A 69,247-nucleotide genomic window follows, 5' to 3' on the forward strand; every position below is an offset into this window, starting at 1 on the left:
CAACCAGCTCTGTTTCTCATGCATATAAGGTAAAGCAGTCCCCATAGAGCCCTGGGGAAGGTGGCCTTGCACCCTCCCTGGGACCCCTCCACGTGTCTCCACAATGTAATCGAGCTCACTTGCATTTAAGTAAGCACCCCATAAAGCAGTGTGGCCATCTCCTCATTAATGGTTGCCAGACCACAGATCTTCTGTAGGGTGCGTTATCCCAGGACCCATCTCTGGAACTGTCTGTCTGCAATATCTCTGAGAATGGGCTGCAGGCAAGTGTTGATCCAGCCAAACTCTGAAGCTCATCCGGCCTCCCTTATCGGCTTACGGTGTGTGGAACTTTAAAGCATAATTGACATCAGAGAATGGACCATACCTGCTAAAAAGGAACGGAAAATATTCTAAAATGGAATGGAATGGAATGTGGTCTCTGTATGGAGATGCACAAGCCCAGCACAAGAGCGCAGTGTACTTTGGGGAGCCATCCCCCACCCACCTAATTACAGGACACCAGGATTTGCTGCTCGGCAGTCATTGAAAGCTCACTGCAAGTGCCTATTTTTTTCTCTTTTCTTGATCATATTGAGTCAGGGAGCCCAAGAGGCCAGGTGATTGAGAGTAAAGCAGATTTGCTGGGGCGAGGGGGTGATGCTGTGCAGAGCTGTGTGTCCCAGATTTCAGCTGCCAGATTTTCAGCTGGCTCTGTAGTCTTTGCACATCTGCAGGCTTAGCTGTGCTGCTATTTACTTAGCATTGTTTTGCTCTTGCATTAGTTAAATCAATGATTTGAAAAGGAACTTTTACACTACCATAGTGAATGGAAGAATCTGCATCCCTTGCCACAAACAGGAAATATCCAAAAATACAGGTGCATGCTTATCAGCATAATAACCATCCACGTCGGGGCTGAGGGGCCACAAGCTCTGGAATAAGTGTCACCACGACTAGAGAGTGTTAAGGGCCACATTGTAATTTGGAAGACACCAAATTATTCCAGAATATTAGCCAAGCAGAGAATCCTTAGAAAACAACCGCCAAAGAAAAATTTCGAGATCTAGAGAGGGACCCAGGTCTCCCCAAGGCAACACGCTTGGGTTTGTCTCCTAGGAATTCATCATCCTTCCCCCTTGATGCGTTTTTCATAACAAATTAGCACTGTGTGTGGCTTTTTTCTTAAAAGAAATTTAATTTTACATGTTTATTTCTGAGCACTTATTTCTGGTTCAAAAATCAAAACATACAAAAGGGTGTGCCGGGAGGTGTCCTGTGGCCTCCCGTCCCCTCGTGGGAGGGACCCCTGGGTTTATACAAGCCAGTGCACGTGCTTTTTCCTTTTGCTATAAACACAGATGGCAGCGCGGAATAAACACGCTCCCACCCCACCGCGCTCCAACAATGCGGCGCCGGTGACGCACCTCTCGCTGTGCAGCGAGCTCCTGGCTGCTTCCGGCGCGGCCGGCCATTCCATTGCGCGGGCGGGCTGGGGCTTATTTAACCAGCTCTCCACGGCGGGTAGCTACGTTGTTCCCAGTGCAATGCAGAAACCTGTGTATCCATCATCGTGGGCCAGTGAGGAGATAGCACAGGGCAAATTCCTGGCCATGCAATTAGCATGTGTCTGAGTGTTGTTTCCAACATGTTTGTCATGTCCCCTTCCCTGTGGGATGGGGATCTGGGCCGGGGAGGTCAGGATCAGAGGCCATGAGCTCCAAGGAATTGCCTTTTATTTTCTGCATTTCAAGGAAATGCCTCTTGCAACCTGAGATTTTGGAAAGAAGGATAATTTGTTTTGAGCTGCACACCCCCCGACTGGGTTATCTATGAATTATGGATTTTTAAAAAGACGGGAAAGGATGTGAGATATTGAATTTCCAGACTGGCTTTATTTTATCTTCTTCAATTTCAAGCTCATCTTCTGCTCCTGACTTAGGCGCTGGTGTGCAAAGTGGCCGCAGCAGCACCTCGCCGCCCGCGGACGGTCCCTGGGGCTACGCGCTCCCAGGCAGCGGGGCCTCCTTTGGCCCCCAGTCGCTTTCTGTAGGAAAACCTCCTGCGACTCGTTTAAAGGACACGGGGTCTAAAGGACCCCTCGAGGGGCTGCCTGGAATGGAGTAGCCACAAGGAAAGACTTGTGAAGACAAAACACATGGGCAGTGACTCAGCAGTAGAGCAAACGCGCCTCCCGCTGCAGGAGCCTGCGCCGTCTCCACGGGGTCCTCCCGTTCAAACGCTGAGCACGTCCCGCCAGGGGTCCTGCGCCAGCCGGGACCCTGACCCGTTTGGCCCTGACTGGAGACATTTTGGGTTGTCACGACGTGAGAGAGGATGAGTGGAGGCCAGGGATGCTGCTAAACATCCTGCGATGCCAGGATGCCCCCCCACCAAAGTAGCAGAAAATCATCCCACCCCAGATGTCAATAATGCCCCGGCTGAGAATACCAGCTGTAGCCTGGCCTTGAGATGACAAAAAAATGATCTAGGGACGAAATGCTGCCTTTGAAAGAGGGGAGCACCAGACCTCCCACCCCCAGGGAGGCGCACGACCCGCCTGTGTCCCTCGTTGGCACACAGAAGGCCCTCCTGAGCCCGCCTCCTAAATTTCTGAGCAGCGGCCATGTGCACATTGTTGCGGGGGCCTGGGAGGGCCAGCAGCGCCGCGGCACTCGCCACCGCCTTCCCCTCGAAGCCCAGAGCCTTCCCAGGGCCACAGCACCGCACAGTCCTCCCGTGTGACTCGGGGGCTGCTCTCCCACGGGCCAGGTGGCGCGGCCACGGCGGGCCGTTCCCCACAGCCAGTCGGGGGCGGGATCAGAGTCACCGAGTCCTGAAGCCCTTTTTTACTTTCACAAAATCAAAACAGCCCCTTTTTTCTGATTATAAAAACAATACGTGCCCGTTGTTCCTTAAAAAATTCAAACAAAAAAACATAGGGAAGAAAAATAAAAAATTACCCAAATCCTTTCACCAAGAGATAAACAAATGTAGACATTCAGGTGCTTGTCTTTCGGCCCTTTCTCTGCCTTTGAGCACCCACCTATTTTCCCCAGCCATTTACCTAGACCAGGGATTTTCCACCCTGGCACTTCGTGGTCCAGGTGACTCTCTTGTCGGGCATCCTGGGCATTGCAGGACGTTTAGCAGCATCCTTGGTTTCTACCCACTAGTCACTAATAGTATCTCCTCACCCTTAATCTGTGACAACCAAAAATGTCCCCAGATAGTGCCAAAAGTCCCTTGAGGGGTAAAACTGCCTCTAGTTGAGGACCACTGAAATAAATGGTATCCTGCACCTACTGTCCTGTATATACCCAATGTTTGCAGAGTTGGAGAGAGAGGGGAAAGAGTAAGGCTTCTGACTTCTGTGCCCTTTGGTTTTTAGTGTCAGAGCTGGGGATCAAGGCCCAACTCTGATATTTACAAGGTAAGAGCTTTAGGTAAATTGCTTGATTTTTCTGAGCCTCAGTTTCCCTACTGGCAGGCTGGGACAGTGACGGGACATCTGCTCCAGGGATGATCCCGTGGCCTATACGCAGGCTACACCTGATTGGTCGAGCCGTGTGCCTGGCCCGTGCTTCCTGCGGCAGGGACGCCAGACTGGAAGGAGGCTGGCCCTGTGCAAGGGGGGGGGGCATTCATTGAAGGCACCCAGGTGAGAGGAGCAGCTGGGGGGCTGGCACAGACTCTGACGTGAGGCTCTGTTTGCGGGCTTTGTTTTTTAATTCAGTTCTTCTGGGAAACAGATAAGCACACGTCTGTTTCAATCTAGTGTCTAGGTTTTATTCTTTTTGTGTAAATTTGACTTCTTTTGAGCTTGAGATATTAAAAAAAAAGACAAATGTGTGAGATCAGTTGGAGGTTTAAGCAAATTGGTTTACTCCATTGCCGGACGAACTGGGGTGGATGTCAATGGAGGCTTGTCAGGATGTCACCAGGCAGTGTATGGTTTTGGCGCTGGTGACAAAGAGGGCTGCAGCCTCTTGCTCCTTGCTGTCCCCACCCCTACCCAAGCCCTGCCTCCATTTCTCTGTGGATTTCCTCTCCCCCACCAGGCCTCTTGGCCCATTTGGACCCAGGTCTGCATGTGGAAGGGACCCTCCCTTCATGGATCCCCAGTGGTCTTGGCTGAACCTCAGCTCTGTAAAAATGATCCCCTGACATGCAGACCAGAGTATGTCCCATCCCCTCCTTAAGAAGTCAGCACACCCTGAGCTCTCAGGACAAGTCCAGTTCCTCCTGTCCTGTCCCCTCCCTGTCCTGGTTGCCGTGGGTGCCCCTGCTCCCCAGGCCTTCTCCCACAGGGCTTGTGCCCACGACGCTTCACCCCTCCTCCTTGGAATCTCAGCCGGCCCTCCAGGGGAAGGGCCCAGCGCACCCCCTTTCCAGCCATTGACTGGGCTTCTGTGATTAACCAATTAATGTCCGTCCCCGTTTGGCTGTAAGTAGCCCAGGGCCGGGGCCGCATCAAATGCTGTTCCCTGTTGTGTCACCAGCATTTCACCAACACCGGCACAGTCGTAGGTGCTTGAAGGAAGGGCGGACGGAGGGAGACCCTTCCATCTTTAAGTGTCATTTCTGTTTACCGTCAATATCCCAACCTTCCACGGCCGAGCGGCACCTGATCTAAGCTCTGCCGCGAGCAGCCCCAGCAGTGGACGGGGACACATCCATTAAGCTACCTGTGAAGCCTCCGGGCCAGCAGCCCCTGGGGAGGAGCGATGACTCAGCGCCCCCCCAGCCGGAGTGGCCGAGCGCGCTCCAGCCTTCCAAGGAGCCATCCTCCGCCTGGAATGGAGAAACTGTGTGAGGCGTAATTTAGAGTAAAAACCAAGTGAACATTATCTATGAGTCACCCATGCAGAAAGGGCACCGGCAGCTGCGGGCGTGGGCTGTGGTTGGGGGCGCCTAAATGTTTAATCAAAGGGGGGGGCAGACTGCCTGAAGTGTGGGGTGGTGGGCTGGGCGTTTGGTGTCCGAGTCCCTCTTAGCAGCCACAGTCACATATCCATACCATCTAGGGGCTACCAAGCTCAAAGGGGACTTGACCAATAGCCTGTCAAGCTCCCGTATGTTACAGATGGGGCCACAAAGACCGGGGAGCCTCGTTGCATGTCTCACCCCAAACAGCCCCTTCTCCGGCCTTGCCCACCCTGCCTATGTCCTAGGTGCCCCCTCTATACAGGCCCTGGCACTGGGCCCAGCCTCCCTGGCTCCCTGGCCCAGGGTTGTCACCTTTCCAGGGGTGACTCCACCAGCCTCCTGCCCTCTTTGTCTCTCCACATCCACTCTGGCTTCAACTGACATTCTGGGAGGAACTTTCAAAGATGCAAACTGGATTGTCACTCGTCTATGACTTGCTTCCATGGCTCATCCCTGCCCTCTTGGTAAGATCTTTGCCCTCTTGGGGTTGGGGGAGTTGTGCAGGGTCAAGGCCTTTCTAAGAACTGCCCCCCCCATGGGCATACTTCCTTTCTGTTTAGTCACCCAGCTATCTCCTCCTCATTCCACTTAGATGCCACCTCCTCCAAGAAGCCCTCCCTGCTTCTCCTGACCAAGCCCGGTCTACATGGCAAGGGTCTCTCTCAAGCATGGGCTCTGGGCTCCACAAGGACAGGCCCCTGTCTTACCTTGTGCTCCTCCGTGTCCCTGGGGCCCAGAATACAGCCTGCCTCACAGTAGGTGCACAGATGTCTCTTCAGATTGTCCACGGGGAGGAATGGTAGTGACTGGCCCCCCAAGCTGGCAGAGCGCCGGGGCACCCCTCCTGTTCTTCCTCTTCCCTAGCCTTTCTGGACTCTTCCCAGGGAAGCTGAGGTGGTGCCCTTGCTCCCACCCAGCTGCCCTCCGTGGACCCGCCTGCCCCTTCCCAGCCCCTCCAGCCCTTGGCAGCAGGCCGTGTCCTTCAGGCCCAGACATCACAGATGAGAAGGAACAGGCCACAGGTGGCTTCCATTTGCAGTTGGGCACGAGTGCCCAGTACTTGGGCATGTCCTCTTTTTGAGCAAGTGGCATCAATCCCACTCACCTTGGACGACAAAAACATCCTGCCTTGTGAGAAAGTGAAGGGGGTCTGGGAGTTGGGGAGGGGTGTGAGGGCGGATGGGCCTCCCTGGATCTCCTGCCAAGAGTGTGCTCTGCTTTTTTCCCCTGTGGAAACCACGCCAGCAGCAGGAGGCTGGGCCACACAGAACCTCTGGGCATGGGGGCAGCTCTAGAACCAGCGCTTCCTGCCTGAACAGGACTGTGCCTTTCCCCTGGGATGTCCCAGGTGCACGTGGTGGCTTCCAGGGCAAAGAGAACCCGCCACCCCTTCCCACGCCCCACCGCAGACCCAGTGCTCCCCTTCTGCCCATCTCTGGTCCCAGGCACACCTCATGGACACTACCTCCCTCCTGCCCGTGGTCACCCCCTTGTAATGGGCAGTGCCCTCTCACCTCTTCTACCTGGATGTTGGCTGGGTGCCAAAGCACCTAGAGTTGGGAGACCCCAAAAGGCAGAGCAGAGCAGAGCCCCACTGTGCAGCCTACTCTGCACTGAAGAGGAACCCCAAGCCCTGGAAACACACAAACGTTACGGCAGCGGACAGTGGATGAGCAGTAGGGGGTTGGCATCAGGAGCCGGGGGGGGCTGTTCACCACCTGCCTCAGTTCCCCCTGCAGTGCTCATCCCATCCAGCAAGGCCTGGGGCAGCAACTGTTTACATATGAACACCTATCCTTCAAACACACTTTTTACTTCTGACCAGTTTTAGATTTGCAGAAAAGTTGTCAGGTGGCGGTGTTGTGTGTGCAGCTCCTGGTCTCTGTCGTCACACTGCTTGGTGATTCGTCACAGCTCAGGAACCAGATCGATCCATTGTTGTTACCTGGCCTCTGCCCCTTATTTAGATTTCCCGTTTCTCTCCAATGCCCTTTTTCTGTCCCAGGGTCCCACCCAGGCATCCGGTTGTCCCGTCTCCTCGGCCTCCCTGGCTAAGAGTTCCTCAGACGCTCCTTGGTGTTGGCGGCCATTTGACGGTGCTGGCAGGTATTCTGTAGGATGTCCTGGTGAGTTTCATCACATCTGATCAGGCCCACACTGCCAGCCTGACTCCTTGCCACTGCTGTGAACTTTGTGGCTCACGCACAGTTCTGCTTCCCGAGGCAACATTCCTGCATGACGTTGCCCGGCTGACTGCTGGGCAGTTGTGTCCCCTCCCTGAGGGTCTTTTCCATGAATTCTTTGGAATCTCCTATGTCAGATACTTGTCTCTTCTACCCGTTTGTCTCCTCACTCAGTTGGTGACAGCGGGCTGGTCTCGTGCATATTGATTTTACACACTGGGTTCTAACACTGTACCACCTTATTAGTCCCCTTGTTGGTTGGGGCCATCAGGAGCTCAGTGGCTCCTGTGTCCCCTGCTGTGCCCCACTGGGTTTTTTGAGCACTGCCTCCCTTTTGGCCACTGCACCATGCTCCAGCCTCCTCTTGCAGGCCTGACTGTGGCCCAGGAACAAGCTCTTTCCACAAGGAGCCTGGTGCCTTGGTTGGAGAATGGTATGAGAAGCCCAAGTCCAAGTGCAGGGAGTGCTTGTTGCTGTGGGGGCATCACTGCTGCAGGCCTCGCAGAGCCCTGGAAGAGCTGGGGGCGGGGGGTGCACACTAGGCCTCGGGAACACCCTGATCTAGGACGCTTTCTTTAGCAATCCACCCCTCTGTCAGTCACCAGGGCCCTTGGAGGGCAGACTTTCTTTACATCGCAGCTTCCCTGGGGGGGTACAGGTCAGGTCAGGTTGTTTAAAGAGGGCAACAGGTGATATGCGAAATCTTTTTCTGCTAAGCATGTCAAGGTAAAATTTGTTAGCAGATTGTGTACCAGTAGTTCTCAGCAGGGGTTGAATTTCCCCCCTGAGGACATTGGGCAATGTCTGGTGACATTTCTGGTCAAAACTTGGGAGGCAGAGGCCAGGGATGCTGCTAAACATCCTACAGTGCCCAGCCCCCCCCCCCCCCCCCCCCGAGAATGATCCAGCCCCAAATGTCAGTATCACCCAAGGTGGAGAAACCTTTTTCATGTCATGTCTGCATCTTGCTCTGTCCATCCACCTAGCAATTATCTAAATGCCTGCTCTGGACTAAGTGTGTGGGAAAAACAGGCTCTGCCCTTTGGGGTTTAGACTGGTGGGGAAGGCAGACATTGAGAAAATAGCCATGCAATTCTGTGCTGTGATAAGGAAAAGAGGAAACCGTATGAGAGAAATGACAGTGGGGACCTGACTGGATCCGGGACGAAGGAGGGAGTGTCAGGCTTTCACAGGACCCCAGAGCAGCAGCCGTGCACTGAAGCCAATGACAGGCAAGGAAGCAAATGCACACGTGTGGAGCTGGGCTCTGAGCAGAATGGACAGACATCCACAACTTGTCCCACACAGATTGATTAGGCACCTACTGTGTGCCATGCATGGAGACGGAAGCCAGACCGCCTGCAGGAGGCAAGGCAGCTCTGGCCCGTGGCCTTGGAGCTCAGTCTAGGAGAGGAGGGCAGCGAACAAGTTGTCCAGCCCCACAGGCCTCCCACTCGTCCTCAGATCCTGGCTGATGGGCAGTGTCAGCCCAGGGTCACTCGTTGGGCATGAAGAAGATGGTTAGAGAAGGGTGCGTGCAGCCAGCGCTGGGAGAGGGAGCCCGAGTTGGCCGGGACAGGAGCAGTGCGGGGCTCGGCGGCCCTCACCCTCCAGGACAGTCCCAGACCTGCCTCAGCCCAGGTCGCTGCCTTCAGTGGGCTCACTTATTAGGCAGCAGTACAAAGGGTCCACCTGCACTGTGGACATGCTGTTGACTGATTTTTTTTACAACAGATGGCCTGGTATAGCCTGGTGGTTAAATGGTACAGTAAACCCTCATTTCAGGTGGCTCTGGAGGTGTGGCTAGTGCCATGAAATAGGCCCTCTTAAAGAAGCCCAGTGGTGAACCCCAAGTTAGCTCCGACAGGTATTCCCAAGAGGCCACCAGGCTGGGCCTCATTCGGAGCCAGACACGACTCAGCTCTAACTGGCGTTTGCTGATGACGTGCTAGGGAAGCCCGACCGAACTGGTTCTAGGGGAGGGTGGAGATCAGCCCTTACCTCCCAAGACCTTGTTCATAAACTCTATTTTCTTCGCAAACCTTTCTTTCAGAGAGCAGAGGTTAAGCTTCCATCGAAAAAAGGCTGAAGCATTCAGATTTGAGGTCACAGAGGCTGTGTCGATGATCTGAGAGGTGCCACAGAGCAGTGCCACAGCTTCTAGGGGACCTGCTATGCAGGTGCCAAAGACACTGGAAAGCAGAAAGGCTTGGAGTAGAGAGAAAGGGGGGAGGGCAGGGTTAACAGGATAAACAAACACAGCGCGCACCCCCCCAGTGTACCAAGGTCGTGCTCGGGGCTCTTCCACCCGCTGTCTTTCTTCCAATGGTCAGACAGCCATCAGCGCAACTTATATTCCGGGCTGTCTTTAGGCTGTTGTCTGTTGTTGATTTAGAGAGAAGCAGTCATGGTTTTGAAAATGTGGCGTCTTTACTGATGCAGGAGAGGGGTCTGTTAATGAAAAGGGCTGAGTCGAGATCTTCAAGGCCTTCTATGTGATCTTAGAGTCAACTTCTTCAGGCCCCACCTGGGCAAGGGCAGAGTGCAGACGTCAAGCTCAGAGGCGCCTTTGCTAAGTCCTTCCAGTTGGCCAGAGGAAGGTGGCGGAGCTGTGGCATCCTGTTGATCCTGTAGAGCTGGGACAGGGAGTGAGGGACAGAAGAAATTAGGCAGCTGAATTGACAGAGCTGATGGGAACCCATTATGTCTGTACCCAACTGTATTCCAGGCCAGGTCCAAGAGCAGCTCCAACAGGTGTCTGGGGCCAAAGGGGCGTAGGAAACCCCACCCCAGGGATTCTCCTGAGCAAGGGGCGCTTGAAAGCCCCATTGGCATCGTTACTGCAGCTGCGCCACCTGGTGGTGAGGGGCTGGGGCACTTTGTGCCACGGCTCAGGGGAGACGTCATTCCCCCAGAGAGCAGGACGCAGGGCTGGCTGCAGTGAGGGCTTGGCAAGCCCGGGAGAGCACCCGCCTACCTGGTTGACCCCACTGGCTTCCATTTTCATTAGGGGACTGGAGAAGTGGCTGCAGGCACTGACTTCTCTCATGGTTCACTTTCCTCACGTCAGGAAAAAAATACCTAAAACCCCATAAGGCTTTGTTGAGAGGTGAAGATGGCTGACCCCTTCAGAGCGCTGAGTGGGAGCTGGGCCACCACATACACAGGGGCGCCTGCCCCAGCGCCACCCGCCCAGTCCTCCCTCCACGGCTGCCCAGGCAACGTGTGCTCCAGGCTGACGACAGGCCAAGCCCCAAAGGGTTAGGAACACTCCGAAAGTACCGGGGACCCTCCTCTACAGTGTCGAGAAAGAGGCCTTGGAAGGAAAGATCCCAGATTGGACCACCTCAGAGGCAGACGCCCAGGTACCCCAGCTCTGACCCATCCAATCAGCGACTTGTACCCTCTAACGCATCACTGGGAGTGCTGGAATCCTCCAGAATATCTCAGACAGGCTCCTCCTCACCGGGCTCACCTATGCCAGCTGGTCTCCTGCGGTTCCTCCAGCCTCTGACAGTCCCTCCTCCACTCAGGAGCAGAGAAAATTCTAGAAAACAGGGATTCAGACCACAGCTTAGAGCTCCCAGTGCTTCCACTGTCCTCCTGGTCCACCCCTCTACTCTCTTTCCTCCACAGCCAGCTCTGCCCACCCCAGGGCCCTTCCACAGCTTGCTATAAGGTGGGCTCCCGACTCAGCCCCAGCATCATAGCATCACCTTGGCCCTCCCAGGAGCCCCTTCACCTCCCAAGGAGCACTCAAGGGCGTAGTCTGGAAAGTGGGTTCTGGAGCCTGACCGACCACCTTAGTTCAAATCCAGACTCTAACACTTTTTAGCTTTGTGGCCTTGGACAAGTTGTTTGAGCTCTCTGTGCCTCTGTGTCCCTGTAAGGCAGGGGTGGTGAACCGTTTCTCTGCCAAGGGCCATTTGGATATTTATAACTTCATTTGCAGGCCATACATAATTATCAACTTAAAAATTAGCTATGAAAAAAGCTCCTAGATTTATTGACTTTCGAGTCCCACCTGTGGTTGCCTTGGCAGGGCCAGGCCAAATGATTTCTCCAGCCGTATATGGCCTGTGAGCAGGACACTCCCCACCCCTTCTGTAAGGCAAGATTAAACGAATTCACGTACTCCCCTAATGCCTAGGACATGGCAGGCACCACGAGACACATGCATAAAGAAGGAACGAACAAATGAGGAGGAAGCGTCCTCTGGGCCAAGGCCTAGTTGGGGCAAGCTTGCGTGTGAACCCAGCCCTAGCGTCTCTCCCACGGGCTCTTCAACAGAGGGACCCCCGCAGCCTTCCTGCGGGTGCCCGAGGCCCAGCTGAAGTCACTGCTGCCAGGGCTTTTTCCCTGAGGCCTGGACAAGCAAGACTGAAGTCTGAACTTTGGACAACGAGGAGGAAGTTTGCACTGAAAGCTAACTCAAGGCTGCCTGCCACCAGCCAAGAGCCCTAGAGAACCCGCAGCGCCTCCTTCCTTCCCCTGTTCAGAGAAGCCACGCCCAGGTTTCAGACCTCCTGGCCTCCTCGGAGCCTTCCCAAGCCCCCACCCGGCAACGGCTGGTAGGCCCAGAGACGCAGAGATGTTGGCATTGCCAAAGTAACTGCCCAAACCCTGTTATGCTTCTGTTCAGGCTACTAAGGGGCCAAAGGGAGGGAAAGGGGCCACTGCGCTAGCTCCTCAGCCTGGCCAAGGCCCCTTGAAAGCGCGTTGCGCCCCTTCCTCGACCTCCTCTCCCCCAGGCCAGGCCCCCAGTGCTCTGAGCCCATGTCTCCCAGACCAATGTCATAGCAAAGTCAAGGCAGCCCAGCCAGCACCTCAGTGCTAATTCTGATGGCCCTTGTTCCTTCTGAGATAATAATAGCTCCACTTGACTGCAGGGGAGCAAGTGAAAATGCCTACAGAGGCCAGGCCCTGCTCAGGGATGAGTGACAGGCCAGGTGGCCACTGGGCCTTGTGGCAGTGGGTTGCGGCTCGCCGATAGGGGGCAGCCACCCCTCAGCTACGGCTGCCTGTGGGTGGGCAGATGGCAGGCCCCAGGCAACTAGAGGCTCCCAAGGGTCAGGAGAAGTCCCATCTCCAAAACTTTTGGTAAAATCTAATATCTAAATGTTGGCTGCACGACCATTCAGACTTTTAAGGAAGTCCTGTGCTGTCGAAACACAAGCGTCCCTGGGTGGGGTTAGCTTGGCGGGCAGTTCCAACTCCATCCATTACGGCAGCGTTTCACAAATGAACATTTGTTATTAACGACAGCAGCCACCATTTAGGGACGCCTTTCCGAGGGCCAGGTGCTGCTCGTCTGGCTTAATCACCGGGAGCCCTGGTCCCTTCCTCGTAACCGGCAGATCCCTGAGCGGCCCGAGCGAGGAGCAGGGCGGAGAGTGGGGGCTGAGGTCGGGGGGCTTTAGTCCCCAACACATCCTCTGGGCTTGGAGGCTGGGCCCACTGACCTCTCAACCTGTCCTTGGCATTTCCACATGTGGCCACAGCTCCTGCCCTGCTGCCTACTCAGGTGACACCCCTCTACCTCCTCACAGGACCTCACGCGCTGGGCCTCTCCCAGGTGCTAACCCTACCCAGCTTCCTGACCAGATTAGGCCACGAAAAGCAGTGTCCTCCAGCCCCCTCCCCTCTCCCTCTGCCAACTGAAGCTTCCATTCGGCCTGTGACATTTAAAACTATCCGTCCAGCCATGGCATGTAGAACCCAACACCCCAGCTGTTGACAGAGCACTACCTCATTCGGCCACACATGCCCAAGCTTCCAGTAAAAGCGTAAGCTGACCCTGAGCTCAGGGCCATCCGAACCCTCTATCCCTACCACGCCCACCTCAATCTGGCTCCATCGTCAAGTGTATTGTCAGCTGGAGCCCATTCCTGACCCTACAAGGAGAAGACAGGCGCAGCTCGAGGCTGGGGCGGCAGGGCACAGCGGGGCCATCTGTGTGCCCAAGCAGGAGCACATGCCTGGAGCACATGCCTGGAGCGCGGCGCGAGGTCCGCCTCAGCTGTTCCTCTCCTCCTGGCTCCCCAGCCCCTTGGGCCCCATGTCCCTGCTATTAATATAGCACAGAGGGGCCCAGCAGCTGGCCAGGGCACAACCTTTCCACACGGACGGTGACAACTGACATCATGATCCAGGCTCTGTATGATCCAAACATGTGTTCTTTTAGAAAGCACAGCTGAAAGTTGCCTGGTCGCCGAAAAATGTGTCCACTTTGCTTTGGGTATTGGGGAAACCTCCAACGATCAATTTTGGAGCCTCTAAAAGGGGGCGTTAAAAGATGGGTGGTGCCCTGGATTTGTGCGGCGATCTCGTGGGAGGAGAGCGGAAGCAGGGTGAGGATCCTGACACGCTCTCCTTGGAAGGAAGAGGGCATTCAACTGATGACAAAGGCACTCAGAGGGGGGTGAAATTATATAATTTCTGGGATTGCTTGAAAGCCACTCAAAGGTGAGGGCAGCAGAGGGAACAAGAGTGGCTGGGCTGACGGCTCCGCAGTCATGCTGGGGCCCCGGCCTCCTCGCCACTGCGGTGTGCTCAGATATTTCCATGACAAGTTTAAAAGTATACATGTGAAATAATACTCAACACGTTTGCAGAGGGCCTAGGGTGTGCTAGGAACACTTCTGGGCACTTCTGGACCTGTGCAGAGGGCAGGAGTGAAGCAGAGGCTGGCGCGGGTCAGCCACAACTCGGCTAGAGACAGGTCCCTTTGGCCTCGGCTCCACAGGTCCACTCCCCAATGCCTGGGCTTGATTCAACTGTCCCAGGTCCTTGACCCACGGAGACAGTCTGAACATATACTTTTAAAATTTAGTATTTAAAAACACAACCAGCCCCTGTAACCCTCCAGCCAATCCAAGAAAGAACACAGCCAGTTAACCAGCTCGTAGTTGCCCTCCCCCTCCCCTCACCCACCTCCACCAGAGGTGACAAAGATATAATCTGGGGTTTATCATGTGCTTGCTGTGGACCTTTTAGTTTTATCACATATATGTGGGCTTTGTTTTGCTTGCTTTTAGACTTTATGAAAGGCCTATCCTACCATTTCTAGATATATATATATTTTAGGCACAGGCTCTTTTCTGGCATTTTTTGACATGCAAACAAGAACAGAGAACAGGATGGAAAAAAAGACCTCCCCCCACCCCCCAAAAAAGAGGGTGGGGGGCATTGAGTTGCACCAGCAGGAGGTAAAAGGTGCCTGAGCTCCTGCCCCTGTGGTTGGGGACACAGCTCTACAGAGGCGAAGGGCATAGGTTAAAGCCCAAACGATAAGCCCATTTCTTGGCTGCGTCTGCAAACACAAACATGTGAAGTGACGGCAAATGTCATGGTAAAGGCAGATCAAGACAACTACATCTGTCGATTTATTATTAGAAGGCAAATGTCATGGAAAGAAAATATGCCCTGAGTAATTTAGTCCTGTTGAAATTCAACAGGCTCCAGCTGGTTGGAACCAGAACCGTCCCTGCTGCTCCTCAGCTAAGGTTGCCTTGCTAGAGACAGTCAGAGGAGCCTGCCCCTCGGACGACAGAGGAGCCTGCCCCTCGGACGACAGGTGTCTGTGGGCAAACACGGCAGACACTCGTCTGGTCACCCCCGAGGGTCCAGACAGCATCTCCTGCGGTGGACAGACTACCTGCCCATAAGTTGGGGAGAAGAGCAGGCTGGACTAGATCAAGGTGGTGGCCAAGATGACTCCCAGGGGACAAGGGCCAACACCGTTCATGTAAAGTGCTACCCATGGATCTTCAAGTGTATTTAAAAATACTTGAGCTAGAAGCCAAGTGATATTGGTATAATTAGCCTTTAAAACTAAATTCATTTACATAAAGAGTACAAGCTGATTTAAACATTTTTATTGAATGTATTGGGGTGGCACTGGTTAATAAAATTATGTGGGTGTCAGGCGTACAATTCTGATAAGCATCTGTGTATTGTATTGTGTTCACCACCCCGAGTCAAGTCTCCTTCCGTCACCGTTTACCCCCGTCCCCTTCTACCTGCCCCACCCCCTTTCCCTCTGGTCGTCACCACACTGTTGTCTAAGAGGGTTTTTTTTTTCCCTAAATTCCTTCACCTTTTCCACCAGCCCCACAACCCACCTCCCCTCAGTCAGTCTGTTCTCTGCATCTATGAGTCTGTTTCTATTTTGCTTTATTTTGTTCTTTGGATTCCACATGAGTGAAATCATATGGTCCTTGTCTTTCTCTGACTGGTTTATTTTGCTCAGCAAAATGCTCTCGGGGTCCCTCCACGCTGCCCCAAAGGGTGAGGCTTCCTTCTTCTTTCATGGCCGAGCAGCGTTCCCTGGGGTGAATGCCCACAGCTCTCTTATCCATCAGCTACTGATGGGCACCTGGGCGCTTCCAGATCTTGGTCATTGTGAATAACACTGCTATGGACACAGGGGTGCACAAGTTCTTTCCCATTAGTGTTTCAGGTTTGTTTGGATAATTTGCATTAGTGGAACTGCTGGGTCATAAGGCAGCAAGTTGATTTAAAGAAACTGTTAAGTGCAGTTACAGCATGGGGATATGGCAAAAACTGTGGAGGCGGTGTGGGGCAACTGATGTCTGAGCAAAGATGAGCTCAGTGTTTCTAAGGGACTGTTAAATTTTTCCTAATTTCTAAGGTGCTTTTGAGCTCAGAGTTTTGACTGCATTATCTGCCTACGAATGGCCACTCCATGCCCAAGCAAGCAGCCCAGCCCGGACGGAGCCCTCTGCTCCGGGCTGAGCTGTGGGCTTGACAACGGCTCTGCCACAAGGGGCTGCCCTGAGCAACCCGGAGTCTCGCCCACAGCCGTGGTCACTGGCCTCCACGGGCTGCTCAGGACCCCCAACGAGGGCGTCTCTGAGAATGTCCCCGTTTGCCTCCTCCTGAGTTTATTGTTCCTTCTGAGTCTCCATATTGACTTCAGAAACTGCTTCGTCCAGCCTGACAAGGGCTCCATGGGAGACCCTTCTCTCACCCCACAGGGCTCTATTTGAAAACTAGTTGGAGTTAAGAAGTCATTCTTTTAACTGTGCTAAGAATACTAGTAATATTAATTATATTTTTCATTTATTTATATGTTAGTGTTATAACTATATTATTAAAAATAGTAATATCCCACCCTGGCCGGGTGGCGCAGTTAGTTGGAGTGTCGTCCTGTACACCGAAAGTCTGCAGGTCTGATTCCTGGTCAGGGCGCATATCTAGGGTGCAGATCCATGTTTCTCTCTCACATTGACCTCTCCCTCCCTCTCTCTCTCTCCCTCCCTCCCCTCCTCCCTCCCTCCTTCAAATCAATAAAAACATATCCTCAGGTGAGGATTGAAAAATAATATAATAGTAGTAATATCCTCATTAAGGAAAAGCCAGGGTGCTCACATGACCCGGTTTGCAAGGAAAACTCTGGCTGACCATCTGCTGTCACTGCAGCATCCCCTCCAGCTAGCACTGCCTTTCACTCAACTGTCCTGCTCCAATGACAAATCACACTGTAACCCTAGTTTTACACCATGACTAACTTGTCTGTGCCTGCAGTGAGCAGGGCAGGGAGCAGGTGGGGGGGGAGTGGAGACAGGGGCCTCAATTTCAAAGGCTGAAGAACATTCTTTAAATTGTGGACAATCCCAATTTAAACCGTCCAGACCAGGGATCAGAAGAGGTCTGCATGCAGGTTCCAGATGATCCAGCGCGGGGTCCTCACATCAGAGCACTGCCCAGAGTTCTTGAACAGGCACCGTTTCTCAGAGGAACTCGACTGGCCCCAGGGCACTCAGCCTCTCTCCTGTTGTCTTTCAGGGAGGCTTCCTGTACCTCTCTTTTTGGCAGATCTCTGAAATGTATTCAGTGAAGTCCCACTCTTTTTCTTCACTGGTTAGAGACAAGCATGATGAAACCAAGGCCATAGGCCCACAGCCCCAGCCCCACAGGAAAACAGCTACCAGTCCCGCTCCTAATTTGGGTCTAGGCACTCTAGAAGTGCTACTGCTCCCTTGGCCAGAGGCATCAGGTAGTGTTAAAGAGGGTGGGGACAGACACTCACACCCTGCTAGTGGGGACAGACTGGGTCTTGTGTTGAAGGGAAGCTGAGGCAAAGCTCTGTGTCTGCCTGCGACCCACCAGCTGTGCTGCCTTGAATCCACCTCTAGAGAACCCTCAGGGGCGTGTGCACAGAGGACAGAGCCAGGGCAGGGGCGAGGTACTGTTTCTAAGGGAACAATGCCCACAGGGAAGCTGCCATGGACAGCCTTCCATGCAGACCATCGATGACGGGTGGCCATTCAGAAGAATAGGGGAGGTCCGTGTGAACCAGTACAGCAGGTTTCTAAGGTGCCTGCCTGGTGACAAGACTGCAGTGTGACACAAAAACTACCTGTGTTTTTAAAAAAGGTATTTCTGCCCTAGCTGGTTTTGCTCAGTGGTTAGAGCATCAGTCCATGGACCAAAGGGTCCCAGGTTCAGTTCTGGCCAAGGGCACACACCTCGGTTGCAGGCTCCATTCCCAGCCCCTGCGGGCAGGGGGCGGGCCAGAGGCAACCAATGGATGTGTTCCTCTCACATCGATGTTTCTCTCTCTCTCTCCCGGTCTCTCTGAAAAGCAATGGAAAAAATATCCCTGGGAGAGGATTAAAAAAAACAACCATTTCTGTAGAAACTGGTCACTATGTGTGAGGCCGGTGATCCTGGGAGGATCTGAGAGGTTAGGAATAGAAACTGTAGCTGTTCATTAAAGCAGACTTTAGTCTTATCTCGTTAGTATTTTTAACTTCTGACTTATCTAATTAATATATCTCATGTGTAATTGAACATTAAATTCTCAGCAATAGCAGCTGCTATGTCACAGTCTCACAGAGCAGACATCTTGACAAGAGGCCTGGACAAACACCAGCGGCTCCCCTTTCTGATGCCTAACCCCCATATCTGGGGTCCAGCTTTAAGTAATAACTGGCACTTTGGAGTTGACTGGACTTTTGAATAATCAGTAGAGAGTGTCAGCAAATGACCCTAGCCTTCACCTTGCCCAGTCCCTGCCACTGCTGTGTGGCCCTGGCCAACCTTGGTCTTTAAGAGCATGGTATAGGTCTATTTCCAGCTTCCAAACCACTTCTCGCCAGCTCCTGATCGCTCACTTCAATAAGGAGCTGGCAGAATGGGAGTTCTACAGTGATCAAGAAAAGAAGGTGAAGCTGTGAGTGGTCTGTTTGGATGCTGACAAAAAATAGATCTGCTACCAAGGGGGTTGACATCTGAGCTCTTGGCTCATGTCCCCTTTCTACATGAAGAGTCTCACTCAGCACGTAGTGGAGAGGGACTGAGCTAGGACTATAAGCAATTATGCCCAAGAGATGGGTTTGCCGCTGACTAGCAGGTCCCAACCCCTCTCTGAGCCTCAGTTTCCTCACTTGTACAATGAAGGGGCTAAGACTTTATTTCCCAAGTCCTTCCAGCTCTGGGACAATCTTTACCCACAATGACTCTGAATGGAACTCAGTGTGGGTTGTCCCTCTCTGTGCCCTCACCACTAGCTTTCCCTGCTTCCCCTGTAGCCCACTGCTGACCTCCAGATGCACAGCATCTTTCCACCTTGTTGAATTTTCCTCATGTGAGGTCCAAAGGCACTTCTAACCCAAGCCAAAGACAGGACTCAGTTGCCTCTTGCCCCACCCCAGGCCTCTGTCCACGCTTCTCTAGCTCAGTGAGAGGTACTGCCGTCCATCTAGTCCCATCTGGGCGGCACCCTCCGCACAGTCAGTTCCCCACATCCTTTGTTCACCAAGCCTTGTTAGGCGACCTCCTAAATAACTCTCAAGGCCACTCCTGCCACCTGTTTTTATCTATTTCTAGAACCAACCACATCCCTAGACCAGCTACCATCATCTCTAGCTTCCCCTCAAATTCCATCCCCCTACCCTATGGCCAGAGAGGTTCTGGAAGCGGCACCTCCCAGCCATCAGGGCCAGGGCTTCCCATTGTTGCAAGGATGGTCAAGACACAAGACTGCATTTTGTCCTGCCTCCATGGTGGCCCCTGCAGACTCCTATCACTCTGTGCTCCAGTGCCACTGACCTCAGCCAGCTGTCCCAACACGGTCACTCCTTCCAGCAGAGGGCCTGCGAACACCTGATTCCCTCACTGGGAACTCAGCACCCCTGCCAGTGCTCCTCCTTCAGTTCACAGCGCAAGTGTGCCTGGGTCATCTTCTCAGAAAGCATTCCCTGACATGCCCAAGTCTAGGGCAGCTTCCTCCACTGTACAGTCTGAAGAAAACACATTTCTTTCCCAGTGCCCTTAGCTCAGGTTGTAATGAGACCCTACTTAATGTGATGGTTCATTACTTCCAGATCCCCTACTAACTGGGCTGAGTAGAAATGGAGTCTGATTAGCTCACCATCCTATTCCTGGTGCCTGTCAGTGAACAGCCCAGAATGGAGATTTAGCAAAGGTCTGTAGATCAAACTATGGCTTCTAAGACCTTCCATCAAGGGGCCAGTGAGAGAACTGAAAATTCATAGAGACAAAACCCAACTTTACTGGTCTTTCCAATTTTCCATTAGGTCCTTTCTGCCTAGCTGGGCTCCTCCCAGTCCTCACCATCACCTCCTGCCTCTTGCCCTTTACCACCACTACCACCACCGTCACTACCACCAGTACCACCACTACAACCGCCATCACACCATCACCACCTCCACCTCCACCACCACCATCAGTGACAGCTGCAATGACCCCTGAGCCTGTTTGCTTGTTATTGACCATTACTGGGCACTTTTTTTATTTATTTATTTTTATTTGATCATCTCTACAACGCTGGAAGGCAGTTTTGGGATCCTAAAAGGACCTTATTTTGCACTGAGGAGACAGAAGCCCAGACAGGTGATGCCAGTTGTCAGCGGTGCAACAGGAGGCAGGATGTATGCCCAGGCCTATCTGGTCCCAAACCTGGCTTTTTTTTTTTTTTTTTAATATATCTTTATTGATTTCAGAGAGAGGAAAGAAGAGGGAGAGAGATAGAAACATTAATGATGAGAAAGTCATTGATTGAGCCCGCAACCGGGCATGTGCCCTGACCGGGAATAGAACCCCGATCGCCTGGATCCCAGGTCGATGCTCAACCGCTGAGCCACGCCTGGCCGGGCCCAAATCTGGCTTTTCACCTCTCACCCTCCAGCCTTTCTGTAGAGTCCCTCTCACAGGTTACCCCCTTCTTTTGGTTTTGTTTTTAAACCCACCTAAATACTGTCAGAGAGAAGACATTAAAAGATATCTGTTTAAAACGAAACCCAGCCCTGGCCGGGTGGCTCTGTTGGTTGGAGCATTATCCCGTGCACCAAAAGGTTGTGGGTTTGGGGTGCATACAGGAGGCAACCTCAATGTTTCTCTCTCGCTCTCTAAAAATCAATTTAATCCTTGGGTGAGGGTTAATAAAAAAAAAAAAAAAAAAACACATTGAGGGCACCCCATTCCATCCCTCTCATAAAGTAAAGGAGGGAAGAGTCTCCTCCCTCACGCACTTCCAATGAACCTGGCGAGGCACAGAGGAGAGGTGGGGAAACCAGGAAAAGGTACAGGAAGAAATAACCTGAGTGACGTGATGAACAAGAACGCAAAAGAACACATCAAAAATCATCTCAAAATAAAAGAAGTCCTGAGTTACCAAGTATCAGGAAACCACAGTCCAAGAGGGCACCAGTGGAAGAGCCTGCTTTTGAGATTTCAGAAGGTGCTATTTCAAAAGAAACATGGGTGCCAACCTGGCTTTGCACATTGGTTCATTTTTTTTTAATATGCTAAGTAAAGTCATTTAAAAAAAACAAATAAAAACAATATTTTTAAAAACTCTCTAAAATCTTAAAACAAAACAAAAAACCCAAATTACTATCTATTATCATTTGAAAATAAATGCCACTGAAATAATGAAAGGCAGGAAGCTTCCCTCCCTGGAGGGAGTGCAGCCTGAAGGAAAACCCAGGGCCTCACCTGTATCTTTTCCGTTCTGCTGCACACTGGCCTTTGGCAACTGCAAGGGAGCCCAGCTCTCTCGCTCACTCAGGAATCCCTGCTGCGAAAGCCTCTAGCAAGCGTCTGCTCCAACAGGCCTCTGGGTGCCTCATCCACCAGCCAATTCTCAAAGTAGTCGACTATGAGAAAAATGCACAAAAATCGATAAACACAATAAATAGTCCAAAAGCATGATGAAAACAAGGAGCCTGTTCACAACAGCAACAGAAGCATCAAATACTTGGGAACCAGGACATGAAACTCACATGATGTATTAGAATTACATAATGAAACACACAAGTACGTAATGGAAGAAACAGAAACTCACATAAATGAAGAGAGAGATCATACTTCTGGCTTAAGGCTAAATGCAGAAAAGACGACAATATTTCCCAACTTAATTTACAGACAATGCAATTCCAGTAAAAACATCAGCCAGGTCATTACAGAACTTGATAAAAATGGTTCCTAAGGCCTATAGAAAAATAAATGGGCAGAATTCTCAGATTCTGAGATAACATGCAGTGGAAGGCACTTGCCCCAGCAGATCTTAAAATACAGTGTAAATGATGACGGCGAAGGCTGTAGGCCAATCACAGCAGAACTCGGCAAAGATGTCACAGCTTAACAAGTGGAGACGGAATAAACTACTATCGATAAAAACACATGTAACCCACGTTATGCCTCGACAGTCTGAGGACAAATGCTTTTTGAAACACTCATCTCAATTGTAGACAAGAAGTTTTGGTTTCCTTTTTAAAAAACGAATTAAGCAACATCAGAAAATTTCAAAGTGACAAAAGTGAAGATTTCCTGAGTCATTAAAACAACACGCCAGCTCTGTGCGTCCTGTCTTCCTAGGGTCATCTCAGCCCCCTTCCCAGGGTGCTGTAGTCAGACTGCATTTGGAGTTGGTCGATTCCTCTTGTTCCATAATTGAGTGTGAGTGTGAGTGAGGGGGGGGCCTCCCGTCTGGGCTCCCTGGCCAGGGCCCCACGCTGACACTCCCCCCCCCCCATCCTGACGCCCGCATCACCCTAAGGGTGGTTATGACCTGGGGCACCAGCGGCTTCTCTTCCTCCTCTCCCGAGTGAAGAGCTGGGGGAAGCAATGGCGGTTTTATGAGGGAATTTCTAAACCAGCAAAGGGGAAAGTCCCAATTCACACGGACTTTTAGCCAAAACAATGAATGGGGAGGGAAGGTCCAGAAGTCCTCACCAGCCCATGAGTTTTCATTTCTGATTTTGAAAAGACCTGCTCTTTATTCTCCTGGCCTCGTTATGTTGTTAATGTGTGCGTATGGTGCCTGTCTAGCCTGGGGCCCCTGGGTTCTGTCTTGCTTTGGCACTGAAGATGACCTTGTCGATCATCCAGGCCATCGTCTCAGGAGACTTATGGGCAGGGGAAGAAAGGTGGGAAGAAGAGATGGATGTGAAACCAAGTGCCGGCACCGTGGAAACAGGGGGGTTGGCGGGCACGCGCCCTGCTGCACAGCTGCTGATCACAAGCCAGTGCAGGTCAGTTCCCACGCACCAGTCTGGTTGTCAGCATCTTGCACCTGAGGGAGCCACACGCCCTAACACCAACAGCCTTTTGGAAAAACAAAGCAAGTGCAAAAACAAACAAATACCTTAGAATTCTCTTTTTAACTCAAAGCCACGCTTCGGTGATGAAGCTGACTTCCCGTGGTTATCGGGATGGACTGATTACAGAGCCCAGAGTCATCTGCCTGAAGATAATTGCCTCAATTCTCCACTTCACTTTGCACATATAGCAACAGTCCCAATCTACCGGAGCCTCAGTGACTAGACATGTAAAATTGGTCTAATCATATTTTGAAGAGCTGGAGCTGAAAGGATTTCTATGAGCGTGTGCCTGAACCATGACACCACTAAGCCTCCCCCCCCATCGCTGCTCACTCCCCCACCACGTCTGAAGGGGTGAGTCAGAGCCTTAGCAGAGAGAAAAACAACTTTGAGGCCCTCTGTCAGTGCTGGTGACTGGAGGAAAAGGTGGGATGACCAGGAGAGCTGGACAAAAGCTACAACCGTGAGCCGGGGGATTCAACGGTGAGTCATCCTTTGCAGTCAGCGGTGTTTTCACCCGCAGACCTCAGTTACATGAGGAAGCTGGTGTGCAGGACACAGGAGGACATCTAAGACCAGAATCCCCTGGGCTGCAGGCATCTCTGGTCACTAATGTCTTGCTAACCATGGGAATAAACTGGACAAGGTGGAATGTAAGTTGGGGCTAGGCACATGGACAGAACCCAGTGCCCACTTCTGGACAGGACAAAGCCAGGCAAATGGCCAGACTCTAAGAGGGTAAACCAGGGGCCACATGGAAGCAGAGAATGGGAGGCACCATGCCCAAGGAGCACCTGTATGCCCAAGTTTATGCTTTGCCTGAGTGAGGGAGTTTCCAGAAGCTTCCTAGAAATTGCTCCTCCCCTGGCAGAGGGAGGGAGGGAGGTGTTGGATTGGAGGAAGAAACTCGATGGAGCACATGGTGAACGGGAAGGCAAAGCCACTCCTGAGAAGACAACTGCTAACAGCTGTGGACACCGGCATCTGCTCCATTTGTGATCCTGGCTCCCTTTCAAAACAAAGGGCACAGATAGAGAATTGTCATCCCGACAATGTGCCAGACAGAACCCAGTCATGTCAAAAAGACAATTATTTCCCCCATTGTTCGCTTTTGGATCTAGATGGCATTCCCCCAAAATCACAAAATCAGCTCAGGGTTGTCACCGTTTGTACTGGTGAGAGCCTGTCAGTATCAGTGCAGTCTGATTAATGGTAAAGTAGCATCCAAGAAATGAGCCAAATGTGTCTGCATTGTCCCGACCTCCTGGGGCAGCGGGAGGGGCACAGGCAAGTCTCAGTGATGGGGGCCGTTCTGGCTGATTACCAGTCAGGGGTGAGAGCCCCTTAAGCTCCCAAACTCATTCCTACCCAAAGGAAAGTTTGAAAAGCTCTCCATCTCCACAACGGTCCTTTCCAATGATTGTCCAAAAAATATGCTCAAGAGTGATTAGACCCACTTGGCTGGCAGAGCAGAACCAATCTTTTATCTTGTGTCTCATCTTAGAAAATTCGTTGGTGTCTAGGGGAACCATGACAATGGCTTGGCAAGCCTCTTGAGAACTCATGTGATTCATCCATCTTCCCCAGATTGGCCAGCACAGGGCTTCGCACACGGAAGGCACACGGGACGGGTGGATGGAAAGCAATCCTCCCACGGACTTTTAAAAGAAAAGAAAACCTCCAAATCAGACCAGGTAGAACCCACGCCTTTCAGAACCCACAAGGCGAACTCTCCCCCTGAATGTAGCCACCCTTATTGCCACCATTACCCAACTCCCCTCCTAGGTTTATGTATCTGGCATAGGATATACTATTTGGCACCTGTTGGCAATCCACTTTTGGATATTTGGGGTACTTCACACTGACATGCATGTTATGTTGTTGGATGGCAGTTGTTCCTCTCCATTACCTCAACTCCCCACAATGTCTGGAAGAGTATCTTGGTCACAGAAGTGACTCAAGACGTAACTGCTAAATAGCCAATGTCATTTTAAATTTCTAAGATGACTCTGGGACAGGAAGCAAAGAGGACCAATACAGTGAACAGACAGACTTGACTCATTTCTTTGCTTCAACAAGTGAGTTCTGGTGCAAAGAGCCTCAGAGCCCTGCCCTGGTTACGAAAGTTCCACAACATACACCTGTTTGCTCATGTCCTGAAACGCCACCCAAACATTCCTTCCTGTCACTGAGCCACTGCACTTTCCAGAGCTTCTAAAATAGAAGCAGAGTCGAAGAGCCCCCAGCCCCTCTCCCAGGGCCTCCACATGCCTTTCATGGAATGAGAACCTGTGCTGCATCGGGTTCCAACTCTCCCAGCTCATGAGTCCCACGGAAAACATCTCCAATATGTGGTCATCTGTCCTTTGATTTAAGACCAATCCTGACAAAGAGCCAACCACCTCCTGACAGCCATTCCACTGCAGAGCCCTAATTTTAAGAGTATCCTTCCTTGGGCTGGGCTGAAATCTGCCTGTTGTAACTACCACCCACCAGCTGAAATTCTGCCTCTGGACTCACAGAAATACATCTTACTGCCCTTTCCACAGGACAGTCCTTGAAGAGGCTGAACAACATTCTTCAGATTCATCCAAATAAGCACCTTACTGTACGATACTGTAAGGACAGGAAACTGCGCTGTCCTGTCCAACAGGTTTAGGGGCCCCTCCCACACAGGCCTGCAGGTGATATATGTCCACACTTTATTTACCAGCAGACAGACACAGCCCCTTGTTCCTCAGCCTGCTAACAACCTGAGGTCGTTCATCACCCGCTTGCTCCTTTTTGAAATTCACTCTGCAGCAAGCACTTTTAAAGTCATGCACGTAATGCATTTTAAAGAGAATTTCTGCACAGATCCATTTGCTCGGCCTCAGTGCTGAGAGATGGAACAGTATTTCAGTGCAGTCCCCCTGCTCCTCCTGGAGCCTGTAGGCTGGACACCAGACGCATCTGTAAATGTGCGAGATGGGGGCTCAAGAATGCAGTATCTGTTCAATGTCCGTTTGCCGATTAAAATCTATCTTGAAAAGAACGTGCATTACTAATGCAAAATCAAGTAAAAAATATATGTATCATGTAATGCACACTTTAAAAAATGCAGGCAGTCTCAGCGTGTCTGTGAGTGGACCAGCTCTGGGCTGCCATCTCCGTTACAGGCATAAAGCACTCCTGAAAAACGAAGTACTTCCTACATGCACTGAAGAACCGTAACCCACCTCGTCGCTGACAGCTGGTGTTTGTCTCCATTCAAAGGGCATCCATCAGCACCCACATGTTCCTGATTTTCCCCCCCAGTGTGCCCTGAAACCCACTTGAACAATGTGTATATGTTCCATACATTGTTAGTGCGGCTGTGCTAAATGAAAGAAATAAAGCAGGTGGGCCATTGTGAGCAGAACCTTTAAAAGGTCCCCCTAACGGCCGAGCGATCAGGATTTAAGATGTATGGCTCCAAATGCCCTGTCCAGTGTCCTATAATAATATCAACACGGTGAGTGGAGCCATCCAGGCACTTGTGGTAATAAAAGCCTTTCCGTTTCTCTGGAAAGTGTTAGAGTACAGCACAACTAGCATACAGACATTAGCCTTTTATGGGGTTTAAGACAAATCAATCCCACTTCATTAGACCAATCAGTATTTTAATGCTACAAACTAACTCAAACACAAGATGTAAGATAGACACAGCCACAGTTCAAAAACATTCAAGAATGCCCAAATCCAAGATGCAGAAACAAAACCTCAATACATCCAAAGCAGTGGCTAACGTCTTAACTCTGGGTTTGCTAGTCTTAACGCAGGCATGGTGTTGAAGGTATGAGTGTGAATCCCACCATGCTGAGTAACTCTCCAGCACCACGAAGGAGTACCAGGAGGGCTACCAGGTGGGCCAAAAAGAAAAGCAGAATTCTAGGTTGTGCTTCTTCAAGTGTCCCCCATGTTGACTCAAACACAAAGAAACCATGTGTCCCTAGTGAAGCAGCATTGTCGACACTTCCATGGACTCTAAGAGAAGGTTTGCCTTGAGTTCACCACCTTCGGTCTTGTCACTATGGCAGAAGGGGCACTCCATATTCTAGAGGGAGGGCAGGCACAGTCCAGCAGCAGCCAGGTTACAGAGGGATTCCAGAGCTTCCACAGGACATGATCTCCTGAGCAAGGACCACTCCAGGGCTCCCCTCAAGGACCTGGCACTCACTTGATTTTTCAGAGCCAAATAAGGGCCTTACTAACTTCCTCTAACGTTTCAGCCTTTGGGGTTCAACAACATGCTCCAAGCGTGTTTAGCTGCCCACTAAATCTAATGCTCTGGTTGATCCAGTTGTTTCTCATGTGGAATTCAAGCTGGAGTAAACAGTGGTGGTGGGTAAGGAGACACTCTGAGTGGTTTAATGCTCTCCTTCACAGCAGATGAACCCTAAACATCCTTTCTTAATCTAAGATTTGTTGCTCATCTTTTTATTTTATTTTATTTAACTTTCACTATCTAGAACAGAGCTTGGCAATCAATAAATATTTGTTGAATGAGTTAATTTTGTTGAAAAACTATGAGAGCTTTAAAGGGTATACCCAACCAGGTTTCCTTGCTAGCTGACCACCCTGAATCCCCCCACCCCCACCCTGCCACAGGGGGTAGAATTGGTTGTACCTACTGCTTATCAGAGCAGGAAAGACTGCCGGAAATGGTGGTTCCAGCTGATTCAAGCCTGTCTTCCAGCCCTGTTCTCCGCTAGAGCTCCTGCCGGTCCACCCATGGGCTTGCAGACCTGCAAGCCAGCACAGCTCTGTGAGGACCCTTCCTAGGGAAGAGGCTTATTTGTCCATTAGGTAATTTAGCAGATTGAGACTGTATGGGGGGGGGGGGGGGGGATTGGAAAATTCTCAAATTACAGTCACTATAACAGATCTGCTGAAGGTGGTTTCATGACTGACTGCCTGAGGTTACCATCCTCAAGCTATTAAGCCCCTGGAAAATGCCCGGGCTGGATCATGAATACTCACGTACAGACTCTCATTCCCCCCGAATGTTTGCAGTTCTGCGGTTTGGTTTGAGATGCTTCCAGTTTTGTTCATTTTAAGTATAACACCGGAGAAGTTGGGGAGGGGGTACGAACCCCATGGAGAACCCATGCCCAGCTGCCAACCTGTGGCTCAATGGCTTGCTCCCTGGCACCCGCCTGCACCCCCCACCCCCCTCGCTTGCCCAAATCCTTTCAAACAAGGTTCCCTCCTGCCACCTGCCGGCCCACTAGGGTCTGCGCCTAGGAGTTGACGCCGCCGCGCAGCTCGCCGGGAGGAGCCCCCGCCTCCTTACTGCACATGCCCGGCAGAAGTCCGGGCGCGCAACTTTGCAGAACCTCTCCACCCGTCTCTCCGCTCCTCAGTCTCCTCTCTCCTCTCGCAGACGAGAGGACCTGCGGAGGCACCTCTCCCGAGTCTTAGACTGCAGAGTCTGAGACTTCGAGAGAGGAGCCCGGGAGGAGATAGACTTTTCCTCCCCTTTCTCCATCCCTTCCTTTTGCTCAGAGAGGCGAGCAGAGGCGCGGAGCTTTAGAAAGTTGAGTTGTCAGAACGGTAGGTGCTTCCCTTTTTGCCCTTACACCGAGGCAGGGCTGGGACCTCCGGACCCAGCTTCTCACCTCGTAAGGTGCACCTTTTTCGGCTCTAGCCGCCAATGCGCACCGGAGCCACTCTCTGCAGAGCCAGAGGGTGGGTCGGCTTCTCGGCGTGTGCCTAAGAGAATGGATCGCAGGTCCCGGGCTCACTGGCGCCGAGCTCGCCACAGTTACAACGATCTGTGCCCACCCATTGGCCGCCGGGCAGCTGCCGCGCTCCTCTGGCTCTCCTGCTCCATCGCGCTCCTCCGCGCCCTTGCCACCTCCAACGCCCGCGCCCAGCGCGCAGCTGCCCAGCAGCGCCGGAGCTTTCTTAACGCCCACCACCGCTCCGCAGCCCAGGTGATCCCCGAGCCCTCCGATTCTGACACCGATCAGGAGGAGGCAGACCAAGACCTGTCCCTCCCCGACTGCCCAGAGTACGAGGAGGAGTTCGACTACGAATCCGAGACCGACACCGAGTCTGATATTGAGTCCGACACCGACTTCGACACCGAGACGGAGACCGCCCCCACCACTGAGCCCGAGACCGAGCCCGAGGACGAGCGCGGCCCCGTGGTGCCCAAGCAGAGCACCTTCAGCCAATCTCTCACCGAGCGTCTCCAAGCTCTGAGGCTGCGGAGCCCCGACGCCTCCCCGAGTCGCGCGCAGTCCAGCACTCAGGAGCCCGGGAGCCCCAGAGAGGGGGAGGAGCCTGAGCCCGAGGACAAGGATCCGAGGGACCCCGAAGAGTCTGAGGAGCCAAAGAAGGAGAAGCTGCAGCAGAGTCGCTGCAAGCCCAGAAAGCCCACCCGCCGCGACCCATCCCCGGAGTCCCCTTCCAAAAGGGGTCCCATCCCCATCCGGCGTCACTAATGGAGGACACGGTCCAGATTCTCCTTGTTTTCTTTGATTCAGGTTGGTTGCCCACCGTGGAACTGGGAAGCCTGGGGTCGGTGTGGGAGCAGCGGGAGGAAGGGAAGGAGAAGGAAGGACAGGTTGGAAAGTCAGGTTAGGAAGAAGGCGGGAAGAGAGTGGGCTCAGCTGGCTAGCCCGGGAAGTGGGAGTCCAGGAGAGCCTTCCAGGGCGCCAGAGGACGCCTGCATGACCAAAGGCTTGTTAGACGGCACGGGTGCTCCTTGCACCCCGCTGGAGACAGCCTTAAGTCTCCGAGCTGGTGTCCAGGACGCACGACTGAACCCCGGACGCACCCCCAGATTTCTAAATGCACACCCAAAAGGCATGGGTAAGTGACTTGTTTTCTGCATTTTTCCGCTCTTATGGATACTAATCTCAAACCAGTTGACTTTAGCGGGCGCCGGATATGTGGTTCGGAGGCGCGCGCGCCAACTTTCACAAAGCCAGAGCAGCCGCGCTGTAGCGACACTGTTGCAATGTGAGAAAAGTAATCAGACCGGGATTGGGTGAGAACTCCGGAGACAGCCGGCTCCGGGGAAAGTCGCGCACCGCGCTTAAGCCACTCAGAGCCTGGAGCCCAAGTCCCGGCGCTGCCAATTTGGAGCCTCGGGATCCTTGGTGCCAGTGCTCTGTGAGGCTGTGCGCCAGTGCTGGCAGCCACCACTCATCTCCGGGCGCTCGCGGGACTGGAGACCGCCGCAAAGAGCGTGCGCACCTGCCCGCGCCCTAGAACCGACCTCTCAGAGCTGAAGGCGGTTCCCTCCTGAATACCGGTACTTAGAAGGCAGGCAGAAGAGGTATAGGCGCCTCAGGGAATGCCTCTATGGGCCAGCAGGGTTGGTGGCTCGGGCTTGGTCACGTCGGGGTATCGCCAACCTTTTGGCACAGCTGTTCTGGCGACGGAGCCGGGTGCAGCCTGGCTGGAGAGGTCCCAGGCTGTTGCGCAAGGCTTTGGGGATGGAAGAGAGGGCTGAAACCCGCGAGGTGTTCGCCTGCGGAAAGGTAAAGCGGAACAGTTAACGGGGCTGGAGCGGGGTTCATGTTGATCATCAGGACACCCTACAAAGTGTCCCCAGAGAGCGCCGCACCTGCGGAGCTGGGGGAAGGTTTTGGATCCAAGGCTAGTCTTTGGGTCCAGAGGGGGCAGGGGCTGGCGGCTTCGGCAGCCTCGGGGCGGGGAGGCGGCGCACACCGGCCATTTTTTCAGCTCGGGTGGAGCCAAGTTTGGAATCTAACCTGGAGGTGAAACTGCCTTGGTGTCGGAGCACAAAACCGGCCGCAGTCCGGTAACGCATTGTTGGTGCGGAAAGTGTGCTTTCTTCGCCAATCCTGGGGGAAAAGACCGATAAGTGAAATGTATTTACAAAACCTCTCCAGGTTTGGAAGCTGATCTTTTCTTTGTGCTCGCGTCTTGCTTTATATGCGCCGGTTTAAACTATAATGATGAGAATGATTTGGGGGAAAGGTGAAGCGTTTAGAGGCTGGAAAAGACGGTCGGATCCTTAGACTCCTAAGAAAAGGATGCGGCCAGAAGGAAAACACTTTAAATGGTCTTCCTCCCACGTCTCTTCCCCAGGGAAGGCGGCACAGCGCCCGGAGACTTAGTTATGCGCGGCTGCGGCGCGGGCTAATGACTTCTGGCTGCCTGGATGCGGTTGTGGTTTTCACTAGTAAATACCCGGCGGGCAATTTGTTAGCAAGGGGCTTCCCCGGGCAGCCTGGAAGTGTCTGAAGCCTGGAGGCTGCCGTGGACTTGCAGGAGGGTACCGTGTGCCCTCCCTTGAGGGGGACTTGAAAGTGTGGGATTGCCTGAGTGAGAGGAAGCTCCCCAAAGTTGACATTTCTGCTCAAACCGAGATGCTGGGTTCCTTTCCATGGCATTAAGTGTTCTGTTTTCCCTCTGGTAATGCTTTATAGCCTGAATTCACCAAGTATAAGGTCTTCAGTGACTAGGCAGAAGCAGCCAGGTCCCCTGTTGGCTTTCGGGCATGCTTTTCAGTGTGGAAGCTACTTTCTTTCACAGGTTGGGGCGTTGGGGGCCGGTCTTTCGGCAGAGCTGGGGTTTTCACTAGAGAAATTAGCATGCTGCCTTGTTGAAGGATGAACAAACAGGTTTTTTAAAAAGTTCTCAGTGCCTAGCCCATACCTCCCACCCTAGTCTTGGTCCATTTTTTAAACAGAAACTTACATATGGGGAGGCTGGCTTTAACTGTAAGCAATATACAGGTTCATTATTGGGGGGGTCCCCATGTAGGAACACACAAATAGTTTGCCATCTTTCAGACATGCTTTTCCACAAACTAACTGAAAATCTGTTACCCACCCCCATACCCTCTTCATTCCTCCCCTCCCCCAACTTCCTCCTTCCATCCTGGCTCCAGGGTGGAAAGACCATTAGGGACTACACAAAACAACTAAGGAGTATGCCAAACCCCTAGGAAAGCACCCTGAGGAGAGGGGATTTTGCTACATAGACACTCAAACCCTCTTTCTACCTGAGCCACTTGGGTCCAGCTGCCCTTCTTTTCCAGAGAAGTTTCTGGCAAGTTCTCCAAGCATTCCCAACTCACCAGCCTCCCAGCCAGCCTTTTGTCTCACCCTGCTAAACTGGTTAGCATTTGAATGGGCTCACTTGCCCTTTCAACTTAGGTGGGGCCAGTCTGGTGAGGAAATTCTCCAAAAAAACAGACCCTATAGTGGACCACACAGGTGAATTACCAGGCAGTCATAATATTTCAAAGGAGGGGGGCGTTGGAGGACAATAAAGTTAATTAAATGTGATGGTATGCTTCAATATTTAGGATATTTTACTACATTAATCATTTGCTTAATGGAAATTTGCTTTTTATTGGACAAAGCTGCTCTTATAACTCAACTTTCCAAGTTGGAAAATCATGTAGCAATGTTCAAATATTGTGTGGTATCAACAATCTGTCGTGGGTTTACTTCTCAGGTTTGGCAAACTTTTTATCTGTGTTTATCAGAATTCAAGAACTGGGTATTTTAAAGTTTGGGATTGCCTAAGATAATGCTTCTTTAATGAATAGAAGTGCCCCCCCAACTGCTTACAGCCCTTTGACTCTCTAGCCCGATTTCAGCAGCTTTGATTGAGGTTTAATGAAGAAAGCTGCAACATCAGTGTTGCTAAGAATGAGGTCTTTTTTAGAGACTCTGCATGTGTTTTACTTAATGTATTTGTATTATCACTGCTTCACGCAGAGGGAAGCTATTGAGAGGAAACTGAGCAGAAAGCATGGTGGTGGGGAAAGCATGTCTCTTAGCAGAAAACAAATCACTAACATCAAATGAAGCTTCCAGAGGCCAGTGACGTCACAGCCCAGCAAAGGGGATGAGTCTCAAATTACGTCTTTAATCCCCATGTTACAGAATGAGAGATGGAATTCCTAGTCCTGCTCTGCAGGGGTTGACATCGTGACTCTTTTCTAAATACCCGTGCCCAGAGATGGGCAGTGGGATCTAAGGCCTAAGGACCTTCTGGTCCCAGTCTGCCCAGTGGCCTTGGCTCAGACCCAGTACCCCTCTGCCTTAGTTTCTTCACGTGGAAAATGAAGTCTCTGAAGATGATGTTCCCAGCATCCCTTTCAGCTCCACATGCCCAGAGTTGCCCAGTTTGACTCTCTCAACAATTTTAACACTAATGGAACCTAAAAAATTTTCAACGTTTGATCAAATCAAAACACCAGTTGTGAAGAAATCTGTGTTATGTTGATCTCATTTGAGTTTGTCAAATCTGTTTCTGAATTAGTGGCAAAATCACTTAAGGAGGCAAGTTAGAGAATACAGAATTCCACGGTGTCCTGTGACTAACCTATGAGAAAACTTGGCAGATACGCGGTGTTGGTCTGATGTGTGCTTATTTCCCCCACCTGCTCTCCCTGCTCCTCATGTCTGAGAACAAGCCTTTCAGAGTGGAGGCGGGCGCAGGGCCAGCAGACAGCAGCACTGGCCACAAGTCTTAACTGACCACAAGTGTTGAGCACGTTCTTCGGTAATACCTCTAAGTGTCTGATTAGGCTGGGCCTGAAAACCCAGCTCAGAAGCTGCAGCTAGTTAGGATAAACCAATTTTCCCAACCGTCTTCTTTTTCATTATCACTCCCTCCCAGGAGCTTCTTCAGACGTTTTTTTCTTAATTGCGCCTCTCCCATGAAATTTGAATACAGATATATACATATGCTGTACTGTCTGTTTCTGTACTGCAGGACCTGGTAATGACTAAGATTTCTGCACGGCCCAAAAGCAATTTTGCCTCTATTACAAATGCATGGGATAAGCCAAGCAAATGTTTTAAAAACTGGTTTATGTCAAATTAAATGACTTAACATCTCATTTTTGTTTTCTACCTAACTTTTTTTTTGCCACATATTACAAGGCCATATAGAAGGTGAATTTTACTGATGCTTGTCTTCTCTTTTTAAACCTGTTTTGTTTTTGTGGGTTTTTTTCCCCCTCCAAAGCCCCTAGTACAGATGCTGGAACCTAGTACCTAGTTAATTCACAAGGCAGAGGAGCCAGAGTAAACAGCCTAGTGACTTAGTTCTCCCAAGGCCAAGAACCCACGGTGCAGGGCCACCATCACCTGTTGACAGCACTCAGCTCGTAGAGGCAGGGCATCCGAGAGGAGTCACGGCACCCACATGCCAGCCCGCCAGCTCCCTATCCCAGGGTAGAATTGGGGAGGCTGCCTTACTGGCTATGTGTGTGGACACGGCCAGTTCTTATTCTACAGGCTTATTTTAGGGTGAGCATGTTACAAGTTAACAGGTGGGCATGGCTCTCAGAAAAGCCAGAGTAAGTAAGAATGGGCTGTGTGGACAGGGTGGGTGGTGACTGTAATGGGGTAAATTTGAGGATGGCAAAAGGAAAAGGTTTGAGGTTTTGGGGGATTGCAGAAAGAAACTGGAGGATGCAGGGAGACAGGAGCACCAGGGAAGGAACAGGAGATTTGGAGATGGCAGTCACACAGCCCTTAAATGTTGGGCCTCTCCAGAGTAGTCTGGGAAATAACGAGACAGTGAGGGAGAAAAGGGTTAGGGAGATTCCGTGGCAGTCTTCAGAGGAGCAATGTCAGCTCAGCATTCGTGAGGGCATTTTGATAGCCAAGGATGGCAGTGAAAGGCCACTGGCCAAGGGAGATCAGATGTGCTACCCTTCGCCTTGCTTTCCCCAAGTCTCTTACAGACCTGGCCCAGAAATTTCCACTTCTTGGGTGCAGTGGAGTTTCCATACATGCAGTTCAATTGCTTCAACCAAAGATTTAAACCCTAGGAAATCTTGTTTTATAGTTCAAATCTTAAATCTTGGATTTTGTTCGGTTCAGGGAGAGGCCGGCCGGCCTCTCAAGCTTGTGGGGTGTGAGGGGCATAGGGCCAGGGACTGCCAACCAGCTGAAGAAGTTGTTCTCCCCCCAGGCAAGAGCTACTTTCTGAGTGCCTGGCTTATGTCGCTGTCTCAGTCAGATTTCATTAGGAAAATTTGCTCTGGGTAATTGGGGTTCTGTGAGAAGGTGAAATATACCATTCCCCTTACATGCAAATTATGTTTCCCAGAAGCCCCGAGGGTGCCTGGAATTTCCACCATGAATTACCAAAATTTTAAACAGAGCTTCCACTAAAGCCAAATTTATCTTCCGGGATTCCCTCTCACCATCCCAGCCCCCACTTTGCCCGTCTCAGTCTCCTTCCTGTGGCACTGTTCACCTTTTCTGCAGTGACCACTTCTGCCCTCGAAATTCTCTACAGCATCACCAGCGAGCCTGGAGAGGAACCCACAGACTGGAGACTGCCCGGACCCACCACACAAGCACGGGGGTCAGGTGACAGCCTCCAGCCCTGGGTAGCCCCTCTGAGATGAGGTCTGAGTACAGCCAGGGAGCTGGTGAAGGGCTCTGAATTCATGGTGGGGTATCCCGGCCTCTGCCCGCCAGCGTGAAGCCTTTGAATCCGAGCAAGTCAGGTATTCCCCCAAGTCTGGGCTCCACTGGTTTAACACCAGTGCCGCATCCGCTGAGAACCCTCATCCATTCGAGGCGTTTTCCCTTCGGTTGGCGTTTGCCTGAAACAGCCCGGTCATGCAGACCCTCTGCAGACAGCAGTAGGCTGCTGCTGCCTCCACCGGCCAAGGCTGGCAGCGGAGATGCGGGGAGGTAAAAGGAGGGATGCAGCGCATCTCAACTAAACAGTAATTAATCGAACAGCTTCGGGTCTTATTGCTACTCAGTCAGCACTCAGAAAACACTTGTCACTGGGAGGCTGAGAAACGTCCTAGGTGTCCAAATTCTCTTTCCTAAGTTCTCTCCTTTTGCCATTTCCTCCCATCTGGTGAAGAGACTCTCCTTTTCCTCATTTGAAAGAAACCTACTGACAACTAATGACACAAGACTGGGCTGCAGAGGCTTTTCTGCAGTGCTTCCCCCCCCCCCCCCCCCCCGCATGCTACAGCTAGGACGAAATACCACTGCCAAAAAAGACGGTGTTCTCTGGTTTCTGCTCCCTTCCCCCCTGCCCACCTCCATTCCCTGTCAAAGGACCCTCTTCTACTTTGCTTTGGCTTTCTTGGATACAGGGATGAACTAAGAAAGTTGACAGGCAGCTACTTAAAATTTGGATGTGCCTTGTGCATTTGGCAATGAGAATCCCCAAATGTAAGTATGTTAACAGCTGTTTGCTGATTATATGTGCTGGCATGGAGGCATCATTATAGTGGTAAGGCTCAGTCTGGGAAGCCCAGGGCCACACGTGGGACCACGTCCCCACAGGTAGCAGTGGTGCTGTTCAGCATCAGCAGTGAAAGGATACCTTCTTTGCATTTGGGTTAGTTATTTACAAGCCAGCTGGTTTGCTACCTGTGGCACCTGGGCCATTCGAGGAGTTTAACGGAGACATGGTAGGGTTTCCCATTCTGTTCCTGGGTCATCAAGTGTAGAAAACTTCTTTTCTAGTAGCTATAATTCAGGAAACCCTCACCTGGGCTTTGACAGCCAGTTCTTCCTTCTCCACGGCATCTCACTGCAGCCCTTCCCAGGCACGCACTTCCTGGGGACAGGGCCCAGGCCCTGGGACTCAGTTTTAGTCCCTCGCCTGGCTCAGCCTGCTCTCAGGAACCCTCACCAGCCTGTCTTGCCATCCAGCTCCTGAACTGTGTGAACCTATTAACTGACTTTCCTTCCTTGTTCCTTCTCATTCTTATGAAATATTTACCTCTTTCCCTGATAGAAACCATCCAGAACTGGAAACCTATACTTCAGATACTTTGCTACTATAAAATTACAGTGGCAGATCCTAAAAACTATGACCCAGTGGGATTAGGCCTGGACTAGGCTGCCCACTACCACTCATCACCGGCCACCTCCATCCAAGGCAAGGTCACATTTCTATCTTAAGCCAACAAAATCACCAGCCCTGAGCAGGCTCATGATAGTCCCACCAATCAGGGTGGCCCCCAGTCAACCCACCAGCTGATCACCCCCAGCTCTTACCATACCAGGTTCCTCAGGTCCCTGTGGCCAGGCCACCCAGCTGCCTTTTGGGTTAGTTAGCTCCTCAAACATCTGGCCACACTTATGGGGTCTTTGGAGTCCCACTGCTGATCTGCAGTGGAGTTTCAGCTCTGAACCCCACTCACCCACATCATTTGGGGTTTTCAGATTCTGGTGGCCAGTCACTACAGAAAAATAAGAATGGACAAAGAGAGACATGTCAGAGTTAAATACTGGTGATTTTTGCTTCCTGGTCCTAATTTACTTTGAAATTAAGGCGATTTCTACTCAAGGCTAAGGGTCCTTTCTCAGCTTATAGCAGTGGTTTCAACCGGGGGCGGGGGGGGGGGCAATTTTACCCTCCAGAGGGCATTTGGCAAAGTCTAGAGACTTTTTTTGTTGCTATAACTAAGGGGATGCTACTGGCATCTAGTGGGTAGAGGCTAGGGATGCTGCTAAGCATCGTACAGTGCCCAGGATAGTCACCACAACAAAGTGCCCCGCCCCAAATGTCAACAGTGCAAAGGCTAAGAAAACTCCATCTAGGTTAGCTAAGCTGACCAATTCTTCCTCTTTCCTCTGATGTATGCCACTAGTCCCCTCCTAGCCCCATGCCGTCTCCTTTTCTCCTCTTCAGTACTGCAAGTGTTCAAGATTCTGTCACCAAATGCATCTCTCCCCTTGAGGGCATTATCTGATCACGTGGCTTCAAATCCTAATAAGGATGACCATCACTTTGAATGTGGGGTCTTTACCTTTCTTCTAAACTTCAGACCCATCCTCCTAAATAATAGGCTGTAAAAATCTCCACTGGGACTACCCATCCTTCATTCAACTCTGCCCTGTCTAAAACCCAATTTGCTTTGCCACCATGCCAACTCCTCCCCAGCCCTCCCTGACTTCCCTTCCCCACCCATGCCCCATGGTCCAGGTGCCAGACTTTGGTTCCACCACCTTTTGTGCCATTCTAGCACCTAAGTTGCTAGAAGGTCCTTTGGGATCCTGTGAGTCCCTTCCTTCAGACTTGCTGCTTCCTTCAGGAGCTGTGGATCTCCCTCCCCTAAAGGTCATGACCAGACACAGCCCCTGTATTCTCTACCTCCAGACCATCCTCCATATTGCCTCAACCTTTCTGAAAACAGCCTCAAATCCTCCCTTGCAGGACAAAAAAACCGTCAACACCTCCATTTCCTACCAAAATAGCCTCAAAACCGCTTGCCTGATATTCCACCGTGCCCTCAAGAGACCCCATCTAACCTTTCCTCCTCCTCCGAGGCCCGCAGGGCAGCCTCTCCCTCCCCCAGCCCTGCGCCATGTTTCCTACCACCGTTCCTTCACGGTCGCCAACACCTCCCCTCCCCCATCCCCTAATCATAGTCAAGTAAGCCATCTGTCTCCATGGAAGTCCATTTGAAATGCCATTATCTCCACGGAGACCCTTCAGGGTCGCCCCCGTTGAAGGTCTTTTATGTCTGCTGTTTACCCTTTAGAATGGATTGGTCATCCGCCCAGTCTTTATCCCCCCAAAGCATGTGCTCTCCTGCTATAAAGAACCAAGATCCCAGAAAGAATGTGAAGAGCGGGGTCCCGCAGGCCCTCGAGCGTGTGGAACAAAGGGTCCCGTACCCACTCCTTGATGAACAGTGCTCTGGAAGGGCGAGGCCTAGCGACAGCAACCGTCCCTTTGGGGCCCCACCCCCAACACCTACTAACCTTGCACTTCGGCAGAGCTCAGCATCCCTGAGCACCCAACTCCTTATCCCTCTGGGGTTGCTCTTCCGTACCGGGGCACTCAGCCCTCTCCTTCCTCGGGATCCTGGCCCCCTACCTCCAGGCTCTGGAAACCGTCCTCGCCCCAGCCGCCGGACCCTGTGTTGGGTGTGTTTGCCCACCGCCATCTGTGAGACCAAGGGTTGGCCCCTGAAAGCCCCAACCTCCCCTCCCAGCCTCATGAGTTTTGGAGTCAGGAAGAGTGACCCCACGATGCCAGGCGACCTCGTGGAGCCCGAGGCCTGGCCGCCATACGCCCGCCCACCAACTGCTTCCAAACACCCCAGCAGCACCACCTCTGAGGGCGTTCCAACGCGGCGCCCCCTGTTGGACCTCCCACTCATATCCGGTTTCCGGTCCGACGCCCCCTGCTCATTCGCCAGGCAGCCTTGATTGACGTGACCCCAGCCCAATGGCTGACCCAGCACTGGGGTCGGAGGGGAGCGAGTTGACTGTTGGGACCCAGTTGGCACCTTGAGTGGATGCTCAAGTGGTTGAACCATCGCGTGTGGGCGGAGTTGGCCAAAGTTTGGACCAAAGTTCAGTGTTGGCATTTGGAAGAGTGTAGACCCAAAGAGCTGAGATGACACACCTTGGGGGCACCCAAACATTACCCAGGGTAGGACTTTGGCAGCTTTCCTCCGCACAGCGCGGCGACGCCGGGTGGCAGGTGCGCGGGCAATGCCGCGCAGTGGCTGTGGTCTTCTCGTTCTAAAAGGGAAGCGTTAGATTTAATGAGATCGGATTGTGAGTGGTTCGCCAGCCCGCGGCGCGCGGTAAAGCGATCCAAGCGGTGCGCCTCGCTTGCCGCAGTCCGCCCTTTGTTACACACATCCCGCCATTCCATCCCTGTCCGCAGGCCAGGTGACCCACCTGTCCCCTGACCAGCTGCCTTGCACCTAAAGGTGGCTCACAAGCCTTCTCACCCGCTGGCAAGACAGACCTGATGCCCATGCCCCGGGTTTTACGTGATCCGCAAACAGCAAATTTTTTCCCGCGGCTCCCATCTGACCGTCGACCCCAGAGCCGGAGCAGTAGGCACCCGCGCGCGCAGCCCCCCAGGCCGGGTGGGCTCTGCTCTCTCCGGCTCTGAGCCCCCACGCGCCCCGGAAACGGGAGCGCAGCCGGCGGCGGCCGGGTTTATGACCAGACTTAGTGCCGCCTCGGCAGGCTGCAGCAGTTGGAAAGTAGAGCGGCTACCTGGAGACACCCACAGCAAAAGGAGAGGGGCTGGGCAGGGGCTGGAGGGGGGCTGGAGAGGAGCCAGAGGAAGGAGCTGAGCGACCGACCCTGCGGCCGCTGCCGCGGTGGGAAGCAGCACACCGGGCAGCTGTTCGCCCGCACGGCGTGGCACGGCGTGTGCCTGTGGGTTCGGCGCGCACAGGGTCGACCAGTCTCTGAAACCACCCTGAATCGGCCATAAGTCCCAACTTAAATCCTCGCTAACCCTTCCCCAGAGCAGTAGGACCCGCGGAAGTCTGAGGCCTGCGCTCTGTGGGGTCCCTGTGCGCGTGCCGCTCCCCCCCCCCCCGTTTGGTGCCGCCGCAGCTACCGCTTTGAGGGTCTCCGTGGTACTCGCCCGAGACCCCTTTCTTCCCTGAATCATTTGTCCACATAACCAGGGAAGAACCCGGCCCGCGCCGCTTTCAACTACTGCGGGGACCACCGGAGCGTGGTGGGCACGGGGGACACTTAAGTGATTTACGCCAGCCGGCTTCGGCAGGCCGGCGAACGCCAGCTGCAGCGGCGGGGAGAAAGTACCCCAAGGCGTTTTACAAACAAATTGTGTGCACAGACTCGGCAGCCCGTCGCCGTGCGCCGCCCGTGCTCTCCGTCGGTGGGCTCCCGACCACCTGTGGCATCCTCGCGCGCGCTCGCCCCCTTCCCACGCGCCTAAAGCCTTGCGCTCCGGCCTTGGGGCTCAGGATTGAAGGCTGCGGAGGGCTCGGGGCTGTGACTCTTGGGTTCAGAGGTATTTCGGGGTGATGAACCTCCACGCAGCCGCCCCCTCCCCCAAGGAGAGTCAGTCGTGTCTGAGAGGGAGGGTTTCAGCTCCTGCGCTCCAGCATCCCGGGGCCCACGTCTTGCGTCACGTGTCCCACGGCGCAGGAGAGCTCTGTCGCTGGCCAGGGGAGAAGAGAGGAGAAAGACTCCAAATCAGTCAGGGAGAGGAGCGGAGGAGCCAAAACGTCCCCGCGAGGCCTGCGCTCGTCGCCCCCTTACCCAAGCCCCGGGCTCCTGGCGGCAGAGCCGGCTCCCGCAGCCGCCCGGGCTCGGGCCGGCGTCCTCTGGTGGCAGAGAGGGCGCACTACGAGCGATTTTCGGACCGAATCGACGCGCTCCTCAGATCCAAACAGGCGGGGCTGGCCTGGAGGACACAGAGAGACAGACACAGAGACTGAGGAGGGGGGACAAGGGCAGGTCAAGAGGGGCCCAGGGGCAGCCTGAGGAGGTAAAAAGTGGCCAGGAGGGAGCTAAGGCTCCACCAGCAGCAAGAGAGTTGCTTCTGCCACAGTCCAGGATCTGAACCCCTAGACCTCACAAGGGTTGGAAAGTGAGGTTGGACAACTTTCTAGCTGGTGCTTTGATTTTTGGGGGGGAGGGGAGATATTTTTTTCACCCTAGTTTGGTTGGGTGCTCCATCTCAGGGGGCCCCAAGTTTATTTTAAGAGTCCGCCACCCTGTTATGGGCCTGCGCAACTGCCTCGACGGCAATAATATGTCAGGACAACACAATATCCCCCTTGAATTCGGGGAGCAACCCGAACAACCATCCTTGGAGGCCTCAGGGGCAGCTGCCCCCAGTGCTGGGCCTAGCGCAGCCGAAGAAATGGAGACCCAACCGTCTGGCAGCGAGCCCATCCCCGTCGAGATTGAAGGCGAGGCCTGTGGGCCCCCAGAGCTCTCCAGGCCCAACTTCCAGGGCCTGGGCAAGTCCGTGCAGGAAGCTGGAGCCCGTGGAGCCCACAGCCCACCTCCTGAGGAAGCCATGCCCTTCGAGGTCAAGCAGCCCAGCTTGGGAGGCTTCTGGCCTACCCTGGAGCAGCCGGGAGACACCAGTGGGGCCCATGCAGACCTCCAGGCCTTCAGCCCAGTGCACGTGGAGCCTGGAGCCCTCTGTGAGGTCAGAACAGATCTGGGAAGCTACAGCCCTCCACCCGAAGAAGCCATGCCCTATGAGTGCGAGCAGCCTGCCCGGGGTGGCTGCGGCCAACCTCTCCTGCAGGTCTCAGACCTCGCTCCAGGAGGCCGGGGTGTGGGGGTCTTTAGCGCCCCCCCAGAGGAGCCCCAAGCCCTCAGACCTGCGAACGCAGTCTTCAGAGGAGGCTGCAGCCCTCCCCCTGAGGAGGCTATGCCATTTGAGTTTGATGGAGCAGCCATTGGGGACGACAGCCCACCCCCTGGGCTCCCCCGAGCTAACCTACAAATCGACGACGGTGGCGGCAGCCAGTTCGCGGCAGCGGCGGAGCCGAGCGCGGTCCTCCTCGCTCCCGCCGCGAACGAGCCCCCCCCCCCGGGTCCCGGGAGCCATCGGCAGCTCATCTCGAGAGGCTGTCAGACCTCCTCCACACTTCGTGGGCGACAGCCCCCCGATGGAGATCTCCGGACCCCCGCTCGAGATTGGCAGAGCCCCCGTTGGGGTCGACGACGCTCCCGTCAACGTGGACAGCCCCCCAATCGCGCTTGACAGCCCGCCCATCGAGGTCTCCGGAGCCCCAGTTAAGAGAGAGCGAGCAGACGGGGAGAGACCCCCAGCCGAAGGCGAAGCAGCCGAGATGGAAGGAAGCCCGGCCGCCGCAGCTGCGGAGGGAGACCAGGTCCCCGCTCCCGGAGACGGAGCTGCAGCCGCGGGGGCCGCCGATGCCCAGGCCGCTCCGGCCGCCCCAGCCGCCGCCGCCGGGGCCGCCCCGGCCGCCGCCGCCCCAGCCGCCGGGGCCGCCCCTGCCGTGCCCGCCGCCCGCGCCGCCCGCGCCACGCCTGTCGCCTGGGCAGCCCCGGCCGCCGCCGGAGCCCGCCCCAAGCCCCGCTTCCTCAGACCCCCCAGCCCCGAGATCCAGGCTGCCGATCCGCCTACTCCGCAGCCTGCTCGCGCGTATGCCTGGCGGGGCAGGTCCGAGCGCGGCCGCGACGACGACGAAGGGTCGGCCAGCAGCAGCGAGGAGTCCGACGATGGGACCTTCGGATGCCACGGCTGCTGGCAGCCCGGGCGAGACCGCCGCCGCCGAAAGCCGCAGCGCAACTGGCTCCGCAACTTCCTCGTGCGGGCCTTCGGGGGCTGCTTCGGCCGACCTGAGAGCTCCGAGCCCAGAGCCCCGCGCAGCCCCAAGGTCAAGAAGATTCCGCTGGTGGAGACGCGCGGGCAGATGCGCAAGGACGCCCAGGAGCAGCGCGCCCAGAAGCGCGCCCAGAAGAAACGCAGCAAGCTCATCGACAAGCAGCTCCAGGAGGAGAAGATGGGCTACATGTGCACGCACCGCCTGCTGCTTCTAGGTAACGCGGCGGACTCTGCCGGGGAGCAGGGCCGCCGGGCCGGGAGGGGCGGCGGGCTGCCCGCGGGGGCTCGGGCCTGGCGGCGGGAGGCGGGTGCCTGGGCTCGGGCCGGGGGCCTGCTGGGAAGTTCCAGTGCGGGCCCTAACTTTGCCCCGGGAGCGGGAGGGCGTCTCGGGTGGGCTTGGGTGGTCGGAGTATATGCCCTCCAGGGAGAAAAGTGGTGCCGTACAACACTGAGGGTCGTTTCCAGCTGGACAAACCAGCGTCAGCGACCGTAGGACGACCCCGAATCCTGGGGTGGGGGACGGCACGAAAGGCGGGGGCTTCAGGTGAGCCAGGAGCTGCCGGGGAGGGGCCTGGGCCGCGGTGGGAAGGGGTCACTGGGAAGGCGCGCCCCCGCCTCGCCTGGCACGGCTGCTTGGACTCAGACAGCTTGTCGCTGGTGTGTGTCGGTGTCCATATTGTGTCCGCCTGTGCATGATATGCTCCAGTGCCCCCAGTTCCCATCCCCGGCACCCCAACTACCCGCCGACTGTGTACTTGTAGCGGGGAACGGGCTGTCTTGTGTTGTGCGCCATGGCGAGGCCAAACTTTCCTGTCCGCACACTGGCGGAGCCCGCGAGCCGGCGCTGCGGGCGGGCGGCCGGCCGGCGTGCGGGAGGAGGCGGGACGTCTCGCGACGCCCGCACCGCGCTCGGAGAGGGGCCGCCCGCGGGCTCCATAACCTTTTTTTCTGTGTGTCTTTCTCTCTTTTTTCCCTTTGCGCTAAGCGTTTCCTCACTTCTCATTCGTTCGCCAAACCCTCCCGCCTTTACGGTTGAAAAACCAGACACTCAGGTATCTGGGGCGCCAGGGCGCACACAGGAGCCGGGGACCCGGACGCGCTCGGCTCACCTGGCGGGCGGCGGGCGGGACCCGCCAACCTGCGCGGGGCAAGTCTGGATCCAAACCCCACGGGGCTGGTTCCGCGGGGGTGGGCGTGGCTGTTTTAAAAATGTGAAATAATTTTTTTCCTAGGGACGAGCCCGAGGTAAGCCAATCATTTACACTTTCACACTAGTGCAGTAGGAGGGGCTTGGTTTTAAAAGAGGGGTTGTGCATTGGGTGTGGACTGCTGTCTTGTGTTCGAAATGCAATTAAAATAAAACTTTTTTAAAAATGCTCTGAGTGTATTTTAAGCGTGTGGATAAAAATGTGGTAAAACTGACTGTGACTTCTGAAATCTGTAAATGTCTGCATGTGAATCTTTCCAAGCAGCTTTAGCTGGGGGAAAAGAGGCCCAAAGGTAAGATCCTCTGCAAATGGGCTGGGGGTTAAAAATAAATAAATAAAAAGGTCTTGTGTTAATAATCATATTAGAAGGCTACTTTTGGGGGCCCTCTACATGCCCCCTCTCCTTTCCAGGGCCCCCACCTCCCCCCACAACAAGACCTCCCCCCATCTTCAAGTCCTTCCCTGGCCCCTCCCAGTCTCCACCCCCTTGCCTCCTCAAGACTCCTTTAGCTCAGATCTGGGGTGTTGACTCTGTGCCACAGTTAATCAAAGCAGTAATTAGCAGTGGTCTGAATGTGTGGCTTAAATAAAAATTTCAAAAGTGAAACTCCACAATCTTAATTTATTTCATTCTCTAAGACCTTTCAAGGGATTTGAAGATCACAATTTCTAAGGCTTTGCTAAATATTTGTTAAGTATTTTATAATGTGTCATGGTTTTAATTAGTGACATTATTGACATAGCTGTATGCCTTTGTGATGTGCGTCTCTCACAAATCACAGTGTTAAATGTGATGGTCATTTATGCCCACCCAGGGAGGTAATGACATCATCATTTTCCCAACAGCATACAGAAGGGAGGTAGTTTAAGTGTGGGAGGTCCCAACTGCGCTCAAGTCACCAAGCCTCAAATGACAACACAGTTTTCCTGTGAACACCTGGTTTTGCCACGAGTCCCATTTCAATATTCCAAGCATAGCTCTGGGAAACAAACCTGTGATGGGCAAGGGGAGCACAATTGGGTAGGCAGGAGAGTCAGTGGCAGTGTGCACTTGCTCCCTCATGGGCAGTGTCCCTGGCTGCTGGGGCTTCAGTTGCCTCATTTGTGAAACTCCTGAGTCCTCTATTCAGGAAGTGGGGGGGGGGGGGGGCAGGGGCAGAGCAGGGAGCCCAGTTCACTCAAATCAGCACTGGAGGCTCATACCATAGGGGATGCAAACACTAACCCTGCAGCAAACTGTCTGTGTCTGGGGCAGAGTCTAATGAATATAAGAAGTCTCCCCTGTTTTGTATGGGGTGGGGGGGAGGGTTAATCTTAATAAGAAGAAATTTGCCATTGTCCTGGCTCTGCTCCCAGGGTGGTGGTCCAGGAGACCAACCTCAGGCCACATGTAGCAGGAACCTGAATTCAGGTAGCCTGGCTTACAGCTTCTGACCAGCTTTTCATGTTGCCCAAGTGCCAAGGGCGCCCCACCCGGGTCTAAGTTACTCACTGGGGAGGGGGAGAGGAGGAGGCCTTATATTTAGAACAAGACTTTTTACTAACATTCTAGTCCTAACACGTAAAACAAGACATCCATCTCCCTGCCACTGAAAATGCAGACCAAATGACCATCCTTTGATGTGGCTCTGAATTTGTGACGTGCAGATTCATCTGTGGCTTTCAAAGTGTCTGTGTGTTTGTGTATATGTGCCCCCTCTGTTTTTATTGCCCAAACAGCTTAACATTACATAGATTTTTTTTAAAAAGTTATAGTTAACATACAGTATTATATTAGTTCCAGGTGTACAACACAGTGATTCAACATTTATGTACCTTACAAAGTGATCACCACAAGTCTAGTAAACATGTCATCACACAAAGTTATCACAGTGTTATTAACTGTCCCCTAAGCTGTACTCAGGGAATCTTAAGGGAAGGTGACAGATAGAGTCAATAACTGGACTAGAATTCTAGAATATCTAAAGAGTTAAAGCCTTTTTCTTACTCAACACTATTCAAATAGACTGTTTCCATGTTTCTGTTGCCCTTTTGGATAATTTCGGTGACTTGAACATTTTTGGAAACCTAATTTGGGTGTGATTCCCCTATGTCTTAAGAATTGAAGGGGCTGCTAGATTAGAATTTCTTAGTAGCTCCTGCATTTATTAAAATTATGCAGACAAACACTCTGTGTAATAATGTCCATTCTGCCATGAGGCTTTATTTCTACAGTTAGTCTCAGTTAATTGTGCAATGACTTATTTATGCCACCAGCCACCAGGTGCAACAGTGTTGCATCGCAGCCATCTTGCAGGAGCACTTTTTTCCCTAATACAACCATTTTTCTGTATTCAAAATGCCCTCACTGAGCTATTCAGTACAGTGGAGAGAATGTGGCCTATGAGGCCACAGCATTGTTAGAATTAAGAGAGACTTTTTATCACTTTCCCTTCTCTGTCGCCCAATAGTATTTTGTGTTTCTCAAAGGCCAAAGTTCTTTCCTGTCTTTTAAAATACAATTTCCCCTAGATTTCTCTTTTAAGAAATGTTTTTTTCTATACAGCTAGGTTAAATTTTATAATTTACTTACATTACATATACCATGAAAAACTGGTGTGACGCTGTTTTGTGTATCCCCTCCTGACCCGAAAGAAGGGGATACACAATGGCCCTGGAGTTCTTAGTAACCAGTAATAGCAATGATTCCGCATAGTGACAACACATTCTTACTGTATTTTTAAAAGCCTTTCGTGGAGTCACATTTGTCCTTTGAAACAGCCTTGGGCAATAAAAACACGCTAGGACCCCATTTCATAGGCAAATCAGAGACTGAATGTCAGGGACTTTTGCTCAAGGACTGCAAGGTAAGTGAAGGAATCCATGCTTATCCAAAAACGTGGCAGTCGCTGTATCACATTATTTAAATGTAAAGCATGATTACTGCAATGTACTGTGTGCTCTTAAAATCCCTTGTCAGATGACAGGTGACCAGCAGTCTTCTGCTTCCTGATTTACAGCCAAAGCCTGACAGATTCCTGGTTATAAATGTCCATTGAGTGTACATGAAATGTGAGCTCCCCCGTTTCTGAGATACCTGTCATTGCTGCGGTGATATCTAGTTTCCACCATTTGCTTTAGCTCACCAGCCAACACTGCAGTCTTAGCTCATTTGTTGGGCTTTTCCCCCCTATTTTCTTTTAAATGCAGGTTTTCTTTAGAGTCTTTTTCAAATCCCCCCGTGGTTTTCTTCAGGGTCTAAAGCCTTCCTCCTGACTTGGATTTCCACTAAAAATAATAATTTTAAAATGCAGTTGTTTTTATGCATTGCTTCCCTCCATTTTTAGTGTTCTGGTGTAATAGACTGTTTAGAAGCCTGCCTTAGGTCTAATGACCCTATTAAAATAACTGTTGCTCAGAATCCTTCATAGTGACTTTTTGAAAGTATTTCTTTTTTTTAGTCAAGGCTAATTCCTGCTTAGTGAGAGCCAATGCACAATCTTAGAAATCACCTTTGATTTTTATGCAGGAAGGTCGGTATTATGCAAGAAAATAAACTTATTTTTAGGAAAATAACCAAATTGACTAGATTTGAAATTCCCCATACTAGCCATACCTCTTCTTTTTAGAATTGATTTCCCCACCAAGTAAAGCACACCCCTCACCTCCAGCAAAACTGTGGCTCTTAAAATGCCCCTATCAGGTAACTTTTAGGAGGCCTGTGACAGCCAATGAAAATTGGCCTCTACACTTCTTGGTTTCTTTCATCTGTGGCAAAGTGGGGTTCTTCCCAAACTCACCTTGTCCCTCCTGGGGTTCCCAGTGGAGCAGCCATTTTCAAATCAAAGGGCGCAGGGTCTGTTGATATGACAGTGTCCCCACCATCCATGAAAGGATGAGGAAGAGGGAACTAAAAGCATTGGTCAGTCAGTCTAGTTAACCCTCTCCAGCCCTGATGGCCCCTCAGCAATAGGGACTCTGAGATTCTAGCCCTGCTAAAACCAACCTTAACAGATTTCATTGAATTAGACGGAAAGGGTCTTTGTCCCATCAGGGCTCTATTCTGGCCTGTGGTCACCCTGGGCATAAGAACCTGGTTTTTTCAGAGAGAGAGAGAGTGGCCCGAGCCTGCCGCTCTGGGAGTCCTGCTGAGGACAAAATCCGCAAGCCCTCAGAGGCCGTTAGACAAGTGAGGAGGACGGCGAGAAGGCCCAGCTACAGCTGGCCAGCCGGTCTCTGGACAGGGGAGGGGAGTTTCCAAAAGAATTGGGAGGAGGTGTCAGTTGCCTTCATTCCTCTAGAAAGGCTAGAGACTAGAAGTGAAGAGAGAGCGAGAGGGGCCTCGGGAGAGTGTCCCCAACCCAGGGCCTGGCACGTGGGAGTGAGTGGTGACCATTACTTTTAGAAATTCCCTTCTCCTTTTTGGCTTTCTGCTCCCGGTGAGCTTTTGGTTTTAGATTTGTCCCCTGCGTTCCCCATGAGACTGATTGCTTCCAAGTCCTAGAGTCCAGGGCCCCCTCTCTCTGCCTCTCAGTTTCAGAGTGCGCTCTCTGGACGCTCTTTGTAAAAAGAGGTCAACCCAGGCAGTAGACAGCTGACACCTTGCCAGATGGATGACTGTGTGGAGCCACTCAGGTGAGCGGCGTGGCCGAGGGAGAATGACAAAACTTTTTTGACTTGTCCTGAAAAAGTGTCCCCTTTCCCCCTGCCCCCTTCCACCTCTTTATTAGATGCTGTCTATGAATCAACTCAATACTGTGGTCGAGCCCAGGGACCTGAGTGCAGATCGCTCTGTGCTTATTACACATGAAAAAAAAAAGATTGTCTTTAGTTTCCAGTTTCCTTCCTGAAAAGCCGACGGTGAAGAAGGCCAGCCCGTGGGGATGGAAGAGAAGGCCGCCAGGACTAAGGTAGGGACAACTCGGAAAGCAGTGTTGGGCTTAGGAGTGCGGTTGACCATCGCGTGCTCAGTGGAGTCGGCGCTCTGGGCTCCGACGGGCAGGCCGCACGCGGTGCGCACCTTTCCAGTTACAACGACTGGAGCTGTTTCGCACAGGCAGCTCCTGGGGGTTGTAATAAGGGAGGGATGTTAGGTAACTGATCTGTGACAGAGCAGTGACAATTAGGGGAGGGTGGCTCTGTTGTACTCAGAGCGAAAATCCCAAATTGCACTGCAGAGTTAATTTGTTAAACCTCAGGAGAGTTCGTGAGTGTTTTGACTTGTGGAGTTCTGCCCACAGAACTTGAACATTAGCTCTTACTAAATGTTTCTTAATGATTCAATTTGGGGCGAGGAGAGAGGTAAAAAGGCACTCATTGTTATCTGATCCCGAATTTATGATGAGTCAGCCAGCGTTTCCAACGTTGTCACACACATTTCGTGTGTGGGACAGAGTCGGTACCTTAAGCTTCCTGTAACGAGCTGATAATGGGAAGGAAATGTCTTGTGCCCACTGTCTAAGGAGCGCCGCAGTCCCGCCCTCACAGGCTCGCGTCGCCACGAGAGCGGATTCTTAGAAGGAAATCCGAACTTGGGCAGCGAGAGCCTCTCCCGAGTTGAAAGGCCACATCACCTCTCTCCTCTGTCCTATCTGAACACCTCTGCCTCTCACCACACTGACTGCTGATGTGAAAATGACTGTGAAGATTTTTTTTTTACAGGGCACCTGCATTCAGGTAAGTTTGCAGCTGTGCAATTTCCAAAAACACTAAGGCTTAGGATGACTGATGCACAAAAACTGAAGCCAGGTGCTGTGATGTGGTCCAGGACCAGGAAGGGCCACTGGCCAGGGCTCTGCCACAGGAAACAGCATTTGACCTGTGGGGCCACATGCCTGGGCCTCAGCTTCTTTAGCTGTAAAAGTAACTGATGGGTCCAGTTGAAAAACAAGCAAAAACCCACCACCTGTCAAGAATAGACAGTTACTTAGGAAACATAGGTACTTAAATTACTTGACCGCCTGAACACGTCCTTTCCAGTGGATGCCGTTTTCTCATCTATGCTTATAGATGCTAACTCCTACGTGGCCCAAGGACTTAAGCAGAAGCCCTGTGGGGTCCAAAAGTCAAAGTTGATTTGTCCTCAGCACCTTGAGTTTTTGCCCTTAGTGGGCTTCTGAAATCTTAGAAAGTGTCCATCTTAATTCCTCGCAGCCGCTATGTTTAGGTCTCTAGGCCTACAAGATGCTCAAGTAGCTTATCATAAAATCACACCCACCATCCAGGGGTCCTCCAGCCCACTGCCCCCTCGGGCGTACATTTTTTAATGACTGACTCTAGAAGGCCCAGCAGTGGTGAAGATGAGTTGATATTGCAGGTGGCCACTAGATGGTGAGGTGGGATAAGGCAGAGGAGACATGTCACATCCATGTAGGAATGGGGGGGGGGGGCAAGGCAGGGCAGGTCCCACTTTACTTTCACCCCCACCACCCCGAGGACAAAACCAGGATTTCATAGCCTCAAAGCTTTAGTTAGACATGGCCTTTTTTTAAGCTGTGACTTCTCCCTGTTGGCTCTGTGCTGGGATTTTAGGAGCATTTTGGGGGGCTCTGTATAACAAAGTGGTCCTCCACAGTGGCTCCACAGACATTTTGTCATGGGGGCTGTCCTGTATACTGTAGGACGTTTAGCAGCATCCCTGACCTCTGCCCACCAGATGCCAGTAACACACACACACACATATACACACATGCACAAACACACATACATGCAAGTGCACACGCATACACACACGTGCATGTGTACACATGCACACACATAAGTGCGTGTGCACACAGATGTGCATGCACACACATATATGCACACAAACACACACACACAAAAACCACCCCACTACATACACAGTGTGACCACCAAAACTGTCTTTAGTTGTTGCCAAATGTCCCCTGGGGGTCAGAGTCATCTGCAGCTGAGAACTGCTGCCCTGACATTATATCAAATTCTGGGGAAGGAAGTGATCATAAATGTCATACCTCAGACACCTTAAGAAGGAAAGTTATCTTCAGAGGAAAGGTGGTGGATGTCAGTTACAGTAGCCACTATGAAGTGCTAATTCCAGCGCTGGTGATCCTGTATTCCAGGGTAGAAGTAATTTCCAGAAATCTCAGAAAAGAAGGTGACCCAGCTGACCCAAAATAGGACAGAAAGGAAATTATTCTAGGGAAGCAGATAACGAATCGGTCTGAGATTCTGATTAAGTAAGATGGTCCCATAGCTCATCAGTGGGCCCGAACACATCGGGCTGAAATAGGTTTTAACTCTTGCGTGATCGCATCGACCGTTGGGGCTTTTTCAGAGGGCTTGGCCTGTAGCTGGGGTCCTCACTGTGCACTAAGTGCGCTCGTCGCAGAGGAGGATGCCAAGGTCATAAGGACTGGCACCCACTTGGCTGCTGGCGACGCATCAGCCCGCGCGGGCCCCACACGCGTCCAGGGAGCCTTGCAGCAGCAGCGTGTGCACACCAGTGTCGAGGGTGTGGCCCCTCGGCTGAGCCGCCTTGGTCCCGGGCCCACAGGGAGCCAGCCCCTGCGTGGAGGCGACCCATAAGCCGGAGCCAGGGGTAGGTCAAGGCGGAAGTCACCCTGCGGGCGCAGTGGGAGGGAGGCCCCTACTGAGAAAGGCGACATTTGGCCTTTCAGGAGTAAAACAGCTGTGCCAGTAAGAGTGAGGACCCGGGGGCATTTCCTGGTCAGGGGTCTTGCGCTCGGTCTTTGACGGGATGTGGGAGCCCCTCCCCCATCGTAGGGCAGGCACTGCGGCCAATGCCTTGGAGTAACCCTAACAGGACTGAATCATGACTCTATATATATATCTTTATTGATTCCAGAGAGAGGAAAGGAGAGGGAGGGAGAGAGAGAGAAACATCGATGAGGAGAGGGTCATCGATCGAGCCCGCAGCCCGGGCATGTGCCCCGACCGGGAATCGAACCCCGATCGCCTGGATCCTAGGTCGACGCTCAACCTCTGAGCCTCGCCCGGCCGGGCAGGACTTTACTTTTAAACAGCGGCCTAGCCCCGCGTGCACCTGCCCAGCCTCTCTCCCAAGTAGCCATTATGAAGAAGACTTGATGGCTGTTTTGTTATATTTTGAGCCTAAAACATTACATTTTTGTCCCCATCTGGTCTTTCCATAGAGCCTTCAGATGTTACAGATTCATCAGAGGTGGTGTTTTTTTTCCCTTGGAGAATTTAGAATTTGTGGCCTTTTAGTTAATTGCAAAGTCTAGGGAAAAAACAATAAACAACTATACTCCAGGCAGCTATTATGAATTTAAACACTTTATTAACTTTTACTATTAGGATTACTTTAGGGTAAAGGGTGGAAACCAATTGGTAGTTTGATAACTTATGTATTGGACATGTGAAATTTAAAATACCATTTTTTAATGTTCCAAGTGCAACTAAGCAAAGTTCCCCCTAACTAATAACTCCTTATTGCAGAATCCTCAAAATTACCAAGGGCATGTTTTCTGAATGTTGATTTCAACATTTTGCCTAGGACCAAGTGCAACATCCTTCCAAGGAAATGTTTAGAAGGCTCCGGGCTGACCCCAAAAACAAATGCCAACCATTAGGGGAAGATTCTTAAAGTTGGATTGTCAGGAAACTACTAGCTGTTTATTATTAAACATTTATGTGACTTCATTTCTTCCCTTTCAGCGGCGAAAGGGGAAGCATAGTAGATCATTTTTGTTTTGCACACCAATGGCCAGGACAGGTTTTAAGATGGACACTTGAAAGAGGGTTCCCCTTTCCAAATGGAAGCCTTTGGAAATTTTCCCGATGGACCCAGGCACTCTGGACCCGTCTTAGGAATCATTTATGTCTGCCGTTTGGCAAGGAGTGAATCTACAGAGATTATTCCTTGCTGCCTTCCCTTGCTGCAGGGGTGGGGAGGGGAGCGCCAGCTTCTCCGCAGGGTCCTAGGATGGTGGAAAGAGAGCACTGGCTTAGATATTAGAGGGTCCCTTTCCTGGGACCATGGTTGAGTCTAGCCCTCTATTCAAGGATCCCGTGAATTTGCCAAGTGACATCCAGAAAAAGCCAACTGATTCTTAAACATGTTTACGACACTCCATTTTGTGATGATTCTGCCATGGTCAGTGCATTTGAGGGGTTTGTGTTCAGCTTTTTGCATAAAGAGGTGATGACCCCAGGTGAGCGAGTGGACAGGCTTGAGAAAGGGGATTCTAGACAGACACCTGGACTCGATCGCCCAGACACATGCAGACCTCTTATCCTAACACTTAGGTGGCACAGGCCTCTCTCTTTTTTGGGGGGGGCTTCTAAAACCTTGATTCCCTAGAGGAAGGGTCTGACTTCAGGTATTAATACAGGCTCAAAATTGGGAGCCTAGCTTTTGTTCTGCCAGGAGGAAGGCTCAGGAGGAACCCCATCAACCCGGCTGCCTTTGAGGGAGAAGGGGCCATGCCCAGCCTCCCCATGGGCTGCCCAGCCCAGACACGGGGAGCAGAAACCCACCTCCTAAGGAATTCCCTAATTTCTTTCTTGCTTTCCCTTTTTTTCTCTATCTTGAGATTTAAAAAACAACAACACAAGATTCTTATTTCAGGGAAGGTTCTGAGCAGGAAACACCTTTTTTTAGGGAAAGAGATGAGAACACCAACTATTTAGGGCTGGGAAGTGAAAACAATAAAATTAGCCAGTCTGCTCAGAGTTGGCTGGCAGATGGCGCTCGGCGACCACTGTTGAGAGCCCGGCTGTTGCACTCAGAGCTGGCGCCTCAGGCTGGCTCCCGTCCCCCTCCCCTAATCCTCTCCCGGGACACAGCCGCCATTCCCCAGGCCCTGGGAGAATGTGAAAGGGTTTTCAGTCGAGCAATTGATCTCTGGGGACAAATCCCATCACTTTGACTAGTGGCTCTGTAGACCTTAGCCAGTAGGACAGCACACAGTGACCTCCAGATCCCAGCCCACACACCCCAGCTCTGCTGGGAACCAGCTCAGGGACCTTGGGCAAATGGCCTTATCTTGTGGGTCCCAGTCTTCTTCATCTGAAAAATGAGAAAGATGTCCTTCTCACTTTAAAACTTCTTTCCTGCGCCTATGAAAAGGTTAACTAGCCCAGGTATGCTGGCCCCCACCCTTGGTTAAAGAAACCTTCCAAAAACGACAGATTGTACAGGAATTTTGGGCCAATCTTTTGCCCTTTGGTAAATGATTAACAATTTGTGGGTACTTGTCACTGGGGAAATGTTTGCAGGAAGCAGGCATGAGTGATGTGACTCTTTTCTACCCCAACAGGGCAAGGAGAGATTCAGAGGTGGGCAAGGAAACCCAGGGAGCCTTCCTGGAGGAGGTAGCATTTGAGACAATATGGGAAGATGCAGGGAGGTGAGGGAGTAGGACTGGGGATGGTTATCAATGCTTCTTTATGGAGAAGGTACTGGATGAATCCTTACTGTTTTCTCACTCCTGAGAGCACCACTGGGTTTTCCAGGTTTCATGTTTTCCCTTCTCAGCATCTCCCTGCTTCTCAGTGCTGCAAACCCACAGCGCGCTGGGGGGCAGTCTTTTTAGTGAAGGATCTTCCCTGGCTAAGAATGGGATCCCCACCCTTCCTCTCAGGCCCAGCCCTACACTTGGGGCAGGTCACTTCTGCCTTCTTTAGGCCAACTTTTCAGTGCAGAGGAAGTTGGAACTGATGGCTGGGCCAAGGTCTTTGGTTCCAGAAAGAACAGGCACCCTTGTCATTTCTTTCCATCCCGCTCCCCTCCCGTCTCTGCGGCAGCTGTAAGATCATCCCATCTGTTCGAGAAGGGCCTTCAAAGTCCTGTAATGGCAACTTTTCCCTCTCCTGTGAAACTTACCCTCCAGATACCATTCTTAGATACCTCTCTCCCGTCTTAGTTGAAAAGTCAAAGAAACCAAATAAAATATGAACTTCAGGCAAAAGCTTCCCCCAGTCCTACTACTGAAACTCATTCCTTTAAGTTGACCAACTTCATCCCCACGGTCTTCTCCTCAGCCTGTGATGCTCCGGGTCCTCTTTAAAGCCTCGCTCGCTCTCTTTCCTTCCACCCCTCCCAGTTTGCAGCCCTGAAGCCTGGCCGAGTCCAGTGACCACAGCACCCCGGCAGCCGTCCCTCTAGCTGTTGGGGTTGCTGGGGAAGCAGGGCAGGTGGGCTCCCCGTTTCTAACGCCTTTTCTGGGCCAGGAGACCTCCTCTCCCACCAGAGGTCAGCAGAGAGCTGAGCCGCTGACAGGAAGTAGGATCCCTTGGAATGCTCTAGATGAAGTGTAGGAAGCCCAAGAGAAAAAAGGCCCATTTTTTGAGGTATGGGGCTTGTATCTTACATCTCAGGTTGAGGTTTCATCCTGCCCTGGGACTTTGAGGAGTTAGCTTTAACACCAATCCTGCTATTCTGTGCTTTGGGGGGAACAGAGAGCTTCACTCTGTTCATTTGGGGGTACCCACCCCCCAGCACACACACCCCTTTTCTTTAGAGGGAATCACACCCCTTAGAACTCAAGGTCTCCCACTTGGGGCCAAACTGCCCACTTTTGCTTGCACGGGACTGTGAATCTACCCCATTCTTCCCCTGGCCCTTTCCCTTTTTCTTCTAGAAGTTGTATTTATTGTTTAAATGACGCTATAATAGTATAGGAAGTCCTCTATCCCACGCTGACACTGCCATGATTTTATTTCTCTTATCTCCTCTTTACCCAAATGGATGGATATTCCTAAGGCAGGCATTATATGGTGTGCAGACATTTCTGCACTGGCCCCTCCACACACGAGACTCCCTCCAGGTCTGCCGGCGTCCCCCGGTCCAGTCTGTGGCTGGCTCAGCCCTGTCACTGGGGTGGGAAGGGGCAGGGATTTGCATCTCTTTCCTTCTCTGAACTTTTGAAACCCCAGCATCCTTGTGAGCTACTAAGAAGTTACAAACCAACTCCCTCCCCTTAGCCGGGTCTTACTCGTCAAAAGAGAGAGAAGGTAGTGCAGAAAAAGGCGCATTTGTCTCCCAAGAGATGAATACGGAGACTAAGTATTCAGAAGGAAGGGAGGAAAGAGAGAGAAGCAGAGAGAAAGAAAGAGTGTCTTTGCTAAATTTAGCTCTAAGCAGGCGGGGTCCCTGCCCTCTAGGAACTTCTAGTCTGGAAGGCAGGATCGGGTTGCAAGCCATGGAAGCTGCAGCCCGCGGAGGCTGGAAGGCTGCCAGTGCCAGGCTGAGCGGCGGGCACAGCTGAGAGGCCAGGCTGAGCTTGGCCTGCAGGACTGCAGCCAGGGTGTCATCCCCCCACCCCTGCCCCGTGGGGTCCCTTGTTGGTTCCAGGAGCCCACTGAGGACAGAGCCTGGGAGGCTGGTTGTTTGCTAGGGAAGAGGCCCTGCCTCCCTTCACTGTTTGCTGAGCCCTGACCCTTGGCCTGTCTCCCACAGCTTCCATGAATGTTCCTCTCCTGATCCTAAAATGATCATTCCCTTTTGTGTTTTGTTTAAATTAGTAATAAGCCCCCTTCTTGCACAACCTGATTTCCCAAGTGTTTTCACATGCCTTACCCCACTTAGTAGTTTGGTTTGGTTTTAAGAACTTAGGCACACAGTGGACTTTTTGTCCTTAAAAAAAAAAAAAATCCAATCTTTCATGGTTTTTTTGATTCAATAATGACTTGAAAGAAAACACAGCAATCCTGAAGCTATGAGCAAACGCCTGTACACTGCGTGCACGGCTCCCCTGTGGGAAGCAGACAGGTTGATGGCCTCCAGAACTTGGCCCCAACCAGATCCAGGACATAGGCATTGTTTTCTTTTTTCTTTCCTTCCTTCCTCCCTTCCTTCCTTTCTTCCTTCCCCCCACTTTGGAAAAACAAGTTTTATTCTCCTGGGCATGTTCATTAGAGAGAGGAGACCATTCTACATTCTATTCAGTGAGGAAGGGAGGGGAAATAGGGAGGGAGATTCTGGGACAACATAGATTATTGCTGCAAGCTTGGGGGGGGGGGGGGGCGCTGAGAGTGAATATCGCACCCAGATGCAAATATCTCAGGCTGGAAAAAGCGTGAATAACACACCGGCCAGCCTTCAGTTTCCTGGCGTTGGTGGAGAAAATGTTCCATCAGCTGCCCTGTGTCCTGTGTTGATCTGTTAGCTCCAGTGAAAAAACAAAATCGAAGTCTCATCCTAATTTGTTGTGGTAGGACCCCTTTCTCCCAAGTGTTTGCCTTTTTTAAAAAAAATACAAACCCAAAGACAAAGCATGGCCCACAAAGGCAGAAGTGGTTTGCTAGGTTACTCATGCTTCCATTCGTTCTCAAGGTTTAGCGTCTCTCCTCCAGGAAAAGTTCACTTTCCCAAGCGTCCAGAGTTAGAAATGTGTTACTAATTGATTTGAGCTAAATTTGTAGTGCTCTGAGACTTAGCAGAATGGCTGATTAGGGGCCAGTGGAGTGAGAGGGGAATAATAGCTGTTCTAATAGTCAAGGAAAGGGACTCGCCACAAATAGGTTTATAAAACGGGCCTTCTGTGAGACTTAGGCATCTTTGAGGGGAAAGGGATTGTGGTGGTTCTTCCAAAAAAAAAAGAAAGTTTGTTGGGAAGTGTTTAATGGGGATTTAGCATAAAATGGCACACCTAATTGAAGAAAAACGTGCTTCCAAATGAAAACAGTTGTCACGAATTTTTCAAATGTTTGACCATTGGCAGATCCGAGGTTTACCTCATCTGTAGACATGTCCAACTTGGCCAAGTGCATGGGATCCTGCCCAGTCCTGGGTGCACATGCACCCACTTTCCCTTCCTGATAAGTTACTTCCTAATTTGGGGCTTGAAGGAGATGTGGAAGTAGCCTTGTTTCCTTTTTGCCTTTCTAGTAGCACCTCTTAGCTTGCAGCAGCGCTCCTGTGTTTGCGCAGCCTCCCAAGAGGATGAGATCCTGCGGGCTGGTGAGTCTGCCTCCACTGGGGCATTTTCATTGTTCATTCATTCATTCATTCATTCAATATGAGTGTACTGAGTGCCTAACAGGTGCCCTTTCCCTGGGTAGGACAAAGGGATAAGACATTGCTGCTGCCTCTGATGGTCTTGCAACCCACACAGTCCCAGGTAGTTCACAGCAGGGCAGTGGCCAAGGGCCAGGGCGTGGATGGAGCAGTAGGATGGAGAGATGGCCCAGGTGGACTTGAGTAGTCTTCCAGCACCTCCCCAGCCTAGCTGAGCAGCCAGCTCGGTGCCTGCAGGAAATTACTGCTGAGCCCCGCAAACCCCCACGCCCACGGGCCGACAGGGGCAGGCCCAGCCATGGGGACTTTGGGTCCCCAAGGCTGGGGACCTGCACAGGGCCGTCTGTGGGCCCAGGTGGGCCTTGATGACCAGGTGTCGGCGCTGCTGCCAACGGGGGACCCAAGGGGGGACCCAGGGGTGCACGGGGAACCTTTGGCCCCTCCCTCCCTGGGCTCCTCTGGAGTCAAACACCCTTCAGGGATCTTCTAGGACAGACAACTGTGAGGGGCGGGCCCTGCCGTCTTCAGGGCCTAGGATCTGTGCGCAGAGGGTGGGACGAGAGGGTTTCCAGTTGAAGCCAGAGGCGGAGACCACTGGGGCGCTTGGCTGGTCCGCGTCCCAGACCCCGACCTGCCCCCGGCTCAGCTCCCGCCCTTGTGCCGGCCCTGGAGCTCTGGCCTGTTCGTCAGCCCCTCTCGCAAGCAGAGATGCCGAGCGAGGCGGCGCGGTTAGTTCCGGCCGAGGCTGGGCTCCAGGGGCCCGGGCGAGCGCCTGCCGGGTCTGTGCTCCCCTGGGCGCGGGCGCAGCGCCCGCCAAGGCTGCGACCTTCACAGAGTTTGGGCAACGTGCGCGCGGACAGGGAGGTGGACACTTGTTTGTTTTAGATACAAGGCCGGGAGCCCTGCTGCCTGCGCGACGTGCGGAGGGACAGGGCTGGCACGTCTGGGCCGGTAGCTCCGGGCGGCTTAAGGCGCTGCCCCCCGCCCCCTCCCGACGCCCACGTGGGAGCCCGCGCCCCTTCCCCGCGCCCCTTCCCCGCGGGCCGCGCAGGGTGGCGGCGGGCGGGAGGCCGGCTGCGGGCCCCGGCCCCGGGCACAGTGCGGCGCCCACGACCCCCTGGAGACCTGGCCTCGCGCTCGCGCCCGAAAGGCCGCAAAGGCGCGTTTTGCGCCGTGCCTCCCGCTGCCGCAGCCTGTGTCGCTCAGCACAACCTGAAACCCCGGGTTTTCATGGCTGGAAAGATGTCATGCTTCCTCCTGTTGCAGGGCCTTTTATTGCCCCGAAATGTCCCATTCCAGTCACCTCTTGCCCTGAGTTTTTGTCTTCTTGACGCCGAAGCATCCCGTCCACCGGGTCAGAGGTCAGGCGCAGGGCGCCCGGCGCTTCGCCCGCGGGTGGCCAGCGGCCCAGCGAGCGAGGGGTCCGCGCGCCCGCCCCCGGGGACAGCGCGCAGGGTGCGCAGGGCGCGCAGGGTGCGCAGGGTCCCGCGGAGCCGGGGCCACCGCCGCGTCCGCCCGGCCTGGCCCACTCGCGCCGCCGTGAGAAGGGGGGGAGCGCGGCCGCGGGAGGCGAACAGCGGAGGGACTCGGCGTCCTGGAACAGCCCACCGCGCCCCCACCCATCCTTTCACCCCAGGCCCCAAACCGGGAGGCGGTCTCCACCTTCCTTTCTCCTCGGAGGAGCAGCGCGGACCCTCCGGCTGCAGCCCGCCCGGCTCTCCTCGGGGGGCTCCCCGAGGCGGGAGAGCCCCCCCCCCCCCCCCCCCCCCCCCCCCCCCCGCGCCGGTCACTTCCCTCGCGGGGGGCCGCCTGCGGGGCCGCGTGCAGTGCGCTCGGGCGCGCTCCCCTCCGCGCGCAGCCGCGACCCTTTGGTCCTGCGTTAGTCGCACGGCCCTGAGAATGTGCCTCCAGCGCGCACCCCGGGCCGAGGGCTTCAGGGGGAAACTAAACACTGACGTGACTTGGCTCGCGCGCCCCGAGGTCGGGCAGCGGCGGCCTGGCGGGATGTCAGGCCTGCGGGTCAGCCCCGCAAGGACACGCTTGCTTGCTCCCCGGCTGCGTCTCACCCCATTTGGAGATGTGCCGCTTTGCGCGTGTCTTCCGCCCAGGGTCCCTCTGTTCCTTCAGAAACTACAGTTGTTGCGGGTGTCTATTCTTTAGCCCTCCTACCCCCCCTTTTTTTACAACGTCCCCCTCTCTGCCGTCTGTACCCCAAGTACACCTCACAGATAGGTGGTTAAGCCAGCGCAAGGAAAAGACATTTACCACATTTTAACATGTGCAGGGTAAACAAAATACAAAGGTATTTTCTATCCAATATTAAAACATTAAGTGCTCTTGGGGATCACACGAGTCAACCATTTGTTTGGGTTTTTTCCTATTTTGCATTCAACTAACTCATGGCAGATCACCAAAATGATGCGTTAGAATCAGTACTGACTTCATTAATGAAAAACGGTTTAAGAAACTCGCTTTTACAGCAGAGGATGACTGAGTTACCCTGCTCCGGGGCACCCCCCTGAGGCAGGGCTAATACCATCATGACAGGAAGCTGAGGTCAGGTTTTTCTTGACCTTGGGATGCTTTTAATGGCTGTGGGTCAGGTCAGTGGAGTGTTCATCAAGCTTGCGGATTAGGTGCTTTGGGTCCCAACTAAGTTTTATACCTACTTCCTTGCACAGCTAGGCTTTTAGAAGCAGCTCCAGGGAGTCTAATTATTAAAAAGTCCTGGAATTCAGAAGGTAGAGATGATCACAGAATTAGGAGGTAAAAACCTAGCGGTGCTTGAAGGTGGTGGATACCTTCAGCATCGTCTTACTGGAACCAGTCTCCAAAGTGGGGGATCTGGCGGCCGCTGGGGCTGGTTCTCTATCCATCAGCCATTTGTCACCATCTTGCCAGAAGATAGGGACCCAGGGCCTTTACAAGCTGGCTGGTGGGATGGACCAAGGAAAGCTTGGTGTAGGACCCATCTTGGCTCCACCAAACAGCCCAGCCTCCTTGGGTCCCTCTGTAAGCCAGGACACCCTGTGGGCCCCAAGCAGTTTGCTTAGGCCAGTCTTTGACCTTTCAGCCTTGCCCTGTGACCAGCACGCTGCCGGTCACACCAGAACTCCCCAGGTTTGCTCTAGGGCCCCACTGGCCTTCCTTCACTGGCCCCTCAAACATCACCTGATGTCTCACGCTTGGTCGGGCCAGGGACTCAGTCTGACCTTCGCCCTGTGGCCCCATCCCCTAGGTGTTCCTGTCTTGTTTTTGTGAAGGTCTCCTTTCCTAGAGTTTTTAGTTCTTGGTATTAGGTCACTGCAACCTGGATAAAGTAGGTGTAATTACTATGTTACAGATTAGTCTTTGCGTTTCTAGTTTTCTGCCACTTCCTCTAATAAGACCAATTTTGGTGACACCTTTCCTAGAATTCTGGACTTGCTTTGATTACCAAAATCCTCCAAAAGTTGATCATAGGATAGACCTGTTCGTTTCAGAACCTGGAAGGGCTTGGTCCCGATCAGCTATCTCGGCTCCCACTTTCCCTCTCCCCTGCCTTCCCTGGTCTGTCTGGATTTTCTTGTTTTCTGTTCAGGCCTCCATTCTTGTTTTCTGCTCAGCAACCCCCCTCCAGGCTGCCACTGCCGTTTTTTTGTTGATGGCTGAGCACACATGGTCTTCTGTGTGGCAAAAGGCCCTTTCCTGGCTGGCTCCAGAGTCCCCACCAATTAGTCGGTGGGAAAGCTTGAGTTAGGCTTTGCGATTTCAGCCAAGCTGGGCATACATAAGGCACACCTGTCGCTTGAGCAGGTGTCCAGAATTCAGCCCCGAGGGTCACAGCTGTAGCATTATTTCAGCATGAGCAACTCAGTATTTCATGTTCCTTAGTAAAAGAAGTCATTCCGAGCTGCTGCTACTGTCCAGCTCTTACCCCAGGGAGGGTTTCATAGAAGGCAGAGGGGTGTCCTCCATCACTGGCTGGGTGAGCAGGAATAGCATGCCCTCCCCACCTTGTCTTTTTAAAGACCATTTCTTCCCTAATGGAGAGCACCGTCAGCCTTCGGGTGAGAAGTCAGACTTTCTTTTCATTTCGTGTATATTTTTATCTGCATACTCCAGTGCTGGCTGCTGCTGATCCGCAGCTTCTGTTTCTTTCCTGTTTTCATGCACTGAAAACTGGCCTGCCACCATCAGCAAGCCTTTTGTTGTTGTTGTTGGGGTTTTTCGTTGGGGTTGTTTTTTGGCAAATCTTAATTTACAATTAAGTTCCCGGGGGAAGGAAAGTTCCAGTCCCTAATCATATCTTCTCATTTTATGTAACGGCCCCCGAAGCAACACACCTTTTTAATTTGCCCTCCAGAGAGCCGAGGCCTTCTGTCACCTGGGCCTTAATAAGCGAGTCTGCCATCTGCAAGGGGTTCGAGGGTTGAGGTGTCCGCTCCTCAAAGAAGTGGGCTATATTTAGTGTTTAAAGCAAGCCTGCTTTGTGTTCTTTGTAAAGTTAGTGACATTCTTGCCATTTTTTTGAGTGTAATTAGCACAAAAGGAGCCGTAATCTGAGAAGGTAGCAGAGACTAAAGCAACGGAGATACAGGAATGTTCAAGAAAGTGGGCAGAGGCATTTTCCCAGCCCTGGGTGGGTGCAGAGGCCCAGGCGAAGCTGTGGGTAGGGCTGAAGCCTGTAGCTCATAAAAACATCTCCTTTCCCTCTGACCCCAGGCTGGCTGCAAATGCTTGGTGCTTTGGATGAATAAGTTTCTCCTCCTAACTCCCAGAGGTTGGCAAAGACCTCAGAGAGCCACAGTGCCATCTGGCCCTGCTGGTGTTGAGTGGGCTCCTCGCAGGCCAGGGAGCATGCTGTGGGTGTTGCCAAGCCCCCAAGAAAGTGCTGAGGGAGGGAGTGGGGGGTGCAGCCTCTGGGCTCCTCGGCAAACACTGCATTTTGACCAAATAGAGGCCAAATGGAAGTCCACCTGGGAGGAGAGGTGGGCTTGAGTGTAGGTGCCTGGAAAAGAGGAAGCCGCCCTCCTTGTCCTGGAGCCCTGCCTGTGTGCCCCTGGCTGTTCCCCCCAAGATAAAACCAGGGAGACTTCAGGGACACATTTTCTATTTCAATTTAAATGTGTGTGTGGGCAAAACACACACAGATGAAAAGGTACTTACGTTTCTAGATGAATTAAATGTGTGACTAATTGTCACATTAATTGCCTAATTCGGGGTTTACCAACAGCAGATGGAGAGGGGGTTTCAGCTGCAAAGGCAAATGGCACCACAGCCCCTTCACGGTCTCTGTTGTCCCAAACTGAGGCTGTAACTAACTGCCAGGCTGTTTGATCAGCCACTTTGGTTGGTAGGTAAATAAAGTAAAAACCCAAGAAGTAAAATTTGTATGTAGCCGTTGTTTCATTTGTATATATGTATACACAGAGCAGCTCTTAAGGAAAGGAAATTTATTACCTGATTAGGCCACAGTGTTTAACTCTCTGAACTCTTAACTTTATGGGGCTAAATTTGAAGAATTGACTACAATGAAAAAACTAAAATCTTTAAAGTAAGAGCAGTTACAGGGCTTCTTTTATCTAAGGGATCTTGCAGGACTTCGGCCGTCTCTCTATTGCGCCAACTTGCTTTCTGGTTTTTTCCTGTTGTTACTTGTTTAGTAAGATGTTGGATCAAAATGGGATATAAATAAGGCACCTTGTAAATAAAACGAGAAGTTATCTGGCCCAACCTATTTTTAACTGACCCTCCCTGCACATTCCCCATGCCCAAGGCCAAGCTATACGTTCTAAGCAACAGGTGTCTCATGAAGAAAAAAATTTCCCCCCAAGGGAAGTTAAAGACATGCTAGCTATAGTGTGGCAACACTTTCTCAATTTCCCCCTTCAATTAAGATCTCTAGTAAGTGGGTCCTTTGGTCTATGGTTGATGTCATTACCCCCTAATCCAAATTGTCACAAGCTAACGTTTGTGAGCTTCATATTATTTCGGTTTAAGTTTTAAAAGGAATAGAGTAATGCATGTGGTCATTTTTAAAATTGTTTCCCCCTTTTAAGGTAGAGGGTGGCTTTGTTAAAAGTTACTCTCACCCACTCTGGGGCTGGCTCCTGCGGGTGTTGTAAGAAGGGCACTAATGGCCTTGGGAACTGGGCATCCGTGGGGACCAGGAAGCTCCTCTTATAGATGGGGTGCACCTTTCAGGGTCAGGAAAGGTCAGTAAAGATGCACAAAGCCCAGCGGCCTTCATGTTCTGAGCTGTGGTTTTAAGTAGATGCCTCAGCAGCATCTCAAAGCCACTGGCTCAAGAAATCAGGTCCAAACACATCGTGGCCCCACACCCCATTTAAATTAGAGTACATTCTGGATTTTTAAAATTATTTTAAAACTAGTCGCTAGATACTAAATAAGGAAATTTCATATGGCCATGTAGTTAATTCCTTGGTTTTAAGTCTTCTGAAATGAAGTGTTGCTCACTTAAACATTGTGTTTAGTTTAGAATGCAAGCTTAGGGGTACTTGTGGTTGGAGTTAATAGCCTAGTGAATATGACAAGAAAAGAAGAGCCCTAGGCAATCACTACCGTAAAGTTGGAAGACCTTTATGGTCCTAAGGAATAGAGCCTTCTTAACCAAGGTTAACTGGGCCTAGGAAGAAGTTTTTGTTTGTTTTATCTTTTGGGGTTTTTTTTGGTTTAGTTTTGGGGGTTTTTTACAATATTTGCTTCTGTCATCTACAGCACAGGTTTCAAGTCACATTCATTTGCAAGCCACACTTGCAGTCATTCTAGTTAAATAGGAATGCAGAAAGTGCTTTAAAGACAAAAAGCACAGTGGAAGCACTAAATAATATTAAAACTTTACAGCTAAGGTTTCTGCTTCACTGGAAACCTATTTATTGTTTCCTATGCTATTAAAATACTATTGTGATAATATTTTTTCTGGGCTCTTACAAAGATCCAAACTAATGGAAAACCAAGAACACTCTTGTCCAAAAACTGAATTACATCATTAAGTGTAATATTTTCAAGATTCTAAGCCATGGCGAGTCTATTGCTTCTAAAATCAGACAAGGCATTCTCACTCAGACAGGAAGATGCAAAAGAGCCCAGGAACACATCCACCCATAAATATGAAGCTTCCAAGACCACAAAACCCAAACCCCGATGTGTGAATTCATCCATTGTTGTAAAATATGCAGTGTTGGAAAGGATTACTGCTAGGCTGTCCCTCTGTGCAGCATGTGACACCATCTGTTTGACCAGGTTGTATCATTCAGTGACCTAGTGTTTTAGGTTGGGGTGTGTTGTTATCCCAATTTGCTGGCTTTGGCATGAAGCAAGTCACCTGAGCCAGGGACCTGTGCCCTCCCTGGCCATTTCATACCCAGGACATTCTGGCCCTTTGCCCCTCTTTGGAGCCTGAAGTTTCCACCACTTCCATCTCCCCCTGAGCCAAATGAGAGGCCCCTTCCATTGCAAAGGTCTTTACCCTGGACTGTTCCAAGAATTATGCTAATGCATTGTTCTACTCTTAAAGCATAAACCAGGTACTTAAAATGGTAATGACCTAGTAAAATAAATTACTAATTCATATGAAAAGGTCACACATGATGGCCTTCAAATTGGAAAGACTTTAAAAAAAAAAAATTAAAACTTTTAAACCCTGGGTAGATCAAATGCAAGGCTGCAAACTGTACGAGGAGCGAGCTTACCATGCCACTTAAGTAAAATCTCATCTTTCCCTTTGTGTGGGGTGAAAACAGAAAGCCAAACAGACCACAAATGGGCTTGTGTTCCCGAACTCTTAGTATCACTTTGCTTACCTGTAAACCCTGGATCCCACCTGCTGTCATTTATTTACAAAGTTAATGCTTTATTTGTCCACCAGTGGTTGGTCATAACAAAGTATAGGTGAAACCTACATTTTAAGAAAAGGCTTTTTTCAAGGATGGCCTGCTAGGTTAGAAGTTGAAATGACTAAAGCGTGACCTTGCTTTATACGTTTCTAGGACAATAGTCCCGTCCCAATCGCGCTTTGCCTGGAATCTGTGTCATTATGTGACGTAGCACAGACTCACTGCTTTCAAAGTTTAGGTATGATACTCCTTGGGATTTCCAAATAAGGAGCCTGTCCATTACAGTCCTTGTGGTAATGTGTGGCTACTGACAGAAAAATGAAGGTTGTGTTGGTTACTATTTACCTTGTTCCTCTTAAATACAATGTATCTGTGCTTTGACACTTTAGAAGCAGGAAGGAAGATGCTTTTGAACAAATGGAGCATAACAAGAAATTCTGATCTCTTCCTCCTTTTTATAAGTCTTCACCCTTTTTTTTTTTTTTTTTTTTAAAGACAATCAATTAATGAAATTCAACCAGGAAGTTTTTATTTAGTATACAAAAATATAAAACTCAGATCCTGTCTTCAAGTAGTTTCTGAGCTAGATGAGTGTGAGTCTTGCTCTCAGAGTCACGTCGGTATTGATTGCGAGGCCCTCCTGCCACTTGGTTTCCCAGCACACTCGGGTTCAATATTTTTATCTGCTGTTGTTTATGTTCAAAGCATCACCTAGTCACCTAGAACAGTCGTGCCTTTGAGCTTTTTTTCAAAAGGAGGTGTATTTTTGTGTGGAAGAGAGGCCAAAATCCAAAGTGTGACAAAGTCCTGCTTAGTTTAGTTTGGGTGTGGGGGGAGGACAAGCACAGCTTTGCAACAGAGTTGGAAAAGTCGGAGGCGGCCTGGGGCAGAGCAAGGGCTGCCGGCTATGGGGTCTGTGGCCTGCAGCTTTTGCTTCCTGTTCTGAATCCCAAGTGTTCTTTGGTGACTTAGAATTGTTCTCTGTTGTCCATTCAGACCCAGAAAAAAGAAGCCTTGTCGAATGGCTAGAGCTGTACCTGGAAGAACCAAAAAAAATACAGTGTGACATCCTCATGTCACATCTTTTCTTACTTGGGGTTGAGCAGACAGGGACAAGGGGAGCATTTCAACAGTCTTGTTGAATGGTTAATAGTGTCTTTCTATTTTCAAAGAAAACTTAAAACTATTCACAACAGTTTGCTCCAAGGCCCCTGGAAGGTATCAAACAATCACCTGAGGCCCCTAGGTGTGTTAAGTGTACTTCCGTTTACAGGTGGGCTTCCCTCCTTTCTTTTTTCCCAAACACCCGAGGTTTTACTGACTTGAAGTTTAAAGCTGGGAGAGAGTTTATGACGACTTTGTCCATCTGAGTTCATTGGCAGGTAGGCCTGCTGGGCAGCAGAGGCAGTCATGCCATGTCTTAGCCTGATCACCTGGCTACTCCAGCTCACCTGGGCACAAGGTGGACCACCCGGACCAAATATTATTGAATGAATGAATTGTAGCTAAGCAGACACCGGAGTGGCGGCAAGTGACTCAGCCAAGGTCTCAGGAAAAGTGAGCAGCGCCCCGTGGTTAGAACCTGGCTCTCTGCTCTTGACCCAGTGCTCTCTGCCACACGCTAGCGAGAGGACAAGAGTGGGCTGGGGACACTTTTAGAGTTTTTAAACAACCTGCAAACAAATTCGTGTTCGATAAACTACTTTTCCCTCTGTTCCAGAGCTGCCCCGCGGCGCCCATGCCGGGCTGGAGAACCGGGCCGCCCGGGTCCGCCGCCTCTCCCGCCTGGGAAGACACCGGGTGCACCGAATCCGCGGCCTCCCTCGGCCCCGCCGCGTGGCTCGCGGCCGCGCCTGCAGCCCGCTGCCGGAGCGGGGCCCGGGCGGCGCCGCCGCACCCCGATGCGACCTGCCACCCCGCCCGGGCGTCGAGAGCGGCGGGCGGCCGACACCTACCCCGCGGGCGCGCGCGGCGGGGGGGTGCAGCCCCGCGTGCGCCGAGCGGGAAGCGGGAGGTGAGGAGGCGCGCCGCGGGGGTGAGCGCCGCCGTCGCACACTTTGCACGCCGCCCAGGGCTACACCACTCACCGAAAATTGGGAGGCAGGTCTGGGAGGCGGGGTCCGGCGCCCACCAACTTGGGCGCCCCCGCGCCCCCCGCTGCTGTGCCCCCCACGCCCGCTGCCCACTCCCGCGATGTCCCCACACCGGCTCGCACCCCCGGGGTGCTCGGCGGCCCGTTTGGGTCCGTCCTCGGCGGGCCGATTTTTCGGCTTCCCCTTCGGTTTATAGGGGCCGCCGCTGTGGGTCCGTCCTCTGAAGAGGCCGGGGCGTCATCGGGCTGGTGAGGAGCGCCGGTCGCCGGCCGGGACGCTCAGTCGCGTCGGCGCCGCGGAGCGGGCTGCGTCAGGTGGCCGGCCCTGGGCAGCGCCCGCTGGCTCCGGCTCCCGGTCGGGCTGCGGCGCCGCGGCGGGAGCGAACCCCTGTCCCGCGCGGGCGGCGGGCGGCACTGCCTTGCGTGTGAGTGCACTTCACTCACATGTAAGTCCGGGTGCCCCGTGGCTCCCCGCGAAGTGCGAGTGGCCCGGCGCGGGCAAGAGCCGCCGGGGCCGGGACAGGGTCGGGGCGCCCCGGCGCCGCCGCCCTGCCCTGCGCCTCCTGGGCACCCCCCAATTCTCTCTTTTCTCTTTTCTTCTCTCCATTGGCGCGCCCAAGAGCCAAGCCAAGGAGCGCCTGAGGGTAACAGCAAACTCGTGCCATCGCGCCTCTGCACTTTTCTTTTTTTGAGTTATTTGACATTTCTTGGTGCTTTTTGGTTTTTCGCTCTTGTTGGGTGCTTTTTGGTGTGTTCTCGCCCCTTTTTGTTCGCTCATCCTTTTTGGCGCTAACTCTTAGGCAACTAGCCCAGCAGCCCGAAGCCGGGCGGCCGCGCACCGGGCGTCGCAGCGGAGACCCCGACACGGGGCGCGCGGGGCTCGGCCGGGCCGAGGCGAGGGGCACGCGGGACGCCGGGCCGGGCGGGAGCCGGGCTCCCCGAGGGGCCGCGCGACCATGCTGAAGATGGCCCTGAAGATCAAAGCCCGGGCGCTGGACAGCCAGAGGAAGACGGCCGCGCTGGCGGCCGAGGTGGCTGCCGAAGCGGCGGCGGCTGCAGCGCTGGCCGAGCCCGGAGAGCCGCCCGCGCCGCCGAAGCGCGGGCACCCCAAGACGACCTCGAAGAACCCCAAGAACCCGCCGCGCGAGGTGCCCCCGGAGAAGTTCCTGACGGACAAGGAGCGGAGGAAGCTGGAGAAGAAGCTGCTGGAGCAGAGGCGGAAGGCGGAGCGGGAGAAGGAGAAGGAGAGGAAGAGGCTGGAGAAGATGCAGAGGAAGCAGGGGCAGGGCAAGGGGTCGGCCCGGGAGGCCGCCCGCGGCCCGGAGGGCGCCGCCACCGCCGCCGACGCGGGCGCCGCGGAGGGCGCCGGCGGGGCCGGCGAGGGCGCCGGCATCGGGGGCACGAGTAGGGCCTGGGCCGAGTGGGACT

At 52.5% G+C, this 69,247-nt stretch overlaps 3 protein-coding genes across 8 annotated transcripts; 2 read left to right on the top strand and 1 right to left on the bottom strand.

The window, feature by feature from the left end:
• Positions 1 to 8,848: 8,848 nt before the first annotated feature.
• Positions 8,849 to 38,495, bottom strand: LOC148092833 (uncharacterized). Of its 6 annotated transcripts, XM_087819202.1 has the most exons (7): positions 38,407 to 38,495; positions 36,694 to 36,878; positions 30,433 to 30,525; positions 29,934 to 30,188; positions 21,078 to 21,238; positions 10,567 to 10,638; positions 8,849 to 10,172 (listed from the first exon to the last, which is right to left on the bottom strand). In XM_087819202.1, exons 1-4 carry the CDS (start codon positions 38,429 to 38,431, stop codon positions 30,018 to 30,020), a joined length of 474 nt encoding a protein of 157 aa, XP_087675328.1. In that variant the 5' UTR covers positions 38,432 to 38,495; the 3' UTR covers positions 8,849 to 10,172; positions 10,567 to 10,638; positions 21,078 to 21,238; positions 29,934 to 30,017. The 6 variants fall into 6 exon arrangements, 3 of the variants coding, with proteins under 3 accessions (XP_087675328.1, XP_087675327.1, XP_087675329.1); XR_015714836.1 differs by lacking the exons at positions 8,849 to 10,172; positions 10,567 to 10,638 and having other exon boundaries at positions 19,867 to 21,238; positions 36,699 to 36,878; XM_087819201.1 differs by lacking the exons at positions 8,849 to 10,172; positions 10,567 to 10,638 and having other exon boundaries at positions 19,867 to 21,238.
• Positions 28,055 to 29,855, top strand: LOC107529353 (neuroendocrine secretory protein 55-like). The gene has a single exon (XM_016202720.2). The coding sequence runs from the start codon at positions 28,426 to 28,428 to the stop codon at positions 29,152 to 29,154; it is 729 nt and encodes a 242-aa protein (XP_016058206.1). The 5' UTR covers positions 28,055 to 28,425; the 3' UTR covers positions 29,155 to 29,855.
• Positions 38,496 to 41,132: 2,637 nt separating the features above from the next.
• Positions 41,133 to 43,500, top strand: LOC107529637 (protein ALEX-like; the record flags this gene model as incomplete). Its single annotated transcript, XM_087819325.1, is given in 4 exon segments — positions 41,133 to 41,966; positions 41,968 to 42,410; positions 42,575 to 43,129; positions 43,455 to 43,500. Coding segments are annotated over 4 exon segments (1,878 nt in total), but the record flags the coding sequence as incomplete, so codon positions are not given.
• Between the last annotated feature and the right edge of the window lie 25,747 nt (positions 43,501 to 69,247).

The sequence above is a fragment of the Miniopterus natalensis genome, chromosome 7, assembly GCF_054644295.1.
Source record: "Miniopterus natalensis isolate mMinNat1 chromosome 7, mMinNat1.hap1, whole genome shotgun sequence".
Classification (NCBI taxonomy): domain Eukaryota; kingdom Metazoa; phylum Chordata; class Mammalia; order Chiroptera; family Miniopteridae; genus Miniopterus; species Miniopterus natalensis.

Coding starts and splice junctions, on each gene's coding strand:
- LOC107529353 (XM_016202720.2), top strand. CDS start 28,426: ATGGATCGCAGGTCCCGGGCTCACTGGCGCCGAGCTCGCCACAGTTAC.
- LOC148092833 (XM_087819202.1), bottom strand. CDS start 38,431: ATGCTGAGCTCTGCCGAAGTGCAAG. Junction 36,879..38,406: donor GAGCTCTGCCGAAGTGCAAG/GTTAGTAGGTGT, acceptor ATTTTTCTGTAG/TGACTGGCCACCAGAATCTG. Junction 30,526..36,693: donor GACCTGAGGAACCTGGTATG/GTAAGAGCTGGG, acceptor CTTTTCCCCCAG/GATTGGCGAAGAAAGCACAC.